Source organism: Cyprinodon tularosa, unplaced genomic scaffold, assembly GCF_016077235.1.
Source record: "Cyprinodon tularosa strain WSP-4 unplaced genomic scaffold, ASM1607723v1 ctg1174, whole genome shotgun sequence".
Taxonomy (NCBI): domain Eukaryota; kingdom Metazoa; phylum Chordata; class Actinopteri; order Cyprinodontiformes; family Cyprinodontidae; genus Cyprinodon; species Cyprinodon tularosa.
This window is the reverse complement of record NW_024037975.1, coordinates 31,090-103,178: the sequence shown is the minus strand read 5'-3', so window position 1 is coordinate 103,178 and position 72,089 is coordinate 31,090. Positions and strand designations below refer to the sequence as shown.

The following is a 72,089-nucleotide window of genomic DNA, read 5'->3' as shown; positions in this document are numbered from 1 at the left end:
TGGAGTGTGTACGTATCACCCCCTGATTGGAAATCATCTTTGTGGATTTTTACTGCATATCATGTCATTTCCTTGGAATGTAAAGCTTTGGGAAAAGCACTACAGATATTGTCCTTCCTGTGTCGCTGCACTTCTGAAAAAAGAAAACTGTTTTTTTTTCAAACCCTTTGTCAGAGGAGGGTAGAGTTTCTAAAAATTGTTACTGAGTAAAAGTAGAATATAGTCCTCCACGAAGCTACTCAAGTCAGAATAAAAAAGTATTTAGTAAAATAGCTACTTAAGCAATAATTGTTGGTTTGTAACATCTGAATTTTATGTAGTCAGACAGATAGTAATGTGAAATCTGGTATTTCAAATAAGTAGAAAAATAATAATTAATAGCATAATTACAAATTTGGGGAGAAAATAAAGTTTTCTAAAAAATATCCACTTAAAACTAATAAAACTAAACTGTACATTTGGTAATGCATACATGTTACATGTCAAGCGACAATATCTATCTATATAACTGATCTGCTATAGCTCAAATTACTCTTTGTGGGTAAAATAACATGAGATTGTACTTGAGTAAAAGAATATTACTCCAGTAAAAGTCAAACTAAAAGTATATTATTTTCAAAAAGTTACCAAAGTACAGTAAGTAGTTACTACCCACCTCTGGTCCCACTTAAAATCACCTCCTCCTTCCTAAGTCGGCAGAGTCTCCATTAATGCTGATATTTTAGCAGAATTGTCCTTCTTCTTCAATCCCCTTGTAGAGAGACGTTGCCTTTATGCTGCTCATTGGTAGGTTATTGAGGTTTGTGGCCATTTATCTGTCTACCAAAGCATTTCAGTTAGCATAAGCTCTGATTGGGCTAATTTTAGTGTTTTTAATTAATTTTCTACATAATTTCTGTTGCGAATTTGATGCAGAGTTTGACATATAACTTCACACTTCCCTGTAGTTTACTTACAGGCTTCATGACTCTAACTGCTCTCTGCCAATTAAATTCAAATTTCAATTCAGTTTATTTATATAGCGCCAATTCACCACTTGTCATCTCAAGGCACTTTACAGATCACCAGATCATACAGTCAAATTGATTCAAAGTTTTCTATCTAAAGAAAACCATTTGATTGCATCGACTCATTGACTCGAAGGCAATCCTTCACACTAAGCATGCTTGTAGCGCAGCGGAGAGAGGAAAAGCTTCCTCCAGCAGAACCAGGCTCAGTGTGAGCGGCCATCTGCTGAGGCCGACTGGGGTTCAATTAGACAGAAGCAGAGACACAAAAAGCAGGAAACAGCCAGGCAGACAAGCTCTGAGCAAACTCCCATGTCAGAGGATGAAGAGAGCACATCCAGCCAGTCACAGTCAGAGAAACAGGACTACACTGGAAAAACAGGCAGATCTCGAACATCTATAAGCACAGGTATAAATAGCAGCAGCACGGATGATATTTCTCTCCAGGATGGTGCCACAGCCAAACAGGAACAGACGAGGAGAAGCTACTATGAGAAAAAGCAGAGAGAGCAGAACGTTAGAGATTGAACTAACAGATTCTGCAGAATAGGAGAATAGAAATAGAATGAAGCAGAATGATGAAATAGGGGTCCCTATGTCCTCCAGAAGTCTAAGTCTATAGCAACATAACTATAGAGATAGCTCAGGATAACCTGAGCCACTCTAACTATAAGCTTTATCAAAAAGGAACATTTTACGCCTACCCTTAAAAGTAGACAGGGTGTCTGCCTCACGGACTAAAACTGGTAGTTTGTTCCACAGGAGAGGAGCCTGATAACTAAAAGGTCTGCCTCCCATTCTATTTTTAGAAATTCCAGGAACCACTAGTAAACCTGCAGATTGAGAGCGAAGTGCTCTGTTAGGAACATAAGGAACAATCAGATCTCTGATATAAGATGGAGCTTGGCCATTTAAGGCTTTATATGTGAGAAGGAGGATTTTAAAGTCTATTCTTGATTTGCAGCATTTTGGATCAGCTGAAGGCTTTTAACTACAGTTTGTGGACCTCCTGATAGTAAAGAATTGCAATAGTCCAGCCCTGAAGTAACTAATGCATGGACTAGTTTCTCAGCATCACCCCTAGACAGGAGATTTCTAATTTTTGGGATTTAAATGACAGGTCCTGATCAAAAACAACACCAAGATTTTTTACTTTATTATCTGAAATCAATTTAATCCCATCCAAATGAAGTGACTGACTAATCAGCTTCTTTTTCAGAGACTCTGGTCCAAAGACTATAACTTCTGTTTTGTCTGCATTCAGATGCAGAAAGTTAAGAGTCATCCAGGTTTTTATGTCTTCAAGACATGCCTGTAATCTATGTAATGGGTTAGCTTCATCTGGATTTATAGCCAGATATAGCTGAGTATCATCAGCATAACAGCGAAAAATAATCCCATGTGGTCTAATAATCCTACCGATTGGGAGCATTTATATAGTAAAGAGAACTGGTTCTAGCACTGATCACTTTGGTACTCCACAGGTAACCCTGGAGCATGAGGAGAATTTGTCATTACCGTGAACAAACTGAAATCGATCAGATAGATAAGATTTAAACCAGTCTAGTGCTGTTCCTGTAATTCCTGAAAAATATTCAAGGCTTTCTAAAATAATAATATTATTATTATTTTTTACGGCACTAGTGCGTAGTTTTTCTGACAGTAGGCTCACGGGAAAGGGGGTATGAGAGAGGGGTAGAGACTTGTGGGAAAGGACCACAGGCCGGATTCGAACCCTGGTTGCCCGCGTCCAGGCTCCATAAGGCCTCCATACATGGGTCATCTAACCACTGATTAATTACCGCAGCCTTAAAAGCCTTTGGTACATATCCCTGTAACAGTGATAGATTAATCACAACTAAAATGGAGGAGGAGATCAAAGGGAATATCTCCTTAAATTACCTGGTTGGAACTGGATCTAAACCTGGTTCAGATTCCATAACTACCTCAGATGCTGCCTCACCTTCCAGAGATAAACCAATCATAGATAGAGAAGTGCTAATGATCTTATTTTTAATAAGATCAATCTTATTTATAAATAATCCCATAAAATCATTGCTGATAAGAGCAGGTGGAATGGACGGTTCAACAGAGTTGAACCGTCCATTCCGTCTGGGTGAGTTTGGCAACTGTATTAAAAAGATATTTAGGATTATTCTTATTCTCCTCTATTAATGAGGAGATATATGCTGCTCTTGCTTTAAAAGGACCCTCTTATACAGTAGTAAATAATTTTTCCAGACTAGGTAGGATTCCCGTAGGCCTGTGGAGCGATATTTTCTCTCCAGTTTCCTTGCATTTTGCTTCAAAGTACGCAGCTCTGTGTTAAACCAAGGAGCCAGCTTTCTATTTTTAATGTTTTTCATTTTTAAAGGAGCTGCGTTTTCTAAGGCAGTACGCAGAGAACTAGCAACCCCATCAACAAACTCATCAACCTGTGAAGGGGAATAAACTCAATTTTGCCCTCTGCAGCACTGCTCAGCAACACAGAGGAGAGAGAAGAGAAGAGAATGGTTCTGGACAGCTAGAAATACTTAGAAACAGAGATATCAAAGAAAAAAGAACTTAATTCAGATGGCACCTTAAGCCCGGCCTACACTGCGATTTTCAGTGTGGTTTTCCAGTCGTGCGAGAATCTTTCGATTGGGCCAAGTTCAGTCTGATCGTGCGTCGTGTAGTGAACAGAGGGTTACGAGCGGGGATCAGCCTCTCACGACCACCGCCTGATCAGGAATCGTGGGTTGTGGGCAAATCACTCATGCTTCGTCTGAGATGTAAACACAGCAGCATGGCAGGGATGCAATGAGTGAAATGCCGTTCTGTCTGTAAAATTGACAGACCGTAGTAGCCACGTTTACTCAGCCATGTCTTTTTTTCCAAATACGTCGTCGCCTTTCCTTTTCAGGGCTTTCAGCACACAAAACTGCACCAATTTCCAAGCCTGCACGTTTCACTCTAGTGAGCTTAATATACCCCTTCTATTTGTTTGGCTTCTGAATAGAGGAGTCAGAGCAGCTCCATCTCACTGGGGAGCTGATTCTGATGTGTTTTTTAGTCCTTAGTTTTAAGTGTGAGCAGGTAGATTGCATGAGAGTGTCGGGCCGAACATAAATCGTGAGCACATGCTGTACGACTAAACCCTGCGTTTAGTTGTATGGTGTGAGCAGCAGCTGTGTGCAACGGTTGAAAAAAAATCACACAGTGTATGCCAGGCTTTATGTTCCCAAAAGTTTTTTTACACTGCAGGTGTAAAAAATCAGCCTCTTAAGCACTGATTCTAGAAACCTTTATGAAAAAATGTTTCAAGTCATTTCTCTGCAGCAAGTTCAAATCATGAGCTTTTCTCTCTGCTAATCATCCCACCATGAACTGTCAGTGAAATTAAAACAAATTGGAAACCATTCAGAATGGTAGCAACTCGGCCATGAGGTGATAGGCCGCAGTAGAGCGGCGGATGCTGACGCCATAATGAGAGTTTGTCACGTTTCCATTGCTTTCCACAAATCGCTGCAAACCTCTAAAACTTCATGTTTGCTTTCAGATTTATGGAATTAGCTTCTTTTCCATCCTAAGGAAGTTGGTTGTAATGATATGTCGCATAAAGTTCATCATTTTTTATGTATAACCTTTTAAATGAAATAATGTTTTCATTGATTGCTTTCCACGATTTGACATAAGATCTTGTCAGGAAAAAAATTTAGTTTGGATTTGTTTTTGTTCTTTATGGGATGGCAGTAACTAACTAGATCTGGGTTTATTTTGCTCATATAAAGAGAAACAGATAATATGATCTTTCAGGTCATGGAAGTTACCGAAAAGGAGATATTAGTGTAGGGAGAGAAACCTCTTAATGTCTTTTTAAATCTTAGAAATCAATTTTATTACTAGGAAAGCAGATAGAAGGGGAGCATGACAACGCTCTACAGATTCAGCATGTTTGTTGTTTGTCCAGGAGGAAATGTTTGTGAACCGTGTGGAGGTGAAAGTGAAGATTCCTGAGGAGCTGAAACCTTGGCTGGTGGATGACTGACTGTTTCACACACAGAGAGCAGGTTTTTAAGCAGAAGAGAAAGCACACACTAAAACAAACTTTCCTGTCTAAGAACTTTGACTCAATTTAGTTCCTTGCACCTGTATGAAAAAGATAGAGCATGCAGACGAATCTACGCTAGAAATACTTAAACATATGAGAAAAATTATTAATACCTTAAGCTCGCTACATGCGTTTTTCAGTTTGTTTTTACGCCAGTCGACATGCTCAAATCCTTTCGATAGGAAGTTATTATTAGATTTATGTATAAAACAGAGGGATATGACTGGATCAGCTTCAGAAATCAGCCTGATAAATACAGTGGTTGTTGGAAAATCACCCTCATTCTATCACGTCTGAATGGTGGAAACCACACATGCAATCAAATGAAAATGGTTCTAGTCTGTTAATAATTTTGAAGAAAGCCAGATAGAACATGCCAAAACGTTCGTTTACATTTATCAGAGACTATTCGCAAAAAAAACTGAAAATTCCAACTCACTGTTTAGGCTCCAGTGAGATGTTTTCCCTTCTATTGAGCTTTTGCATTCTAAAGAGGATCAGGAATACTAGGTGGAGTTTGATGGTTTTAGTCACAGTTTGCAACAAGCCTAGATTTTAGTTTTGAAAACATAAGATGTGAACAGACATAGTGGTCGACTAACTATATTGCCAAAGTATTGCTCACCTCAAATTATTGGTCAGGTGTTCATCAGCTTCATGGCACGGTTGAAAAAATCAAGCACTAGAGGCATGCAAAAGTTTTTTACAACGCATTGTGAAAAAATCCCTCTTAAGCTAGTGATTCAGCGTGGAACTGTTAAGTCATTCCTCTGTGCAGCAAATCAATCTGACTTTTCCTCGCTCTAATTCACGTCCACATGCAGCTGTCATTATAAAAAATGAAAAATTTGGAAAACAGATAGCAACTCAGCCAGAGTGGATAGGCCACGTAACTGAGGAGCGGGTCGGATGCTGAAGCGCATAGTGGAAGAGGTCTGCCAAACGTTTCTGCTGTCAATCACTCACAACCTCTAAAACTTCATGTTGCTTCGATTTAGAATTAGCTATAAGGAAAGTGGTTGTAAGAGCTTCATCAGGAATAGTGTTTTCATTGAGTCGTTCAGCTGCATCAAGCCAAATTAGATCACATGTTGCAATGAAAGGTCGGCATGCTCGGTGGGTTATAAGCCACTGCCGCAACAGTGATCTTCAGGCATGGAGTTAGAAAAGGCGATTTATGGGTGACGAAATCAGCGTTTTAATCTAGAATCATATTAGGTCTGGGAAATTGGCGTTGAGGGAGAACGGACATTGCTCTACATTGCATTTGTGCCAAGGAAATGTTTGTGAAGGGGGATTAAGTGAGTTGAGGGTTGTTACTTCGAGCTGTGGGCTGGCCACCTTATCCAAGGAAAGGTAAGAACGAAAATGCTAACAGCAATACCAACATTTCTGGACAATTTGACCGATTGTTCCTCCAACGTATTGAGGAACAGTTAGGAGCTGCGACCCTACCTCTTAAAGGAACATATTGAACCATGGTACAAACGCAGGGTTCCATTAACGGCAATGAATGACAGAGGTATATGTGGATTAACTTATGGCTAAAACAGAGTACCTGACTCAACCCAGATAGAAATATGGATAATTAACAAGTGATGCTAGACACATGCCTTTCTCGTCAACTAAAGGTGTGCACCTCTACTAAAATAACTTTTATGTAAGAATGTTCAAAAATCCATAAAACAAAACTATCTAAATTATAAAGAGACAGCTTCCAAAATGAGAACTTATGGATGGCTTCTAAGTGCAAGGGTTGCTATCACCCGACTTTCATATTAAATTCTAATGGATTAGGAACAGTTGCCCTTAAAGCTCTATGTGGTCTGTTAGCAAAACTTTTGGCAATATAGTGTATTTAGAATGGGGGTCGTTTGGCTTCTTTTGTTAGACTGCATTACCTCATGCCCGTCTAAGTGTCGACCGACCTTTAAGACACTTAGGCTACTGTATAAAGCCTCGAACTCAATGCTTTTACTGACATTTTGAATTGAAAAAGCCTCCTGGATGGGAAGCGAAACATCTTCAAACTTGGAAACCAAGTCCGGTTGATTGTTTTTAATTATTATTATTTTTTTTTGGAATGACTATGACCTGGATGACTGAGAACCTTCACCAGCATAAAAAAACGTTCTATCAGGTCTTTTACAGGTATTCGGATACTCCAAGATTTCTGTACATTTTGCGCTTCACCTCTTTAATCTGAGAGATTATTCAAGTGGAAAACATTAGAGACGGTTGTTAGTCTTCCCAGCAGTACATGTTCCTTAGGTTCAGCTAAAGATCAGACTGATCGGGTGTCTACCGACATCCAACGAGCTCCATCTCAGGCTCCAGAGCCCCTGCACACATCCTGTGTTAAAATTAATTTTGTACAGTATTTAAGAAAAAACCAAGGCAGACGAGAGAAGGTAGTAAAAAACACCTCAGTAGTGCAACTGTAAGGTTGAATCCTTAAACTCAAGACGTTTTTAGTTTAATGTCCCTTGAAGAAATATGACAGCGTTCCGTAAAATAACAAAGTACAGTAAAGGGAATCTACTAATTCATCTGTCAGACAGGTAAAGATTCAAAGGCTTCTAATCTATGAAATCTGACTTTGATATTTTCCAGATCTGGATAATATTAGTATTTAATGCACTGTTTTGTATTATGCTGTCTAGTTGTCGTGTCCTTTTCTTGTCTGCTTCTTTTATTCCTATCTTCCTCATATAATTTCCTTTCTTGTTCTTATTTCACTTTTTCAAACCTGATAAAGACAAAAAAGCTTTTATGTCTTAAATATAACTCCCTGATAGATGGACAGTCCCAGGAAATGTTCTGATGACCCTACAAAATAAAATGCAGTCATGCTTAATAACCTTCATTTCTGAATAACTTGTGTTCTTATTCCAGTTGTTTCATTTGCCTGCCAAGAAGAATGTGGAGGTGATCTTGGAGGAATATGCAAGTTACAAAAAATCAAAAGGAACCTCTGACAACAAGTAAGACATGGTTCTGCCTCCCCTGATGCTCTCTGAATGTCAAAAACAAGAGACATCCACATCCTGTCATTTCAATGTACTGCCTCGCTCCATGTGTCCACCTCATTACGCCACTTTTCACATAACTTGTTTTCCGCATTAGCGTCCTATCTCCCCTTCTCCCATCGCATTTATGGGCTTTTTTATGGCTCTTTTCTGCATTTTACACCATGGGAGGTTTGCTTTTGCACATTATGCAAGTATAATTGCACCTAATTTAAAACACCATAACATAAAAACACTTTTCTTCTACCCAGCTTTTATTGTAGTGCATCTTCAAAGGCTTCGGTGTATTTGTGGTGCTTTTGTAAACAGACAACAGAAAGCTGCTCGGATAAATTATTCCGTTTAGGGTTTTGAACCTGAAGCTCCTCCGGCGTTCTTTTAAGGTGCCGTTTGTGCAAAAATTTTAATTAATACTGGTCTGCTTGTTTTCTAGGGAGTATGCCGTTAACGAGGTGGTGGCAGGAATTAGGGAGTACTTCAACGTCATGCTGGGCACGCAGCTGCTTTACAAGTTTGAGAGGCCGCAGTACGCCGACATCCTGTCCGAACACACCGACGTGCCGATGTCTCAGGTGTACGGAGCCCCACACCTGCTGCGTCTGTTTGGTGGGTACCCTGTAATAAACCCTCATCATCATCATCATCATCACAAGTCATAAGCTAATTTTTTTCTTTGTTTAAAGCTAAACTTCTTTTCTAGTTCTACAGTAGAATATTTATGTTTGCCCAAAACTTTAACAGATCAGAGCATCATCTAACACATTAGAATAATAGAATAGAATAGAATAGAATAGAAAAGAATAGAAAAATCCATTTATTGTTCCACAATGGGGAAATTCTGGTGTTTACAGTAGAGAAAAGATTGTTGAAAAAATGGTCACACAAATGTGGACCTTATAATAACATAAGTAATAAAGTATAGTATAGTGAAGAGTTAAAAAATAAACAAATAAAATGCTATACTGTAAATAGTTTTAACAATATAAATACTGTGCACCTGGAGAATAAATAACCAATATGCAGCTATGGACATTTTGACAGTCATGGATATTTGAAAATAGCAGCAACATCAGAGACGTTCAAAATGACAACAGCATGTTTTTTAACTGACTAAGATAGAAACTGTTCAAAATCAGCATGAATGTTACAATTTATTGAGGTTGTTGGGAACAGTGATGGTTATAAAGTCTTCCAGCTGCTGGGAGGAAGGATCTGTGATAACGCTCCCTGGTGCATGTAAGGTGCAGCAGTCAGTCTGTGAGTAAAGGAGCTCTCCAGTTCTGCAGCAGCTTCATGCATGCGGTGGGAGACATTATCCCACAGAGATGTTAATCGTCACACCGGATGTGTACGATTTAACATTTATGAAAAATATAAAAGAATATTTCTGCAGGAAAAGGCTAATCTAACTGGTAGTGCTCTATGACAACAAATAATGTTTATGGTCACAGTAACTGCTATAATTTTTTAATATAAAAACAAACTTTTTGTTTTATATATGCTCAGCTCTTCACTGTCATTTGTATCACTAGAACTATTATTATTGTACAGTTGATACTTGTCACCTTAATTATGATGATAATGGTGATTCCTATTAGTGAATCCCTTCCTGCTATCATTGCAACCCCTTTACAGGGGAACAAAAGACCTCGGCTAATCAGCAAGGACAACAATTCCCTTTAACGACCCCCCTTTCAGAGACATAGACAGGTATGGGGCATTGCAGTCTAACAAAAGAAGTCAAACGACCCCCATTCTAAAGGGGCGGGCCGTTTTGTCCATTTCAGTTTGCATGTTTTCTAAGGAAAAACAAGGCTTTGTTTTTGTTCCACTCTATAAAGCCACAAACTCAACCCTTTTTCTGACATTTTGAATTAGGAAAGCTTCCTGGATGGGAACCGAAACGTCTTCAAACTTTGAAACAAAGTCCAGGGGATTATTTTTTAACTTCTTTGGAATGACTATTCTATTCTTTTATCCATCCATCCATCCATCCATCCATCCATCCATCCATCCATCCATCCATCCATCCATCCATCCATCCATCCATCCATCCATCCATCCATCCATCCATCTTCTAACACACTTTATCCCAAGTGGGGTCGCAAGTTTATTCTTTTATTTGTTTTTGTGTGTTCTCCTTCAGGTTCAATAACCTTCAAGTAAGTTATTGAACCTAATAAATAAATCAGATTGTTTCAATTGCAAAACAAAAGAAAAATGAACACAGTAATTAATTTAATGCCAACACGTCTAATGGCATCATTTTGATATTTTTTTCTGTATGCATCATTTATGGAATGATGCATGTTTAGTTTAAATAAATACTTGGTTTTAAAATTCATTATATGGCATGCTGAATTATATTGCTTATATCTGATTGGTTTACTTTCATAATAAGTTCATTTTAGACCAATCGGCTTGACTGGAACTGATAGATGGAAAAAAATTACTACAGGATATTATCAAGATTTATTTTCTTATCAAATGTTTCTATTTTCTGCATGATGTAAACATTTAAAAAACATATTTTGATTCAAATGAACAGATCTATTCAATTTTCACTTGTATCTCACATATGTAACATGGTAACCAGTTTAACCTCTTTGCATTGTTATATGAAGAACTAATATAAAATTAGAAAAACATTTTTTCCCTCCTCTTTCATGCATCTTACGGTAATCTCCATTGACAGTTCGTATTGGAGCCATGCTGGCGTACACTTTGCTGGATGAGAAGAGTCTGGCCCTGCTGCTCAGTTACCTCCAAGATTTCCTCAAGTAAGCCCAGACTCCCAGCGCTCCATCAGAGACTCCATGTCATGTTTGGCTGAGTCTCAAATGACCTGTTTCTTCCTTCTACTTTTATATTAGTGCAGCCACTCTAGGTTGAAATACTTCTGCAGCCATGAAATCGATTTCCCGCTCAGAAAACAGTGTTTTTTTCCCCCTCTGAATGCCTCTGTCTGTAGCTGCAAATGACTACAGATAGAGCTGCTGCTTGGATATTTGAGACAGAATATGTGGATTATTCATCGCAGATGTTTTATCTATTTTGATCACTTTTAGGAGTTCTAAATGAGGAGACCATGCACAATTTAAAAAACGCAGTAAATAATTAACTGACATTGGATCTAAGAGTGTAAAGATTGAATAATGTTTTATATTCCTTTTTAGTAGTGAACCATTGATTTTCTACAAACTGCCTGTCACAATAGATTGTATGCATATCCAATAGTGACGAACGTCTCCCTGTTTCTGCAGGTACCTGGTGAAGAACTCGGCCAGCCTTTTCAGTGCCAGCGACTACGAGGTCGCCCCCCCTGAGTACCACCGCAAAGCTGTGTGAGAGCTCTCAGCAGCACGGCGCTCTGACTGAGACTCCTCGCCAACTTGTCAAGCTGCGAGTAAAAATGATCTTTAGTTCAGTTCGGAGTTTCATCCATTAAGTCTTTGGAATTTGTAACAGTTTGCAGGAAAGACCAACGAACTATAAAAGAAACCGTTACACTATCATTTCCACTTTGTCCTATATGGTGTTTTTGTGCATTCCAGCTGAGGTGCTTGTTACTATTGCATGCTTTGAATTATTTCTGTCTTTGGTCACATTAGGTGCAGCAAAGTTAGCAGCCAGCCGTTAAAATGTTTGTATGTCGTGCATTTGTATCAATTTGTAAGTAAAAAAAATAAATAAGAAAAGAATTGTTAAACAATATCCACATTGTTTACTGTGTCTTTAATGTTTATGTCCTTAAATAGTTTAGCTGTTCTTTAAAGGATTAACAAGTTAAAAATGTCCCTCACAGTTTAATTAAGATAAAACACAACAGACACACAGAAACTCTCCTTCTGATTTGGTATGCATATAAAAACTTCCAAAGATTTATTTATTTTTGGTAAAACAGTTTAACATTCATCAGCACATGTAAGTTTAAGAAACAAAACACAACATTAAGTCACTATGTAAGGAGTTATTATTTCACATCTCTTCATTTATGCTGCAGTCATAAAGTTTAACCTGTCAACCTTTCATTAATTTCCCCATGTCTGTTTAATTTCCCCATGTCTGCACACAACAGGCTATATATATTCTGTAAACACCCCATGATAAATCTAAATAAATAATGATGAATACATTACTAAATAATAATTACTGTACTCAACAAGTGGTCTGGTTCCTGTTACAGTTCAGCACGGCTGGAGTCAGAAGGCTTACATTAAACAAGAAGCTGAACTCACTCATATATATATATATATATATATATATATATATATATATATATATATATATATATATATATATATATATATATATATATAGTAATATACTGTACTCAAGTTGAGGGGGGATGGCATCCCCCTTTTTAAAGAAATATTAAAAATCATCCCCCTTCTTAAATGATCCCCTGTCACATTACTGAATGTGTTAAAATTTCTACTATATATTAACAGCAATGGCAATAATATTGCCCTTTCAACATTTGGCGGGCTGTTGGCTTATGAGTATCCTGAGCAAAATAATTAAAATCAAAGAAGGGTCCCACCATGATTATGAAGCTGATCCCAGTGGGAAATTGGTCCCTAACTATGTAGGGGCAGTGATAGCCATGCCAGTCCAGGACTGACTGCAGTTCTACTGTAAGGAGCCTTGGTCAAGGTCAATGACCGGCGTACCTGACATGTAACAACCATACCGTGCACATTCATCCATCCATCTTGTAACACGCTTAATCCCAAGTGGGGTCGTGAGGGGTGCGACCCTATCCAGCTGTCAATGGGCAAGAGGCGGGGTACGACCTGGACAGGTCGCTAGTCCATCGCAGGGCAACACAGAGACAAACAGGACAAACAACCACACACACTCACACCTAAAGAGAATTTAGAGAAGCCAATTAACCTAACAGTCATGTTTTTGGACTGTGGGAGAAAGCCGGAGTATCCGGAGAGAACTCATGCATGCTCAGGGAGAACATGCAAACATCATGCAGAAAGACCCTGGGCCAGGAATCGAACCCAGAACCTTCTTGCTGCAAGGCATGGTAAAGGGCTTGCTGAGCAGCCCTTAAACCATGCCTATTGCTTTAGGTTAATGAACTATATTAATTATGATTTATGCATACGTTTGGGAAATGGGTTTGTTTTATCTAGTGATGGTTTAAAAATTGATCCATTATATTTGAAAATATTCCCCCTGCAGCAAAAGGCCACTTAATCAGCGGTCAACAATGAATAAATCTAATTTATTTTATCTACACAAGGGGGCAACATTTCCCCCCTTGGGTTTTCCGATTAATCCAAAAAACCTATTTGAAAAACCTATTTTTTAAGAACTGTTTCTTTCTAGAAAATCTTCATAAATCTAAATCACCCAGAGGTACATACTTAGAGAAGTGTGTAGTAGCTGCTGTTTTACATTTTAGAACTGGAGCATTTTGGACATTTTACTATAAAGTGAACTGAAATTAGTAACACAGTCAAATGAGTGTTTAAACAAGACAAAAGAGAATAATGCTAAAATCCCCTGAACAATTATCTGCTTGCTATTTTATTATTTTCAGTTTCAAGTGATGTGAGGTCTTTGGCAGCCACAGGTGTTATAGGTTCATGATGAGATTGGAGGAGATAAAGGATGACCACTAAGGGTTCTCCTGGAAAGACCCAAAACAATTGAAGGTTTGCACAACCCTACAGAGGCAGATCTGTATTCATAAGGTGAGGAGCAGGCTGCACAAGGCTGCTTCAAATCCTGCTGTCCCTGTCCTTCAACATCTGGCTCTTTGTGCAGGTATCCACAGCTCTGAAAGTGAAGCATAAAATAGGGAGAAATCAAGGTTTCTGCAATAGATGGAACATAAAGAAAGAGTTTTCCTTTTTCTCCATTACAGTGGAAAAATCCAAGCATCCAGAGAATCTCAGAAAAGAGTGACTGTGACAGTTCCAGAATATTTTATATTTATATGTTTCTAAAACGACGTTGATTTTTAAAAGTAGCTTTTATAACCACATTTCTTCACCTTTTGCTAAATGGTAAATCCTGATATTTTGATGGATTTTAACTGAGGATGAACAATCTTGTAATGGCTGTGTTTACAAAAGCAACTATAAATCTGAGTCAGTAGCTCAATTAACTTTGAAAACGTATGATTCGTCTGCAAATAAGCAATATGGTCACGCCTTATTCCAGTTGCATTAATACAACAAATGTTACGTACAATTTCAAGCTGAAAACAAAACAGCTACCCTGGAAAAGAATATCTTTTACCATCAACCAAACTAAGCAGAAAATTTGAGTTTTAGCAAGTTTTATGAAATCCTATTTTGGGCTTTATTTCTTGCAAAAAACAAATAATTATAATGTGTGCTCTGTATGATATTTACAAAAAAATTCTAATTCAATCTTTACCGATAGTATTTGGAAATGCTGTTCCATACACGTCAATATGACATTTTATTTAGGATAACTCTTAAACAGCCAGATTGGCTTAAACAGCCAGATTGGCAAAGTCCCATTTATGTGTTCTTAAAACATGTTTATTTACCTTGATATAACCCTGATGAAATCTAGACACAAAATTTAATGTACACCTAATGTAATGCCAAACATTTTTTGTATACAGGTGCTGGTCATAAAATTAGAATATCATGAAAAAGTAGATTGATTTCAGTAATTCCATTTAAAAAGTGAAACTTGTATATTATATTCATACATTACATACAAACTCATATATTTCAGATGTTTATTTTGTTTAATTTTGATGATTACAAATGACAACAAATGAAAATCTCAAATTCATCATATCAGAAAATTAGAATATTGTGAAAAGGTTCAAAATTGATGGCCCCTGGTGCCACACTCTAATCAGCTAATTAACTCAAACCACCTGCAAAAGCCTTTAAATGGTCTTTCAGTCTAGTTCTATAGGCTACACAATCATGGGGAAGACTGCTGACTTGACAGTTGTCCAAAAGACGACCATCGACACCTTGCGCAAGGAGGGCAAGACACAAAAGGTCATCGCTAAAGAGGCTGGCTGTTCACAGAGCTCAGTGTCCAAGCACATTAATAGAGAGGCGAAGGGAAGGAAAAGATGTGGTCGAAAAAAGTGTACAAGCAAGAGAGATAACCGCACCCTGGAGAGGATTGTGAAACAAAACCTATTCAAAAATGTGGGGGAGATTCACAAAGAGTGGACTGCAGCTGGAGTGAGTGCTTCAAGAACCACCACACACAGACGTATGAAAGACATGGGTTTCTGCTGTCGCATTCCTTGTGTCAAGCCACTCTTGAACCACAGACAGCGTCAGAAGCGTCTTGCCTGGGCTAAAGAGAAACAGGACTGGACTGCTGGTGAGTGGTCCAAAGTCATGTTCTCTGATGAAAGTAAATTTTGCATTTCCTTTGGAAATCAAGGTCCCAGAGTCTGGAGGAAAAGAAGAGAGGCACTTCATCCACGTTGCTTGAAGTCCAGTGTAAAGTTTCCACAGTCAGTGATGGTTTGGGGTGCCATGTCATCTGCTGGTGTTGGTCCATTGTGTTTTCTGAGGTCCAGGGTCAACGCAGCCACATACCAGGAAGTTTTAGAGCACTTCATGCTTCCTGCAGCTGACCAACTTTTTGGAGATGCAGATTTCATTTTCCAACAGGACTTGGCACCTGCACACAGTGCCAAAGCTACCAGTACCTGGTTGAAGGACCATGGTATCCCTGTTCTTAATTGGCCAGCAAACTCTCCTGACCTTAACCCCATAGAAAATCTATGGGGTATTGTGAAGAAGAAGATGCAATACACCAGACCCAACAATTCAGAAGAGCTAAAAGCCACTATTAGAGCAACTTGGGCTATCATAACACCTGAGCAGTGCCACAGACTGATCGACTCCATGCCACGCCGCATTGCTGCAGTAATACAGGCCAAAGGAGGCCCAACTAAATACTGAGTGCTGTACATGCTCATACTTTTCATGTTCATACTTTTCAGTTGGCCAACATTTCTATAAATCCTTTGTTTTTATTGGTCTTCAGTAATATTCTAATTTTCTGATATGATGAATTTGAGATTTTCATTTGTTGTCATTTGTAATCATCAAAATTAAACAAAATAAACATCTGAAATATACGAGTTTGTATGTAATGTATGAATATAATATACAAGTTTCACTTTTTAAATGGAATTACTGAAATCAATCTACTTTTTCATGATATTCTAATTTTATGACCAGCACCTGTAGTTACGTATACTAAAAACTGAAACTGTTTACATTTTATGTCACTATAATATGAGAAAAAAGTCAGAATTCTGTCTTTAATCCTAGAATTCTGACTTTTTTAAAATCAGAATTCTGACTTTAATCTCAGAATTATTTATCTTAACGTAGATGGGCAATATGAAGGAAGAGATATGAGAGCACTCAGCTTCACTGACAGATGTGAGTTATTTTGGAGGGACAGAGACACATTGGTGAAAAATGACGAAATTAGGCAGCTTTTTACATGGCAGAGGAGTCCTCGTGATGCTATTTCATTAATGGAAGAGCAGAAGGTGATTAAAACAAGAGAGCTAGTCTCTAAAACAGACATGGCTACAGCTTGATGCTAACATGTTTAGCTGTCAGAATTCTGAGATTAAAGTCAGAAATCTGAGAAAAGTCAGAATTCCGAGATAAGTCAGAATTCTGAGATTAAAGTCAGAAATCTGAGACAAAAGTCAGAATTCCGAGAATAATCTGAATTCTGAGATTAAAGTCAGAAATCTAAGAAAAAAGTCAGAATTCCGAGAATAATCTAAATTCTGAGATTAAAGTCAGAAATCCGAGAAAAATCAGAATTCTGAGATTAAAGTCAGAAATCTGAGAAAAAAGTCTCAATTCTGAGAATAAAGTCAGAATTCAGAGATTAAAGTCAGAATTCTGATTTTTTTCCCCCCACATATTAAAATGAAATAATATTTTAAAAAATCAGTTAACTTTTTTATTTCAGTGGCTCTAATTCTCTTCCATACAGATCAGTTGAAACTAAAATTATTATTATTATTATTATTTATTTATTTATTTATTTTTTGCTCATTGGGATTCTACAGTATTCTGTTTCAGGTAAACCTGTTGGTGAACTTTCCTTGTTCTATCCCAGGACTCCTCCAACGTCTCCCAAAGCTCTGGTCAGGGAAGTCCCGCCCCCTGCGTGCTCCCATTGGATTAACTCTCAAGCCCCACGCTTATTCCCACGTTGATTGGATGAGCTGGCTATCAATCAAAGTGCGACCGGAGTTTACAGTTAAAAGCGTCAGGTGAAACTCGGGCTGAAGACGGGAGAACAGATAGAGAAACTTTACAGGGAAACTTTTAGGTCAGTCTGTGCTCTGTTTATGAAAGTCTGCGGTGGAAACATACTTTTAATTTGAGAAACAAGACAGATACAAGATGAAGAGCCTGAAGTATCGACTGAAAAAGCACGAAGTTACCATCACAGTAAGTTGATAACATTTGGTTGCTATGTTTTGCTAATATTCCCTCCCATTTTATGGCTGCAGTGAAGCTAGTTTTCAGCTTCTCTAGTCAGACGTTGTGTTTCCACACCAGGGGTTATTTGTAACCCTGGCCTCCCCCCTCCTATAGCGACCACATTATCCGTGGGCATGTTCCCACGGTGGTTGAGGTCTGTTTGGGAAAAACAGCTCGAAGCACCTGCAGCTCTGAACCAGATGCGGATGGAGCGCTATATGTTTCTAAACACACTGCATGGATTGGGCTCAGTGTTTCTATGACCTGCAGAGCTTTCCACATCACTGCTGCTGGTTATCACAGACAAAAAAAGAGAGAGAAAAAAACAGGTTCTTACAGGTCAAATTAATGCACCAAACTATCTGCTCTTATCAGAAAGGTTCAGGAATCTCACAGTCCAATGGTTCCCTTGATTTGAACATATTTTGTCCTGAAAACGCCCTAAACTGATAAAAGAAGATATGTGTTTAGTTAAAATAGTTATATATATATATATATATATATATATATATATATATATATATATATATATATATATATATATATATATAGCAAAAAGATTATCTATTGTCACACAAATATGGACTATAGAAAAATATATAAGAATAACATCATTGTATAGAATTAAAAGACAAACAAATATAATAATGGAAAACTCTGCATCTGGAGAATGAATAACCAATATACAGCAATGGACATTTTTACAGTAGTGGATATTTGAAAATAGCAGCAACATCAGAGATGTGCAAATGATGACAGTATTTACAGTCTCTCATGTCTATCTATCTATCTATCTATCTATCTATCTATCTATCTATCTATCTATCTATCTATCTATCTATCTATCTATCTATCTATCTATCTATCTATCTATCTATCTAATAAATTAGACTTAAAGCGGGATATATATATATATATATATATATATATATATATATATATAATATTATATTGTGAGATCAGATTAGACTGTGCCTTGTCTCAGCCAAATAGAAGTAACCTCTCTGTGCTGGAGTCTACGTGGGGAGTTGGGAGTGAGATGACGGAGAGTGGCTGCCTCCTGACTCTAGACAAGAGTGAAATATAGATGCCTGCCCTTCAAGGTGTTTAAGACTCCCTGATGCCATGAACGGAAGAGACAGCTGCTTTGAAATGTTTTTATGTGACTAGTGAAAAATGTATTTCTTTAATGAACTCAAAGTTGTTTCTTTTGGGAAGGTTCAACGTTCGTGTGTGAAAATTCTCTTTATATGCAGAGGTGGGCAACCTCCCCGGCAGAGCCACACTAACAGTTCAGATATATTTATCTGAGAGGGAAAGATACATTGCAATATAGGTTGTCATCAGGGTCCTTGTTTATAAAGATGGAATGTTGGCATTAAAACAATGCTTGGGTTTGTTTACTTCCACTTTCTATTTAATGGACATAACGTATGCAAATTATTTGCTAAACAAAGATATGGTCACATTAAACCCAATGCAGTTCCATTTTCATTCAGACTTTTTTTTTTTGTATCCATTGTGTTTGACATTTACAAGACAAAAAATCCAAAGCATGTAGCAACAGTGGAGAGAAACAACTCACATTCAGAAGGAAAAACCTGCAGCTAAACCCATTGGCTCCCAGAGTGAGAGAGAAAAGGACAGCCCTAGACTGAGCCTAATTTTTTTATATAATCATTTTGTATTTAAAGTAAAAGATTGTGAAAGAAAGCAAGGTTAATGACAGTAAAAAATGAGTGGAGAGCAAAGTTGGTATTGACTCAAGTGCTAAACTGCATAAAATGAATCTCATCCATTGATAAAACAGCCCAGTTTAACACAAACTAGGGCATAATAAAAACGACCCATAAACTATGCCAACCAAATCTTCCAGACTGTATTTTTATGGCCCAGTGAGTTTTAAAAGTGACGTAAAGTCTTGACATTTGTGCAGCATTTGTAGTAAAGGGCTATCCATGGTTTAGGACGCCATGGAAACAAAGACGTCCTTTCAGGAATGTCCCTCTTAATGCCTTCCTAAAACATGCTCTGGTCTAAGGAGATGTGGCCTAATGCATTTATGATTTGACAATAATGATGATGCCAAAAAATTAATGCTTTACTATTAAGATACGGTTTCTAAACTTTACCTGTCAGGCTTTGATTACATTTATGCAGCGTTCAGCTTGGAGTGGGTGTTTTTCTGGCACTACGATCTGCAATTACCATGAGAAAGGAATGGAGCCCATAAGATCTGTGTGCTAAACTCTCAGTCCCCCCTCTATTTAAAGGGACTGTTAAAATAGTTTGTTTTTATTCATTTGCAATGAAGGCTGTCTCACTGCCTTAGATAAAATCAGATGGTGCATCTTTAAAAATCATTAGAGGGGGGGATTAAAGCAAACTTCTTTCTCTGAAAAAGTTAACGATAGGTTGTGTTGAGAAAACAGATGTGACATTTAGCTCAGGTCTTTGTTGAGATTCCACGTTGTTCCCATTTTATTCTCCAGCGAACGCAAGATAGCAAAAGGAATAACCGAAAACATGCGGGCAAAACTGAAAGCATTTCTAAATGTGAGGAGGTGTTGAACCTTATTGAAAACCGATGTGCTGCCAAGTGTAAGAGCAGCAGAGTTGTCATACGATGCTTTATGACTTATTGCTTTTGATCTAACATCGTGAGGAAACCTAGACTATCAGTTGGCATAAAAGCAATAAATCAACCTTGAAGCTGGCAAAAAGCATAAAGTTGTATTGAAAATATGTTGGATTACAATCAGGCCATCATGACTCCAGTGTTATTTATTGTGAAAACATCAGCATTCTTGGACGGGGAGTGGTTTGAGCTGATGCAAAGGAAACTAGGTGCAAAGGGTTGTTGTGTGAACACAAATTGGAAAATGAAAGTTCAGGCCGTTTTATTCAGTGAGTGATTTTACCTGTGTAACAAACTCTGCCTCTACTTGACCTTCATTTATCTTAGTTTTGCTTTACTCATTGTTTTTTCAAACTCACCTCACAAGTACAGTTTTATGTTTAGACCCTGTTTCAGTGATGGAATGCAAAGTATTCCCTGATAGCCTTTAAGGGAGCTGAAATAACAATGTAGAGTATCTAGCACTCGGAGCACAAAACGCCACAGTATCCGTTTGATACCAGCTCTGGATTTGATAGAATGAGAGCTTGTTGGATCCTGTTCACTCAGGTTTCTGCTTTTCTATTGTGAGAAGCCTTTTATTCTCTAACGTTTCTCACGTGTGCTGTCATGTCTGTGACGGGAAAACAATGGAATCATTTCTCGCTTGAACGGGTTGAAGACAAATGCACATATCGTTCATTTATTTTGGGTCTTTTTTTTACTCTTTTCAGATACAGAAACTGAACTTTTCAAGGGTTTTCTTGTTGCTTACATGTTTTTTTTCTTTAATTTTTAAGATGTTTGTTTTAAAAATTAGATCAGAATTCTTTTGTTGAATGAAAATTGACTTTGGAATTTAAAATGCATTAGTAGAGAATGTAAAAATAGGAATGTTCATATCTAGATTAGGCTCAAATGTCTGGATCTGGTTGGCTTGACATTCCTCAAAACCTTCACCTTGCAGGAAAGCAGAAAGAATTCCCACACAGAGAGCAACAGTTAGGCAGCAGGGCTAGGTGTGTGTGGAAGTCAATGCAGACTTATTCAAGAAGTCTCACTTAATTCTAGAGATGTGCAATATGGCAAAAAAAAAATGTTTTTATATTAATCAATATCAATAATTTATTTAGTTTTTTGTTGTTTTAACTACTTAAAATGAAGACTAAGGGGAAAAATGGCTGATTTTTAATTTGAACCTAAATCCTTTCCTCTTCCTACGACAACCAGGATACCGGATAATTCCTAATCAGAGTTTAGTAACATTAATAGACATTTTATTATTAATAAGAAATCTATCCTGTTTTATTTACCAACCCAACTGTATTTAATATCTATCCTGGAATAGTTTTCCTACATCAGTATTTCCCATTTACTTCAGAAAACCTTTTTCTTTACCGTCTTATCAGAATTAAAGATTTCCTGCTGAGTATTACTTCATATGTTTTGCCATTTCGGTCTCTTCAAAATCCATTAAAAGAGGGGGATGAAAATCCGGCAACATCGACGGAGCTTACAGTGTGCATTTATGCTACTCGGAAACATCAACGCCCACAAATATTCCATCTAACGAGTCTTTTGTGATGATGTTTAGGTTGACTTTACAGTCACAGTTGTGATTTTAAAGTTGTAGGGAAATCGTATTTAAATTTCAAATCATTCTGTCTTAAACATGTATATAATTGTTCTCTTTATCAGACCATATTGTCCCAAAAGTTACAAAATGTCTATTTAAAAAGAATCCTGTCTTAAAATCTGTGTTTTTTTTAAAACGTTATTTATGCAGGCCAGTTAATTATACGTCAGCCTGAACACCTAAATTCGGCCAATCATATGTCAACGGCCATCTGTCTCATTTTCTAGGTCATAGCATCTTAATTCACATGTCGCAGCTAATATACGCAACGGTTGAAATCAGAAATAAGAATAATTTACTTTCCCATTGAGTTCCGTCCCAGTGTTCACGGGGATGGACGTCTGTGTCTTCAGCAGGCGTGGAGCTAACAGAACTGGCAGCGTTGCGAGGCAAGGGCTCAAACATGTACGGCTGGAAGCCTTCTACACCAAACCAAGCTTCTGCCGCCCAGGCGTCCTCTTCCACAGCATCTTAGTCCCCGCTTTTCTCCTCTAAATAAAAAATGTATGATGGAGGAGACTCATCCACGAACTCAGACACTAAACTGCCCTCCTCCTGTTTCCGCTGTCCATAGCGTTCCTTGACAGTGTTGTTTCTAAATGCTACTTGGTCCCAATGTAATTTCCGATTGGGAACCTAAGTTGCTAACTGGTTAGCAACATGCTTCAGACAAACTGGCTACAATCATACATGCTTGCAAACCTTCCACCACAACAATCCCGCTCCCTTGATAAACAACTAGTCACATTCACTTGATTCACTCGTGTAAAGTCGTGCACCTCTCGGGAGAATTTGGAAATGCAGCCGCTTCCCTATGGCTTTTAATATAGTGCAGCTGTACTGTGAATATAATATATAAACTTATAGGTAATGTGCTAATGGGTTGTAGCTAAGAGTGACTACCCTGGCATTGGAAAAAGACAGAGAAGAATGATATGTTGATGTATTTAAGAGATGGGAAATTCATACACTGATTTAGCTGTTTTTCTTTTGAGATGGACCTCCACTGGGTGTTGGTTCAGTTAACGTCTGTATTGTCCCTCAGGAAATCCTCTGGTTTAAACATGCAGCAGAGGCCCTAAACCTCTCCGTTGTGTAAACTAGTTTGCTCACCTTCTTTTCAGCAGAAATGATACGCTTTTTAGTCACAGGTACGGCTGTAATGCATTTTATGGGTGAGGCAAACGTTTTGCATGGCTGTTGGTGAGTTTTTTTCCATGCACTGTAACCACCATGGGTCTTATTACATGCATACTTCTCGTCAGTGTTTAGCACCTGATCCTTACCTTGCAGGCATGTAGACTGCGGATTGCAGTGGTTGTGATAGTGAAATGGTTTAAGTTATTTTAAATAACTCGCTTGACTTAATCTCAGAAGGTTGAGGGTTGTAGCTACTACCTGGAAGCTGTGGACCATGTTGGCACATACAGTACATGATAATGGGTATTAGGCTGCATGTGGGAGGTGAATGTAATATTATAAATTTGACCTTCAGGTTTTGATAAGGATTTTCCAAAACAGTAAAGTAATACTTCTGCCAGGAGCAAAGAGAAGAGCAGAACATCACCCTGCAGGAGGCTGCATTACATGGTCTGTTGGGAATGTGTTGGATCCAGTAATGCTTAGAATATGTGACAAGCTTTGAAAGTTGCAAAATTACAGTTCTTGTGAAATATGTGTTTGGGAAAGAGATGGGGAGAGAGAGGGAGAGAATGGGCTGAAAAGAAACGTTTAAGAGCCACACCCCATGTGGTTTGCTGACCTTCAGGTTAATAACCGAGCATACTGTATTCTCAGCTCTGTGCTGGTCTCAGTGTGGTGCTGATCACAATAAAGAGTCATTCTGATGCCTGATATTATTTCTGTACATTTTCTATTTCTTCCATGTGCCATACACGTCTAAAAATAATGTATTTTTGAATTGAGTTTGATCTTTTGCATTTATTTTTAGCATCTTCAAGAGTTTTTGGGTTTTTACCTTTAGTTACTTTACCTTTAAGTTAGTTTTTACAGATAAGCACAACATGTACAGTGAGGCTTTTGTTAAAGATGTGATTAATATTACATTGAGATGAGCTTATTTCTGCACTAAAAGCTCTGATGTTCTCTGATTCACCTTTAGTTATGATTCTTTGAATACGAACAATGGTAGCAGATTTTTCTGCAGCTCTCCTAAGCACTGGGAAAAATACAGCAGCCCAGTTTTATAAAGGAGAATATGCAAAAAGTTTACATCAAATGGAGATTATAGCTCTCTACAGCGTTTCAGCGGATGATTCATAAAAAGCACTTTAATCTACAACATCTCTGTAACAAATAGAAGGTTTAATTGAGGGGTTGTTGGAACGACTTTATAGTAAAGGAGTACATTTAGGCTGCAACCAGTTGCGTATTTTTGTAGAAAGCAGGATCTTATTAAAACATGAACAAACTTTGAGGATTGCCACTGCGAGAGCTGAGCTGGCCATCACAAACAACGTTTTGTTTAGCTCTCATCAGCTTTCTGATGCTCTGAACTCTGAGCTAATGAGAAGCTTCCCTCAGGCAAAGACACAGCAGCACAGTGTAATGAAAGACGTAAATCAAAGATTAAGCAATCACATCCAGTATGTAGTGTTTGGACAGCACAGCCAGCCTTATCTGTGAACTTTTATGGCGTTATAAAACTTGACTCTGGTCATTCTTAAAACGTTTCATTCACGCAGGTTATGAAGTACGGTAAAGATACTATGTTAGTCTCACTTTCATTCTCCTTTGTACTTCATATCACATGTGTTATTTTCTCTTCTTTAACACTAAATAAGCTCCTCTGAGGCGCTGTTAGAGTACAGGGTGCTGGGCTGATGTATTGTTGAGTTGTGGGTCAAAGGAGCCAGATGCAGGATGTTTTGTTTGATAGTTGAACCAGCTCCACTTTAAAAGCTGTTTTTCTGTTGTTGTTTTTTTGGGGAGGTTATGGTTTGGAGAATGTTGTTTATGAAGGATTTTTCCTGCCAAAAACCAAGAGCACACATTTTCAATTTGAGAACAGGATTTCCTCTACATGCTCTCCAAACTTGTAATGTTGGCATTCAAAGCTTCAGCTTTCTTTCAACTCTGTACTCTCCATCAAATCTTTGTTTCTGCTCTCAGATCTAATGCTTCTTGAACAGATATTTCCTCCTCATGTGTAAAACAGTCTCTGCTCGAGTCAAGGATCTGCTCGCAAAACCCGTTGGCTCTGCTTGCGTAATTATATATTTTTTTGCTCTCTGAGCCAAGAGTTGTTCCTCGATAACAGCAAATGTTTGTGTGACAGCAAATATTTTGTGTAACAAGCTGCTAATTTCATTTTAAACCACTTCTAGCATTTAACCGAAAGCCTATTTCTATGTCTTGGTTGAAGTCTTGCAACTGGACTTAACAATAGAGAGAATTAAGGACATAAATATGTCATTTTTTTAAATGATAAATGTTAAATGATTATAAATGATTGATAAATTTTACATTTCACATTTCAAATGCAGATTGTATCTGCAGGATTTTAATTGTGCCTTCTCTATACTCTGTTTAGTTTATATAGCTGCCTCATCTAATTTAGTCTGTGTTTGGGCAAATTACAGAATTAGTTTAAAAGGGCCTAGAGTTGCTAATTAATCTTTCTTAAACGAGTTCAGATCTCTAGTTAATCCCACAAAGCCATTCAAGTTTTAACATTTTTTTTCGAACATAAATTACACAACCTAATTTATGTTCTTTAATTTATGTTTAAAAACAGATACCTGCATATTCAGATGTAAACCATATCATGCAGTACTTTTTTAGCTTTTTGAATTGACAAATCTTTGGTTGTTTTGGGAGACAACAAGTAAATCCATCATTCACCTCGGTCACTTGTTCTCTCACCTTCCTCTTGTTCCACATGGAGGCTTTTAAACCTTTTTGCCCTGGCAAATCTTTGGAGACTCTGGTAATGGATTGTTGCTCTTGCTGAAACTTTTACTGTAGAAATGAACACGAGGACAGGACTACGCCTTTAAAAAAAAGTAAAAAATGCTATTGGAGCAGAAGAGCAGCAGCCTGAAGGATGTGATGCATCATTCCACCAGTTATTGTTGTGTCTAACTTTGTGAATGTCTGTCATGCAAAGATAAATAAACTTTCAAGTTGTGACATGCCGTGTAGTTCATCCGTACCTTTTGGTGTATTTGTCGTCTTTTTCATTTTACATGATGTACAATTTAGGAAAATTGCTTATTTACACTTTTTAAGCTGTAATTTTACAAGATGAGAGGTGTGCAGATTCATAATGATATGATTTCATGTCGGTCTGTGCGGGGTTGTTTTGTTTGCTGGCCCTTATACCTAGAAGGGATCACCCCCAAGCTGTTGTTAAACCTTAAAGAGTCTCAGTACTTATCTGGGAGGGTAGGCTGCAATTTTGCAACATCCAATTGGCCTTTTTAAATCTCTGCCAGAAGGGGTGATCCTCTTTTAACTCCTCTACCTCTATTTAACATATGTCTGCCCTTTGGGGCTCAGATTATATAGATTTAGTCTTTATTCATGTACATCTGTTCAGGCGATGGAAGGTCTGTTTAGAACACAGTCTAAAAAAACCAGAATGACAACATTCCCGGATTGTTTCTAACAATCTGGGCTTTGTCAATTCTGCATAATGGAGTATAGACTGCTCATCAGCTCTCTGAAAAGGATTCACTGTCTGCGTTCTTTTGTTTGATGTTCGAACCCGAAACGGTGAGGTATAGAGGACGTCCTTTAGGCCACACAAGATTTTAAAGTTAGATTGACTGATTTCTCATTTACCCTTTTGCCCTTTTTGTTGTTTTAAAAGAAAAAGTTGAAAAGTTTCAGCCTGCTGAGGAACCATGCAGACATATTTCACATATAGGAAGTGCTGGAACGTATCCTGCCAAGGGTCACATCAGAGTTAACTTCCCGAGTTCGACTGCGTTGCTTCTTAGCTCATTGTTTCTATAAGATTTGAAAGAAAATTCAGCATTCAGCACCACCTCCCATCCATTATAAAAAGTAGATTATTTATAGTTGCTTTTTTCTGAATAGGGGATCAGTCTGCATGGTCCTGATCTTTTTATATGCCTTAGATTGTTTAACACGGGAAAACAAATGTTGTATGTTGCAGTTTTTTTTTACGTTTTTGTTTTCTGTTTGATTTATTTACAATGTTAAAAGGCTCATTAAAAAAAATTTAAGTGCATCACTAAAGCAACAACACGAGCAAAAAATGTACAAATAGTCTTAAAGTATAAAACAAACAAAAATATTGAATAGAACTAACAGAAATTATTAGAAAGGGACAAAAAAAACCCTTGTAAATTAAATCACTGTTTGTGTAGATGGTTTCCACCAGACCACGCCGAAAGCGAGTAAAATTGTGACTTTATATATTTACAGAATACCAGATAAATGACATAGGAACAGCAATGAAGCTGCGTTGTCTAGGCTTCTATTTGTTTATTTTTTATCATGAGCTATGGCTATGATCAAATGCTAAAGCTAGTTACAGAGACATGCAGGATGTGTCCCTAAAATATATAGAGTTGATAACTGTTATTGATATAGATCCATAGAAAGTGGACTGATGTAAAATGCAGTGCAAGTAAATCGGGAGGTTCCTTTATTTATAACCTAAAAATGAAACGGAATGACAATTAAAAATGACATGGGACATTTTTACAGGAATGTTGTATTATATGTTTTGTCTGTCAGTTTTAAATGGTACTTAATTTGGATCAAATTGGATAAAAAAATAGGATGAAGTCAGATTATTTATTTCATGCTGTAAGAATCTGAAAAACTTAGTAAATTGTGGAATTTTTTATCATTCACATTAAGCAGCACGTTGGTTAGTGAACTTGAGCTTGGCTAATTACTATAATGATTTAAGATTTTGTTGTTGAGGTCAGAATACTTTGCACACACTGTAAAACATCTAATGTTGTGATACTGTTTTATTCAAGGTTATCAGTGTATTATCTTGCAAACGGGTACATGGCTGCTATGAGAACCTCAACACATCCCTTACCTGCTTCATTTAAGAGCGAAGCATGAATTTTATACACAATGTTTGTCAGTGATAGATTGGACATATGCAGCCAACATGCATGCACAGACACACATGCTGCTGATAGGAGCTTTTTAGTGCACACAAAAAAAAACATTTGCTAAATGTGTAAAGAAATAAAGTACATTTCTAAAACGTTTATATAGGGGGCTGAAAAATATTTCTCTTATATTCAACCTCATTGTTTACATTAGCATGTCCTGCGCGCTCTATTAGGTATTTAGAGGAATTTATTAGGAGATTAAGGCCATAGCAGGCAAACTGTAACAAGGAGGAGTTAAAACATGTGTGAGGATGAATGTTGTTTTGGCCCAGCAGTAAATAGTAGTCAGCAACACATGATTTTTTTTTCTTTTTTTTTTTTTTGGATTAAGGTCTGGCTCCACAGGAGCTGCCATGAGGTCATGTCAGCAGTGTTCCCATGCTGTGCCGATCCTGTCACCAGGGGACAGAAATTTGCTTGTTGTGATAAAATGACCCTCTGTTTCTGTTGTATTCTGTTTAAAGGGTTGATACACTGTTTGAGTAATTGGAGCCATCAGTGTTTCTTGCATCAAGTAAAAGGAGATAACCAGCGTTCAGGGAAGGCTACATGAGATATGAGATGAGGGGCCTGAGTTTATTGACTGACTTTGGGTGGGCTTTGGCTGACATCAGCTGTTCCACATACAGCCAGGCGCGCTGAGCAACAGGAATACGAGGATTGTGCTGATGTAGAGCAAACCGGTTTGCTATAGATAAAGCCTCTTTAAACCATGCTCTCCTCAGATTATTTAAAAGTTTCAAACCTGTGAAAAGACGGGAAGCTAACTTCTAACAAAACTAATTTCTCTCGTAGCTTAGTTGAATTTTCACATTTCAACCAAATGTTTTATTTGCTTTTTTAACTGCATGTTTCTGCAAAACTTTAAAGCGATTCTGCCAAACCATCCATGGCCTCCGTAGGGGGAGTAGTACTTCGTTATCACCATTTATAGTGGGAGTGGGGAGCTGCTGACCTTGACTGAGAATATTATTGGATAGTGGAAGGGAAACTTTGAGAATCTCCTCAACCCTGCTGTCATGGCAGCCATTGTGGAAGCAGAGACTGGGTCTCAGAGTACAAAGTATTTATTATCCACCAGGAGTAATTTTAAATCTCTGGATGTTGTTGGGTTGATAGGGCTGCAGCTTACGCTTATTCTGCTTATAGGTTAATCTGTTGATTATGTTTTTCAATAAGCCGATTAATAATTGGATAAAAAAATATTTCCTTGAAGAACATTTTTTACAGAATTAAACAAGGTGAAACTAAAACTTTTCAACTTTAGGTTTTCTGGATTGATGATATTGACGGAAGAAAAATTTTCTCTTTTTTTAATCTTAAATACAAAATGTTTGTCATTTTTTTTTTTATATAATTTTCATATAATTACTGCTCTAAATAGATTGCTCTGACAACTTAAGGCATGTTTTAGAGTCTCTATAATCCAGTTAACGATTAATCCATCACTAAATTACTTGATTTAATTAATATTAATTTAATTGATTAATCCGATTAATTGTTTCCGCTCTAGGTGTTAAGTTTGGCGCACCTCTTCAACATTGTGTGCTGGCCTCATACAATAACCTTAAACTGGCAGATTTGGATGGTGGTTTCCATTCATGAGAAGTGGAACCAGAGGGAATATTCCAACTGAAGGGATTGCACTTCTAAGCCTTTGCTGGGAAGCCTATGCCAGAGGAAGGAGAAAAATTTGGTTGATTGTCAAACCTCAGGTTCAGTAGGGGCCGTGTGTTTTTTCTATCTGGGTATGGAACCCCGCAGGATGCTCGACCCTCTGCAGGATGGCTGACGATTCAGGGGAGTTTGCCCAACCAGCCCACATGTGCTCCACACATTACACTGTGTCCCATGTAGTTCCCTGTAAGAGTATGGAGTCTGTGGCCCTTAGTTGACCCAATTAGGGCCATCGGGTCTCTGACGGTGTTTTGCTGGTTCCCTACTACAATACCTACAGCATGCACTGTGGAATATTACAGCTGAGTGCAAAGAGGCCAGGATGAACCTCTCCCAGCTCTTCCAGGTGAATGGTTTTCTCAGGTGTATCTCAGGTGTCCCTGGAACACCTTTGGAGCCCCACAGATGAGATATCTGATGAGAAGCAAGTTTTTCATCTTTACGACATGCATGCTGCCCATGTGACCTGGTCCTGCATACATGGAGGATGACGAGTAGGGGTTCCACATCACTTGGTTCTTTGGAGCCCAGTTTCCTCTGCTACCTGCATTTCCTTTTAGAGCTTAATAGCTGTGTTTTCTTCAAATGTTTTATATATTTTTTTCCTGCATAATTTAAAGTATCTCATTAAGAAATAGGCAAAGGTAAAATTCTAAGAAATAAATAAGTATAAAAACTATATTTTGCTAAAGTTTTATCCTCCTTGAGATGGTTTTTTGCGATTGTTTACCTCACATAACTATTGGCTGCTTCCACTATCTGCATCTTCAAGGATATTCCCATTAGATTTGCATTCCTTTCTCTATGTTTTAAGTTTTTAACATTGTCACATATTCCAGAAAACCCTTCTTTTTTTTTGCCAGGCGTGTGATCCGTGCTAGTTTGCAACCTCTACTTTTACGGCCACGAGTAGCATCAGACTAGGATGAAATTACGCCTGGCTTCCCTGTTTAATTCACCCCCAAAACGTTAAATGAAAATGCGGCTAATCCTCCTTTTTTCTTTCATTATTTAACTGTTGAAAAAGCTGGTTCCAAATTTGCATGATGGTGGGAAAGAAACGTATCAAATATGACCGTCACAAACTCAAATCTTGACCTGTTTGCTTTTAAGGAAAGTGTTAAAGATTATGATTGTTCTACCATTTGTTTTTGACTTTCCTTATCTCTTGCATTTGATTTATGAAGTATCCTGAGAAAACTGGTCTTACAGCTCATGCAGTCTTATGTCTATTTGCTAAGAATACTTTGCAAATGGCAAAAGGTAATAAAGTATAACACACCTCAGAATAAATAATTTAAAACAACTTGTAATGCACAGTATTTTTATATTTTACAGATACATTCTGAAAACAAAACCCTTTAGAAATGTGAGCAGATTTCAAGAGAATTCTGCTGAAGGGCATTTCCTCAATCAAATAAAGCACTGTGCGAGCCGCCTTAGGAGGGGAAATTGCTGCCGCTGTGATAACAATGAAGTGAATAAGATCTATCAAACATTAATCTATGAATGTTTTCACAGCAGTTATGTTCTGAGCAGGAAAAAAAAACTGTCCCACATCCCTCTGTAAAATATAGCCAGACTGAATTCAGACCACTTCGTTTTGTTATGTCGGCTGCTCTATTAGCCACTACTGCTCCAACAACCACAGTTCATGTTTTGAGTTTATTTCGCACAATATATCGAGCCACCTTTATCACAATTTTATTGGCCACAACTGAATAGGACTATTTAGATTAAGTATTAGCATAGATTATAGATTTTAATTTCCATGAATGTTAGTAATATTTTTGGCCTGTTGCATTGACCTTTACGCTAACACAAGACGTGTATTTGTAGTACCAGAGGTGCTAAAGCTTAGTTGTTGAAACAATTTAGAATAATTATGGTTAGGGTTGGACATTATGCCCAAAGCTATATCATGATTTATAACATTTCATAATTCTTGATCAAACGATATTTTGACATCAATATATAAAAACCTCAGAAAGACCGCCAAGAATGCCCACAGCACGTAGCCAGAGTTTCCACGACAAACTTATGACTATTATTTGCCAGGTTTCTAAAAATCCCCCAACATTACTAATCAAAATATTTGCTTAAAAATGGATAAAACTTCATGAAAACCTGAAATCAGTCAGTTACATATGCTGTAGTCAAAGACTATTATGTATATTGAAATATCTGAGATGTGTAAACCCTTTATAGGGCACTCAGTGAAATACTTTGAAAATCAAAATTTTAAGCCAATGGTGTTATTGGAATCCAGGACAAGAGCTTACTACGTTTGTAACATTAAAAAAAATGGATATTTGAATGCAGAAATGAATGTCAATGTAATAAAAAGAAAAATAACAAAAGTGCTTCTATAAGAAATTCATGAAAAACACTCAGAGTTAAGGAAACACATTTTTCGGTGCAACATAATAGAGGCATTAACGCTGATATTGGCACTTACATTTTTTAGTTTATAAACCTAAATATAATTGTTAACTAGGCGTACTAACTTTTTAACTTTACTTTTAACTTTCCAATTAGCTTTTTACCTGTTTTCTTGACTTGTTAAACTTTTTTTTTAACGTAATTTACAAAATATATCATTTAAGGGCTCATCTAATTGGTCAGCCATGTAGCAGTATCTTTGCTGAATGGCTGAATATAGATCTTGTGGTGGTGGTGGGGGGGGCAAAATATCAAAAGAGGTAAGTTAATGGTTAAAAGTCACGTTCCACATATTAAATATGATTATTTTGCAATACACATATATTCATATTAAGATGTTGGCAAGCCCTTATCCTAATAGATTATAATCACAATATTCGACTATAATCTAACAAATATTTACCTTATGTCCCACAGACCTACTCTGTACCTCAGAGCTTACTATCCCAAAGTATTGAATAAACCCATGGAGCTTCAGGTCTAACTGACCTCAGCGGGGGGTCACTGACTGTTCTGCTTCTTCTCAGCATTGATTCTCAGCAGTAAACATACTTTGCTCAGATTCTTCTCTACATGTTCTACCATGTTTGTGTATCTCAGGACAATCTAGATGAGTTTCAGACTTTGGTGGAGCATCTTGTGGGTGCGGTCTGCAGTGTTTTAACCAGAAGCACAACAAGATTTGTGTCCCTGTAGTTTTTTATGCATATGAGGACTTTGCTTTGGAGGTAAGGCCTAGAGGTGGATAATCCTGGTCCAGAAAGTAAAATGTTAGAAAGTAGGTTGGATCCACTGTCTGTGCTAACAAAAACATTTTTAATTTGCTGGCAAAAGTCAATAAAAAGCGCATCAGTCAGTAATTAGGGGGGAAAAACCCAGTTTCATTTAAAATAAACCTTTAAGAAAGACATTTAGACATCTGGAAGGAGATTCCTCGTGGAAGGAAGATGTGGGTCAGAAGACAGGAGGCCAGTACTTACCTAACAGGCAAGACCAGACCTGCTTTACAAAGTTCTAGATTTTTTATTTATTTATTTTTTAGAAACTTAATAATATTAGTATATTTCACAAATATTCATTCTAATATAATTTCACTTCTTTTAGAAAAAAATAGGTAATCTAGCATTGTTTAGAGTACATTTACTAATTGATGCTGTATTGCATAGTTGTCATTAGCAATTTACCAAGGTAGGGAAGTAAAAATAAAATATCAAGTGATAGTAAAATACTCCTGGACCCATTATAATCAAAGCTCTATCAGTTTGACCTCTCCACTGTTGCATACCTCGGTGTCCTTCTCCATCTGATGGCTGTGAAAGCTTGCTGTAGAAGCCAGGTATCAGCATGCCCAAATATTTGCTTGTGTAATCGAATGGATACAAAAGATTGTTATTCTTTCACCCTCCTTGGTCCTATAATTTTCTTGAGCTGAGCTCATGGCCACTTTTGAGACTTTGTTTAACTGTGTAAAATCATTTCACATGTATTAACATGAATGGTAGACATGGCAATGTTTATTCTCCTTTTTCACTGCACACCCTTCCAGAAAATGGAAATCCACATAGTTTTTTGTGTGTATTTTACCTCTTAAAGGTATTTACGTTAACTTCCTAAAGGGTTTTATTCCATTTGCAAAATGTATTTTTTTTCCTCCTGTCCGTTTACATTGCCTCCAGCTCTGTCAGCTTCATCATTGTTTTCTTTATCTCTAAATCACCAGCCTACCTAATATAAAATCAGCCTAAAACCCATTATCCTGTGAGCTTATGTCTTCTGTAACGAAACTGTGTTCCTTCGATTATAATTATAAGAACATACAGTATGACCTAAAAGGAGGTGGCCTAGTGGTTAGGGCATAGATTTTGGAATCCTGAGGGTCTGGGTTCAAGCCCCACTCACCACAATAAAATTGAAGACTTGAAAAAGTATACTTGGTCCTTGATAGAGATGATAAATTAAAAATGGATGAAAATAATTGTTCCAATTTAAGCATCAAAGTAGATGTTGCTAATCTTTTTAGACTACTTTCACTAAAATTTTAGCAAGTTGCTTTAAAGAATGGCTATTTTTAAATGTATTTTTATTTTTTGCATTAAAAGCGTTATATTTCACTTTTGATGAAAAACTGCTTTACAAGTGTTGAATGTGTAAATATACTCTTAGTTAGGCAAAAAGTTGTCTTCTTCTCATCTCCCGTTTTAAATGAGAGAAGAAATATTCTCTTGAATAGATATTTTAACTTTTCACTGCAGCATGGAAGTGTAAAAGCCTGTTGAAGTTTAGCTGAATGGCTGCTAATTAATTGGAAAAATGTCCAGCCCTGCCAAGAAAAAAACATTGAAATACCTTTGTCAAAATTCAACATACTCTTTCATTTATGTGTGTCACAGCTGGTAGAGCAAACGTTTTAGCTGTTAGTTTCTCTTTCTAGAATGGTCTTGCAGTATGCGGACAGCAACCCTTGTCTTTATGATTATGCTAAGACTGTCTTCACTTGAGAGCTGGCAGGGCAAAGTTCATGGGGTTTGGGCAGCTGGAAAGCTGATATCGAAAAGCAGTCCGGAAAAGTGTTGCCCTACGGGTCACAGGTCATCCAAAACTCTGCGACCTTCTGGGTGAATGAAATAGTCTCCATTCTGTGGGTAAATCAAGGTAGGATTTCACCATGAATCCCCTAGTTGGGTAAAAAAACATTTTATCTTAGTTTTTATTCATTACATACCTTGTGAAAAAAAGTGTCACCTGTTACCAAAGTTTTTTTCCAGCTGTAGAGGTCATCTTTTTTAATTCATCCCACTGCATTTACGTTTGTTGAATAAAAATGTTCTTATTTTCCTCTCATGTTTGCAGCTTTATAAGCTTTATGTTTTCATAATCTTCATAGCCTTTTAGAGTCACTATCCTTTAACTTTTAAATGCATTTCTTCTCTAAAACATCCGAGTCTAATGTCTGAACTTCCTTATCAGCCTGTCATTTAGAGGCACAAGTCTGACATTTCAGTGATGATGTTTTTTCCTCATTTTTTTCCTCCATTCAGTTACATTTTTTTATCCTGGTTTCTAAGTTTCAAACAGTTTATTTCTAAGCTTTTAAATTCAGGATTAATCTATATGACATATGAAACTTTTTATCTGTTTCTAACATGATGTATAATAACATAATGATTTGCTGAAGTGATCATGTTATTTGTCCCTCCACCACTAGAGGGTGTGGTAGTCTCTCACTCTATTTGTAGTCCAGGTAAATGGATGTACCATTTAGAGCCATCTGGCTGCTGCATCATGTGCATACTAAAAACTGACACCTGGTCTGATGCATCAGTGTGCAGCTGATCTGATCCAAAAGAGGCTTTCTATCCGTAGCATCGACTTACCTGTCCTCTACTGACAGATTGAATGCAAGCCAGCCAGATCCAGTCACTTTCAAACCTATCTGTTCCAGTCCTCTACACTGTTTTCACACACACACACACACACACACACACACACACACACATACACACACGTTTGTTTTGGTATATGAAGTGAGGACCATGTATTGACTCCCATTGATTCTCAGTCATTTGCAACACTCATGCCCTAACTCTAAACCTAACCATTAGTAAAATACCTTGTGAGGACCAGCTAAATATCCTCCCTTTATAAAAACTAGTCGTCATTGTGATGGTGAAATTGAATAAAATGGTCCTCGCTCTGGTTTCTATACAAGTGTGCACACACACACCCAAGCTTTCCCTCCTCCACCCTTTTTGTCTTCACCCCAAGGGGTTTTCAGTTACACACAACATGCCCAGACTGTTGCGCACAGTTCACAGATCTTCGGTCATAGATCAGAGGGATGTGCGTGATGGGGTGGGGTCTAGTACTGCAAACAGCAGTCAGAAAAAAAAATAGTAACACAAAGGGATAGATATGTGTATATACATTTCAGTGATATTAAAAGCTACAAGATTAATTTCTAACAATTCACTCAACCATAACTGACTGGAGGTGCATGTGATCATGCTGACTGTTGTTATTGATCAGCTGTTTCTCAGTCCCTAAGGTCTTAGGATTGTTTGTTTGCCTACTTTGAATGTTTGCATGTTATCTTGCTTGTTTACTGACCATTCTTTGGTAACAGCTGGGATTCACATAATGTCTTGAGGTTTCTGAGGCATAGTTTATGCTATTTGAGGTTCCACTTGAGGGTCTCTGTAACACTTAAGCTCCTGGAGTATTAGCCATTAACTACCATGGTGGTATATTGCACCAATAAATCAAAATGCCAGTGAGGTATTCACACAGCATGCAGCTATGTGTAATGTCACGAGCAGGTATCTGTGTGGCGATAAATGATAAAATTAGAAAGCAATGACTGGTGTCAGTTCTGAGCCTGTTTTTATAGAAAGGAAGATATTTTTTTTCTGAGTAATATTGTTCTGATTTTTGTTATAACTGTGGAATAGGGCTGAACAATTTTGCAAAAAATCTAAATGCTGATTATTTTTAACCGGTATTGCGATTGCGATTTTATTTAGATTTTTCTTTGCACTAACCGCAAGCTTGTAAACGTAGCATTCAGTCTTAAAAGGTTGCTTGCCCAGAGTCCATTGTTGCAGAACTTTACTATAACCTTTGTGTAAAAAAGTCATTACATCTACCGTAATTTTTGGACTATAAGCCGCGACTTTTCCCCCATTTTTCAACCATTTTTCGACCTTGCGGCTTATATAACAATGCGGCTTATCTATATTTTCAGCTAACGGCCATTAGGGTAATACGGTACCTAAATCTATGGATTTTACCATCCACCATGTTGACGTCACATTTGCTTCAACACACAAGTAGCCGCGCGCGCAGGAATGCGGACGTCCTCCATAAGCAGACTCCGAGAAAGACGGACATTGCGAGCGCAAGACAGTTTGTGTGACACCCTCATTATGGAAAACAAACGTTGAAATGCATATGATGCAGCTTTTAACTTAAAGACAGTCAATTTGGCAGTAAACGAAGGAAATAGAACCGCTGCACGTAACCTTGGAATCAACGAGTCAATGGTGAGACGTTGGAGACGCCATCAGGTAGAATTGTCTCAATTCAATTGCGTTGAAATGTTAATAAATAGGAGCTTCCCCAAACAGTTTCCTCCTTCCTGACAATCCTCTCTGTGCACGAACCATATGGTAATTAAACATAAAAAACCTGCGGCTTATAGTCCGATGTGGTTTGTATATGTATAAATCATGCAATTTAGCTTCTGCGGCTTATATTCAGGTGCGGCTTATAATCTGAAAATTACGGTACTTCCATGCATGGATCTGCATGTTAGCTAATATTCTCTACCTTTCTGTGTGGTGACAAACCCACTATAAGCATTTTACTGCCACTTAAAGGGCCGGAGGGAGAAATTTTGTCTATTACTGTTGTTTAAATATAGTGTGATTAGAATTTGGTGCCTCTGCTATTTGAAAACTGTGTTTCATTAAATTGCGATTATATTGCAAACACAATTAATTGCCCAGCTCTAGTGTGGAACCCCTATGGTGGAACCTACGATCAAGTAAAATGATAAAATCAAATACAAACAGCATAAAAATAAAACAAGCCGGTCCCATCGAGGCGTAATCGGAGACAATGACACACGGGGAAGTGTGCTCCTGATGTCCAGTCTGCTCCGTAGCTTTGTTTTGGTCGCTGTAACCGCAGAAAATCCCGCTTCACAAAGAGTCATGTAAACATTTAAATTCCATTGTGGCACATTGTTGGAATATATTCATGTTTTATATTTGTAAAAAAACAAACAAAAAAAACTATTCAAGCCAGTGCAGTTTGCTTCTGAATGTCAAAGGTTTAGGTTGTATGACTTAATGCCTCTTTGCTGAGGTCTAACTCGATAACTATCATCCTCATGCTTAAAATTTGAGAACATATCAGTCATTGCATTTTGCTGAACACAACTATCATCTAACACGTTAGCATGTAGTTTTATGGTTTGGATTTGGCTTCAGTCTGTTGTCATGACCAGTTAGATATTTTTTACCTGTGATTTCATCTGTGAGGATATTAGACACCCATTAGAGCGTCTGGTAGCTGGGAGGGGGAGGAAAATGAGGTGTTGGAAAAGATGTACAGCCTGTCAAGTGAGAGCAAATCTGCAGCGAGGTTGATCTCCCAATGAATTATTAACAGACACCGTAAATAATCAGTGCAGACAGGTAGGGACCTAGGCTACCTAATGAAGTGTCAGGTGATGTTATGTCCCAGAGGTCATCCTCTTTAAAATAGAAGCTTTAGGTAATGTCATTGTTTCATTTGCACACATGTAGGATTAAACACTATTGCAGCGTCTGTTGCAAACTATTTAAAGAAAGAGAAGAAAAATAAAAAGTTAAATGACTCTTTTCCTTTTTCCACTTTGCAATTATCAAGACTACTTGGTAAACTTGATCAATGCTGCTGCCCCTTTGTGGTCATAGGAGAGTTCTGTTGCTGTTGTTTTCTGTCAGGTAGTTTTGTTTTGTTTGGTATTTTTGTGGCTTAAAAATAAATACTTAATGAATACAATATCTAAAAAAAGTATTCTCCATGTGGAATTTCCAACGTCCACAGTGTACTATATTTGTCGCAATAGGATGTTGTGACTCAAACTTTTTACAAATTACCCAACAGTTGAGTATTTGTAAAAAAGTTGTTGTTTTTTTTAAGTCAAAGCATACTGTATTTAGAAAATAAAGGAATACAACAGACTGCATGTGTTATTTGGAAAACGAAATAGTACGGGGCTCCAAAATTGTGTCTAGAATGAAAATATGGAGGGATGGTTTAATGCAGAAGGTATATGGACTGTTAAACAAACCACCAGTATTGTTTATTTTTTAATTCCTTCATTATCAAGAAAGACACTCACAGTTGGATAATAAAACCAGTAAGTTGCCATGTCTTTCTATAATAACAACAACAGAATCCGCTATGCAAGATCTTAAAAACAAGCTTGATCCTGAACAATAACGATAACAGTTGCTATATGGCAATTTGTAAAAATCAGAATTTATTACTTACCTCAGATGTACAATCAATAAATCATGAAACGTTTATTTTCACTTAATCTGTTGATTTTTTTTTTTCTTCTTCGATGAAATGGTTAATAATTGGATAGTAAAATCAAACCAGGTGAAACTAAAGCTTTTTCACTTGATGACTTCTGGATAGGGTAGATTGACAGACAAAAAAGTTTTTTTTTTTTATATTAAATCCAAAATGTTTATATATTTTTGATATAATTACTGCTCAAAATGTGTTGCTCTGTCATCTAAATTCCGTAAAAATTCAAAAAAATATCCACTGTACTTGGTTTCCAAGATTTGTAGACGTTTCGCCACCTCATTTGAATTGAGAAAGCTTCCTGGAGAGGTGGCGAAACGTCTTCAAATCTTGGAAACCAAGTCCAGTGGATATTTTTTTTTTGAATTTTTACGGAATGACTATGACCTGGATGACTGAGAACCTTCATCAGCATCTGTCATCTAAAGCAGCGGTCCCCAACCTTTTTTGCACCACGGACCGCTGTATGTAGTCAGAGAAAATGACAGATGAAGTGTGCTCCTGATGTCCAGTCTGCTCCGTAGCTTTGTTTTGGTCGCTGTAACTGCAGAAAATCCCGCTTCACAAAGATAGGATGTTATAGATAGGATGAGTCTTGAACTGAATTAACCTGTGTCAAGAGGCACAGATGCACCGACTGATGTAATTGGGAGAGAATACCGCAATTTTTTATATTTTTCAAAATAAAACATCACTCAGTCTCTGATCGTTGATAAATTATATATATATATATATATATATATATATATATATATATATATATATATATATATATATATATATAATATACTTTTTTCTGTGCTGCCCGGTACCGGTCCGCGGCCCGGTGGTTGGGGACCGCTGATCTAAAGGCACCATCTCTATACTCCAGTTAAAGGTATAGTGGAGGACGTTCTTTTTCCAGGTGGATCATCTCAATAAGTGGTCCTCCTAATTGTCAATCATTCTGGCGTTATGTTTACATAAGGCCGTCTTACGTGCTCGTCCTCAGTTAGTTATCTTTTTGTGCGCGTGCACACTTTCCGGCGTATATGTATAAGCAACGGTTTCAGACAGTCATTGAAGCTCACTTTTCTCACCGCTGTTCTTTGAAAATGGCCGAGGGTCGTAAGAGAAAAAGTGTCTACGAAGTGTAGGAGAAGAGAAGAAAAAAGCACAGGTTGGGCTTCCAACTGATGCCTCGGTTTCAAAGTTTCTACTGGACAGGTAAAGTTTGGCATGCTATTTGGAGAAATCGTTATCACATCACTGCTAGTAAAAACGACGAGAAATGGGCTTGTGCATGCTCTTGCACACTTTTAATATGCGTTCTGTCTCGGGAGCCGGGACAAGGTTGTGCATGCGCATTTTTTAAGTGTAGTGGGCGTGTCTTTTCATAAATTTGCAAAAATCCTCTAGTATAACTTTAACAGTTAATCAATTACTAAATTACTTGACTATATTTCAATAATCAATTAATCACAATTAATCCGATAAATTGTTTCGGTCCTAATCACTAGCGCTCTCCGAATCTCTATAACTATCATTGACCAAACACCATCACCCTGTCATGGAAGTATTGCTGATGGTGTAAGGCAGACTTCTCCAAGGTGTAAACTCGTATTTAATGTGGTTCAGTGCTCTAGAAAAGTGAATATGTTTTGGTGATTCTTGATTTATTTAAATATCTGTGTTTTATTAAATGTTTCTGGGCTGGATGTTCAGTACATTTACTTCAGTTAGAGTCAAACACAGAAGTTTCTTGTTTTGTTAAAAGTATGATCAAAGAATGAATAAATGTGTTTTGAAAAAAACTAATATCAAGATATCTTAGACAAGTAAAGTTTAAGTTTTACAAGGAAACAAAATCTAATGAGGGAAAATCAGGTTTGTAGATGGTGCCAAAATGTGTGAAACTGTGCCAAAAGGATTTACCTCAGCTGCAGGAGTATTGGCACAGGCTGTCCACAGGGGTTTCCAAAAGTTTGTCCCTTTATTTATATTTTTAAAAGGTTTATATACTGTATAATGCAAATAAAGTCTGGCAAGGGGAAAAAAAGGTCTTATTTTTCTATGAGCTATCCTCATTTTCTGGATCTCTCAAGTATTGGCTTTATTTTGATACCAATACTATATAAATACAATTGTGACTGCTGAAGAAACCTTGATTATATTTAGGCCTGATATTTTGAGCAAAACCTCCAGGAGAATCTATTTGCGATTGAGAGGTTAAACGAAATTTAGAAAGCTTGCCACATCCTATTTACCTTTTGGTTTAGGAAAGTGTTTTTGAATTGAATAGAGTTAAATGTGGACCTCTATTGTTTCAGCATATGAGAAAGAATAAGAGCAAAACTTTAGAGAAGCTTGTCATGGTGTCTTTTGGGTGAAACATTGAGTTTTTCTGAGCTAAATGAAAACAAAAAGCACAAAACCTTCATTCTTTACGTCAAGGACATTTGAGTAATCGAGTATCTAGAAATCTCTTTTGTGTAACAAGCATCGTTCCAACTCTTGCTTGCTAACAGCCCTATTATTAACTAGTACATAAACGGATTCCTAAGCAAATCCACACACAAGTGCACCCATGTGAGATATTTACGTGACCGCTGTATGCAATGGCGATGTGCCATTTTGGCGTCTTTGTCTCCATGCAAAGGTGAGCAGCTTTCGTAAGTTGACACCTACTTCTTCATATGACATGTCATGTGGAGGAGGTCTTTTTGCATGTTTGTAAATATCACTGTTGCTCTGTAAACGCCAGTCTGGCAGCAGGCGGTAACCAGAGCCCACAGGGAGCTGATGCTGTGTGTAAATTAAACGGGCCCTCCATACATTCTCCTCCTTTTCTCAATTTGCTGTGGTTGCGCATTCTCCCTCATGAGGTTTTGCCTCATAAAAGTGAAAAGCTCTGCTTTTGATTTGTGTCGTAGTAAGTTGGTGGAAGTTGAGCTGTTAATGTGTGGTTAAAGTTTCTTACAGTTAAGTGCAAGACGCCTGATCAAGCTTTACTACTTTGCTGCAAGGATCACAGAGCTTAGGAGATCCAGAACCCACTCATGATGGATGTCTGATCTGGAGGTTATGGCTCCGTCGTGTCCTTTGAGGGTCTTTGCCAAGACCACTTCCAATAATCTCTGACATTAATATTTTCACTTTGGAGGTAGTGGAGGAGAAGGGGGGGCAATGTAAGCAAGATTTTTTTTGGCTGGTCTTGTTTTATGTTGGCAGTGGTGAAAGACACCAAAGCCATTACTCATTGTACTGGCATGCCCAGAATGTATTCTTAGCTCCTGTCTTCCTATTAGTCTCTACAGAAAGGTTGGAGGGTCAAAAAATAAAGAGGTAACCAGTCTGAGGGGCTGTCTGCGCTGCTGCTGTTTACCAGGGAGGGGGTGATATTTTAGACCTCCGAGAGCTTGCATATTTACCCCACTGAGTCTGACTGACCTTGCCATTTGGTGGTGTGCAGAAGCTAAAACCACTAACCGTGACGAGAAGAGGCAAAGGAAGGAGCGGTCTGCTTACTTCTTGATAAGCAAGTAGCTTTTCAAGATAACAAGACTCCAGAAACCAATATTATTTAAACAGAAAAAGACTGAGCTAAGTAGGTTTAAGGAGGAAGGCAGGGGTAGGGGGAGCCGCGGCCGTCGGAGGTGAGAGGCAGCCACACTGAGCTGATTTTTCCTCCTGAGGAGGAGTTGCAGTTGCCGGCCAGGGCAGGTCCCGGTGCTGGCAGGGCTGGCCCTACTGCTTCTCCACCTCCATTCCTTTTCCCCCTCTCACTCCTCCTCCATCTAACTATCAACCAAAGCTGCTGAGCAGTGATGAAATTGCAAGCACAGCTCCTAAGCACTAAAGGAATGCTTAGAAAATCTTGAAAATTTAACTTTTCTGCCTCTAGTAAGAGGAAACTTCACTGCTGGAAAGACTCTCACCTTCTGTCTTCTCCGTTTCGTTGCACTCACTGGCTGAGTGCACGGAGAAAGAAAAGTTTTTTGTAAATATTTCTTTTCCTTTTTTTTTTTGATAACCGGAACAGTGGCAACGTTTTCAGTAGCACGGTGCAAGGACCAGCTCCACTCACCCAAGATGAGCCGCTGGCTGAAATGCACCTCCATGCACTTTGTATGTATTCTGTTTTTACGGTTTTGTCTGTTTAAGTCACAACCAAATATTTTACAGGTAGAAATGTTCATGACCATATATAAAGTCTGACCATGTAGTAGAAAACGAAAGGATGTATTTAAGGTATTTTGATGAAAGTTTTTGTTTCTACACTCTTACAAGTTCTCTGTGATTGTACTGGGCTATGTTCTTTATTTAGATCATGTTGTTGTTTTCTGTGGAGGAGGGCTCTGTTCCCATGTTTTGTAGCTGTCACTCATGCGGTGATGTGATTTAGTGCTGATTTCGTGGGATTGCTGTACTTCACATTCCTTGCATGTTCCTGCAATAACTTCTGTCCCAAACTATTGTTGTGGAAGAGTATCAGTCTGACTCAGCCATTGTTTTATGTTTGTCTGGAAAACCTCTGCAAAAAATTTTTTTTATGTCGGTCCCCCCCAAAATAAATATAAGACTGATCCATTTTCCTGTAAATCCACGAAGCCACAAGGGTCTTCTTCCATATATGGCAGCAGATATTCTTACATGTTCAGTCAAGTCTCTGTGGAAAATACACATTCAGTTTCTGTCAGTTCTGATGGTTTATCTTGTTGATGGCAGAACACAGACTGGAACAAGTACGATGATCGGTTGATGAAGGCTGTGGAACGTGGCGAGGCGGACAAAGTCGCTGCGGTTCTCGGCAAGAAGGGCATCATTCCCACCAAGCTCGACGTGGAGGGACGCTCTGCGTGAGTAAACCAGGACAAACATAAATATGCTGACATTAAAAGTTTGACATCTGCAGTTTTTTTTTTCTTTTGGAATGTACCAACTTAAACATGGAAAAAATGCCCTAAGAACCTTAAAGCTTCTTATAAAAACTAATTAAAAATTAGAAGACGCATTGCTAAGACATTGCAGTGCTCTTTGCACCACAAAGGCATCCATGACATTCCATGTCCTTTCCCCCAGATAAGGGATCTAGCCTGGAGATTACTCCATGATTGGCTGACCAGTTTTATCACTCACCTCCTTGAAACATGCAACATTTGATAAAAGCTTCATCCAGCTGCCCTTCAAAGAACAGATATTCCAGTTATATATTTGGATGTCTGTTTTCTTTCAGCTGTTTCCCTCTTTTCCTCTCCAGCCTTCTTGAGGTCAGTGTGGGAGTTGGCATCGAGAATGTTTGTGGACACTGAAAGCTTGACCACACGGACCACAGGCTGTTTATGTAGTCCCTGCAGGAAATGACTCCCTTCCAAGTCAGATCAGATGCGTTAAGTTGTTCCCAACAATAACTAATCTATTTAGGCTCAGCGGCTGAAATTATTGGGTTCAGCTGACCTCTTGGAGAACCATGTTGGAGCTTTTTTCAGTTGGAATCAAAGTTGGCTTTATTGAACTAACAAATACCCAGATATTTAGGTATTTTGCTGCTAAGCTGGAATCATAAGATTGGTTGAAGTAAGAGAAGTTCAGAGTGAAGGACTAACACACAAGTAAGGCCTCATTAACCAGAGAACCAGATCAGTGAAGCAAAGGGTCATGTTGAATTTACTAGTGAGAGTAAAGAAGCCATCATCATGTATAGTGGATGCATCTTGATAAACATTAGTCTACATAATATCTGCTTTTGACAAGTTGTTGAAAATAGGCGGAACTATATTCATTCCAGACTGTGGTTGACCAGACTAGAATCTGTTGGACCCAAACAGTTAGTCATTATTTGCTGTTTAGACTGCTCTGAACTAGTCTACCAAACAATCTACTTACAGGAACTTAGTGTTATAAAAAAGAGGTCAAACTTTTACCAGTGCTGTCCAAAATACAAAAAAAAACAAGCCATAATCACAGCTCTGACGGTCTGTTTATAGTTTGACCAGGGCCACACACACACCACATATGTCTATGGCATCCCGGCCGACATTGGAATGTTGAATGGTGAATCCCTGTAATCACGAACCTCTGTGGAGAAACTAATTACAAACTGTTACCCCCTGTACTTGATCTGCTTCGCCCCGGATTAGCCTCACTTTGTTCAGCTAATGAATTCAGCACAAGTGCTTCTGACTGGAGCTCCAGCTGAGTAAACAGTTTACATCTTTCCTCTGGCATCAGCTGGGTCCCAGTGAGGCAGGCCCACCCATAACCTTTACTTACTCCTTGTATAACCTTTACTTACTCTGTGCCGTTGTGCCACGTAAGGGTCCATCAGCAAAGCCAGTCTGAATGATTGCACACTGGCCCCTAGAGGAGACCTTAATGATTCTGTTCACCGTTTGTATTCCTATGTTAAAATGTATATTTAGAAATTAATCTGATCAAATGCAGGTTCTCAAATCATACAATTATCCCTATATTGTTTTTAAAAATAACAATTTTCTGATCACTTAAAATAGTTCTTGCCAATTTTTTTTCAGGTAAATATTACCCAATCTTTGCTAATTTATCATAGAAAATCCTGCTGCTGTTATTATAAGGAATCACTGCAAAATATCCTGAATCTGATCAATCAAATTTTAAACATCTGTCCCGTTTATATGCCTTTTATAGGGCTGAGTGATATGCAATTAAAATCTTGTCCAGATATTAGCGATACTATCATGATAACAATAAAAGTAACGCTAAAAAAAAAAAAAAAAAAAAAAAAAAAAAACTTTACATCTTCGCAGTCTTTCTTATGTAACTGTATGGCTCCACTGCTTACCACAGCCATAATAGCCCTACAATCTCAAGTCATACTCTGAAGAACATACACATTGAAATTTGGCTTCTTCAGGACACCAGTTACATAAAGAAGGATGATTTATATCACTTAACAGCTCATATTAACCGTATCATATTTTTTCAAATCCCAATAAAAAAATAATAAAAGGGCAAAAAGGAAAACTACAAATAAAAAATTTGACAACTTGCCCAGTTTGTAGAGTTTTTATTCATCATTGAGTCTAATATAAGATGTAGACGATTTTCAAAATTCTTGTCATGACCAAGAACTGATAACAACAATAAACAATACGATAAATGTTCACCCTTAGCTTTTGGCTTCTGTGAGCTAAATGGTTTGGCAGTACGGCTATAGAAAAAAATGCTTCAAAACACTTTGAAATTAGAAAGCTACTAGCTGAAGCTATTAGAAAAAAGGCCGCTATTAAAGGAATAGTGAAGGATTTTCACAATTTTTTTTAATGCTTTTTAAAAAGAAAATTCATGTGCAAAACCCTGTACTCGATGGCATGGGTTAAATGCAGAGAGTGAATTTCTCCATTGTGGGACAATAAAGGATTAAGGATTTATTAAACGTGTGCAAGAGCGTGCACAAGCCCCTTTTACTCGTGCATGCTCGGTTTAAAAGTTGCTGCTTGCGTCGCTCATACAAACTTTCTAAAAGAAGATTTGCAATTTTTCCGCTATGTCAGACTCATCACGATAAGTGAAAATGGGGACGAGCACAAAGGATGGACTTACGTAAACATATCACCAGAATGATTGACAGTTAGGAGGACCACTTATTTTGATGATCCACCCAGAAAAAGAACATCCTCCATTATACCTTTAACCGTTAAAGTCCCAGATTACATGACTTCTAGCACATAAGTGTGTAAAGAAAAACCACTCAAGCTAAGCAGCCATCACAAACTGCATCTTTTAAAGGTATTTTAAAAAGTTTTCTGGACAAAAACAGTCTAGATGTTAATACAGCTGTTAAGCATCAGAAAACTGCTAAGGCATTTCTAAATGATCACAGCTGCTAATTAACCAAAGACTTTAGATACAGTACATACCCATCAGAAATGGTTCAACCACTTCAACCATATAGTCTATAGGTCCCTCTTCTCTTTCCTTTAAAAATAGCAGGCAGATCCTTTAGAGGGTGAAGATGAAATGACATCTCTACTCTCTGAAAGGCACATTTCTAAGCATGTTATGAATCTTCTTGGGAGCTATTTGCTTTGTTACAGCGTAACCTGAGAAAACTGATTTTGGAGTGACCAGCTGCAAAGGTCTGAAGCACCAGCAGAGGAAGCGAGATTCTGTTCAATTCAGTTTATTTACATAGTGCCAATTAACAACACATGTCATCTCAAGGCACTTTACGGAGATTCAGCTGAAAGTATTCGCTTTGAAAAATCCTCCATATGAATTTCTTTTTCTTAATACTTCCTGATTTAACATCAGACAATTCTTCAAAAAAAAAGGACATATTTGGGAGTTAAAATATTTCGGAGATCATTTTTTAACATCCTAATATTTTGCATGTGCAGTCACATCCTGCTGACTCATCATAATTGAACATTACTACAAAAAATGCACCTCCTTGATTATTGATTTCCCCTGAAATGTTACAATGTAACAGTGGTTGATTTAGGTATTATATGAAACATGCTTTAGCTGTTGAACTTGTCACATGTGTTCACCAAACATGCTTTGCTCTGGTCTGCTTCCTGTCTGCTTTCTGCTCCTGTGGGGTCGTGACCCTCCACTGCTCCAGAGAGGAGCAGCATCTCCTCGCCATCAACACGGCTTTTAATATCCACGCCAGTGTTGAGGTGACAGCCTAGCTGTCTCCTTGGCAGATACTTCTGGCCTGGTGTATAAAGGGCTTCATGTGGCGCGAGGGGTAACAGGCCGAGATTAGTTTACATACAGTGGCTTTGCAGCCCTTCATTGCTAGTAGCAGCAGACTGACTGTGGATTACATCAATGAATTTCAACTGGGATCTTTCAGGTTAGGGTTGATTATCTGAGATGTGTTGTGAAACCAACAAACTTACAAGGTTATTTTCAAGGCAGAGCTGCTCCTAAATATGTAAAACATGTATCATTTCAAAGCTTTAGTCTGTTGTTACACAGAAAATGAAGCATTATGAATTTTTTTAGCCCACTTCCACCATACATTCTTGACCTGAATACTCCATAAATAGCATGGTTTTGTTTTTCCATTTAAAAGAGCTCCCCTAAACTTAACGCATCATATTATCTTCTGATTGGTTGTCATGGAGGGTTCTTGTTGTGTACCTCAAGAATGTTGATCTTGCTGTCAGTATGGAGCCAGGTCTCCATTTTCAGTTAGTCCTTAAGTTTCACCCTCCTCCTTCTTTCCTTTTTCACTTGCCTGTCCTAAATCTCTTCTGTCTCCTCACTGCCATATCCATCTCATATTTGTTTTTCCTGTCATATCTTCTGCAATTTATGCACACCCCCAGGTTTCATTTGGCAGCCACTCGGGGACAGCTTGAATGTCTCAATCTCATGCTGGGACACAATGTTGACATCACTGCAAAAGATGCCTCTGGTAAGTTTTGTTTAGCAAACACTATGTAACCCCTCAAGCGGGACATAACATGTTCAGCTAATGTATAGTTGCAGTAAAAATGTTGTTTAGGTTACTATTAGTGTTTATACTTTAGCCCAAACACTAATAAAGAGTCCTGCAGGCTGGCTCTCTGCTCTGGACTACAGTAATGTTTATATTGAATGCACCGTATAAAAAACTTTGAATGTTATCGTTGCAAAACAAAGGAATTGTTTGAAGCTAGGGCTTCCACACTTTATAGCCTGTGGTCAAAAAAATAACATCAGACTGGAGACCCCCTGATACAAAGAACTTTTCAATGCATTTTAATAATTTTATTTAAAATTTAATTATTCATTAGGGCATTTAACAATTAAATGTATTATTGTGTTTAAACCATGTCTTAAATGCATAAATGTTTTATTTCCCTATTTCATATTGGTTGTGTTCATTTCATGGGGAATTCACACTTATTTCATTACTTGTTCACATTTATTTATTGCTATATTTTGTCCCTCTGAAAATCATCTCTGCAAAATTTCCAATCAGCAATCTCTCTTTGTTTGTAAAAAGATGAAGTAGCATCCAAATGCTTTATTAATCATTGAGTAGTAATGATAGTTTGAGATTTGAGTAACATAACAACCTAGTTCACCTAGTCTTGTTGTTGAGGAGCATTCTAACATTGGGCTCTATGAATTTGAAAGGAACTTCCATTCAATATGGATTCTAATTAGACTTGTTCCAACTGCCTCCATTAGGTAAAAACGCTCTTCATCTGGCCTCTAAGTACGGGAATTCTCAGTGTGTGCAGAAACTCCTGCAGGTAAAGTGCATTTTTATTATTTATTTACCTATTAGAGAACAAAAGAAATACTGTTCATTATGCATCTGTACTCTTTCCTATCCATGCACACATGCTGTTTGTCTACATGCTGCTGTATTTTTGCTCCAGTCGGCGGTCAGTCAGAGCAGTTGTTCCTTGAATAATTATTGCCAAACTACTCTGGCCACTGATCCCGCTCCATATCAGTCAACAATGGGCCCTGTTGAGTCACCATGCCCCTCTGGGGGTTTATGTGTTTACAATGCGAGGGATTTCACTCCGACATTGTGTTCTCATATAGTTGAAGACCTTTCCCCAGCCTTCATCTCTTACATGGCAATGATCTAATGGAGGTTGTGGCTGCTGGCAGGGGATCGTCAGCCGTGTTGACAAGCTCACCCTCCCACTCTCCCTCATCCATTCTTAGTGCCGTCATCACACCTCCCCCCTGGCAGCATGATGCCAGCTCCCACTGCCTCCCTTATCTAGCTCAGTCAGCGCCAACCCTCCAGGTATAGGATATCCCCCCTCCCCTTGACTCATCACCATTAGGCCCCATTGGCAGCCCTCCCTCACTGCGAGATCATTTGAGCTTGTAGATAATTTTTGCCACTTGTTGCTAGAGAGAGATGGGTTATTATCGGGAGGAAGGGTGAGCAGAAGGTGCCGGCAAGCTTACCCAGCAACATCAGGCCCCTGTTAGCATAGAGTTCTCGAGGCTTTCATCACAGCCCCTCATCGGTGCAGTAGTGCAGCCACTGGTGTACGACCAGCTGAGTGAGAGTTCAGACACATCACAAGCATTTCAGCACATCACCATCCTCTATGATGGAAACTGCCTGCTGCTACTGATGAGACGTCATGACCGGCCAACGGCTGTCTTCTTTACTCTCAGTTTGAACATTTAAGCAAACAATCCCTTTAATCATTGTATTATCTATATTTCACAATCGACTTCAGATCGAATTATGTGATCCAGTAAACTGGATTATATAGTTGGAAAAAAGTTGTACATGCTGTAGTTTATAGGCATGTTTAAATTGCGTCATATGCATACTGTATTATGCACATGCATGTACATGCAAAACTGGACCTTCCCCTTTACTGAAAACATACATTGAAAAAAAATTTACTATAACTGAGACAATTTTTCTTGAAATAAGTGTATTTTCCTTTCATTTGAATTAAATTTAGTTTATTTATATAGCGCCAATTCACAACACGTTATCGCAAGGCACCTTACAGTTCACTAGATCATAGGCAGATTGCTTCAGTTTTCTATCTAAGGAAAACCAGTTGATTGCATCGACTCCTTGACTCAAAGGCAATCCCTCACACTAAGCATGCTTGTAGCGATAGTGGAGAGGAAAAACTTCCATTTAACAGGAAGAAACCTCAGTGTGAGCGGCCATCTGCTGAGGCCGACTGGGGTTCGAGGAAACATAAGCAGATATACGGAAAAAAGCAGAGATATAAAGAGAGCACATCCACCCAGTCACAGTCAGAGAAACAGGACAACAATGAAAAACAGGCCAAGCTCCAACATCTATAAACGAAGGTGTTGATGGCAGCAGCACAGCTGATATGAGCAGCTAGGTTAGACAATTTTCCAATGGAATAAGGCTTTAATTTTTTAAATGACAAAAAAATTTTTATATCCAGTTATCTTATTTTTAATAGCAAAAATCTTTGTTTTGGTAGATTATCTTATTTACCTGCTCAAACTAAGTGCAGTTATTTTGTGCAGTTTAATACTAAATTAATTTCTCATGTGGATATGCGATTACAGAAAAGACGGCAATTGATTCGTCCAATTATTTAGAAGTAGGAGTCAGCTTTAAGCTTCAGTAATACTAAGACAGGATCACAGTTTTAACCTGTTATATCAAGAGTCCGTAACCTTGGCTTTGTGGTTCACTCTACATACTAAATTATGCACTCTTGCCCAGTTTTTGTTTGTGATTCTTCAGTCCTTTTCTTTCTTAAAACAACTCTGGTCTACCCTGGTCAATTTAACTGGGCATGCATAGCCTTAGTTAAAATTAACCCGACAAAGGAAAAGGCATAGACTAAGGCTAAACAATCACTGAGTGTGTATTTGTATTTTGCATACATGTCTGTTTTATTTGAATAAAAATAATCTTTTATAAGCAGCTGCTATGAGAAATCGTTTGGCTGGATATGGCTGTTGAATTCAATTAAGCCTCTTTTAATTTACCTGATTTTTTACAGCTCCATTTACAACTAATACTGTGCCAAGGCCCCTACACCTCCAACAATCTTCTTTATTGATAGAAATATCGAAACTATTTAATCCGATAAAAGACCAGTCTCAAAGTCGGTTACACACATTCAAATTTGATCAAAGTTTAAAAATGAAAAACAAAATGAAAAAAATTCATTCAAGTTCATCTTCTTTGGAAAAACTTTCTATCTAGTGAAACTTGGCTGCTTGAGTCACAGACTTTGCAGCAATCCTTTATTCTATATAGAGGTATAAAATGGAGGTGTTCCTTCTTATATTGAGCAAACCTTTTTTCATGTATTTTTCTGATTTTGTCCTAAAACCAGTGGTTAATGGATAAATTAAACTTTTAACTTCCTGGATCCACAATCTGACTTTGTTTGGTTAACTCATTAAGATGGGCTACCATGAAAGTTAAGAATACAAAATATTCAGAAGGTGTTTTTATTTTCTTGTAGCACAACTGTCCTGTTGGAAACGTGGACCTACAAGGACGAACTGCTCTGCATGATGCTGGTAAGGCTCCTCTGTTGGTGGCTGAGCTCTGCTTTACAGAACACTCTAGCTAACATGGCTTCATTCAGCACAGTTATAGATAATTTAAACCTGACTTCATACCACTCCTGCTGGGACTTGACTCTACCATAAACCTGTATCATTTGGAAGTCACCCCTGGATTTAACAAATGACTACTTCCTACTTTCTTAAGTACAGCCTTTTTTCTTCTAGAGATATTTTCTTTCTAGGTCTGAAATGTTCTAAAAAATAAATACAATCTAATAGTTTAAATTTCACAAAAAAGTGACTTGGCTAAATACAATGAGCTGTTTGTTTATCAAGAAAAACTTTATAGAAACTAACCCTTGTACCCCATTCTTAGATCTATGAATTAAATGTGAATAACCACTTCTTTAGGCTTAGTCTCAATCAGACCTGATTATTGCTGGATCACACTTTAAAGAATTTACATTTATTCAACCCACCCTGATAACCTGAAGATCTTAAAAAGCAAAACGGTCCAGGAAGTCTACCTCTGAATAATGTAAAGAAATGAAGATTAAACGGCGTAGCAGCGGTTTGGACTTGCACACAGTTGAGATATTTCATCAGTAGAGCTCTGTAAGGAGACGGGCTGTTTTTAATGGCAATGAACCTTAGCTCCTTTTACTATCCTTCCGAGTTTAATTTACTCCACTCTGTCCTTTTTAGAGGTACACTCTCAAAGACCCAGACCCCTCCTGTTGTAGAATAACATCACAAGGACTTTCACATGCTTCTTTGCTTTTAATATATGCCACATCAAATCAGTTGTTCTAGATTCCTACAGGCCTCTCTGGGCTCTAGGCCCACTGACTGCAGCCTGAGCTAAGTGGATCAGAATGTACCTCTTCATGTTAAATGGAGCAACATAATTGTAGGTGTGCTGCTTTTTTATCTCCACAGTCATGGCGGGCTGCACCTCCAGCGTGAAACTTCTTTGTGATAAAGGGGCTTCTGTGAACACTGCTGATTTTGTAAGAATTATTTCTACCATTAATTTCATATATAATAAGTTAAGGCTTGTTTCTGAAAGTAGAAAAGTTATTTTTTTATATTTTGTTCTGAAATTTTTTTTTTTTTTTTGCCTTGACAGTGGCAATAAAATCCAAGGCAATCTGAGCAATAGTATATACTTTTTTCTTTGTAAATGACTTGAATGAAAGATATAGCTTTTTGTTTACATATGTAAAAGTCTGTTGTTTTTGTTAGGATGGCAAGACTCCTCTGATACTGGCCACACAGATGTGTCATCCGCAAATATGTGAGCTGCTGCTGGATCGAGGGGCTGATATCACTGTCAGAGACAAACTGAACAAGTAAGTTCCTTCTCCCCCTCTGGCTGTTTGTCTTACATAAGACTGTCCACTGTTGCCTTTGATCACTTTTAATCCAAGCTCTGGACAAAAAGCTGATTTGACCATAGAATGCAGCTTGATAAGTTGGATTTCCCACTGAAGCGTTGTTTCTGTAACATTGCAATATTTTTCATTTGCAACATAGTACACTGTAAAAATTATCTCAAAAAGAGTAAAAATGTCTTAAATTAAGGGTATTTACCCTTAATTTGAGCAGGTAAATAAGATGAATTGCCAATTGAATGAGTATTTTTACTCTTAAAATAAGGTATCAAGATATTATAAGACAATAAATAAGACGATGCAATTGTTTTTTCTTATTTTAAGTGTAAATTGTCTTGTTCCATTGGCAAAGTGTCACACTTAAATCCTTAATTCAAGAAAAAATGCACTTATTTTAAGAAAAAATGACTTATTTAGATTAAATTTTTTAGCAGTGTTGCTTGTGTCAGAGTGCAGGTCGTTAATACCGCTAGATGTAGAGCATGTTCATTTTGTTACATCTAGATATTTCATCAAATTACTCGACTAAATACTTATTAAACCTGATAGGGGATTAAAGAAAGCTGTTATTTTTTTGTTTAGTGTTTGAAAGACCTGGTCATCTGTGTGTAAAGCTAGCTTGGACATGCTCTGACCCAGAACCTGTCTGTTGGCTCCCTAAGGACCGCTCTGATTCTGGGCTGCGAGTTTGGCTGCAAAGACGCCGTGGAGGTGTTATTGAGGACTGGAATCGATGTGAAAGCAGTCGACAACATGGGTCATGATGCTTTTCACTACGCTCGTCTCAGCAACAACCAAGAGCTCGTCGCACTGGTCAAAAGCCACCTTGATAAGGCCACCAGAGGTCAGAGGCTTTGTCTTTAATTAATGTAGGAGGATGTGTCATCATGACTTACAGTCTTTTAAAAATCTTTACATTGATTTCTGTCTGCTGCATTCCCTTTAAACTTTTGTTGTAAAAAAAAAAAAAAAAAGAGAAAGTAAGAACTTCTTTGGTATTGTTGCAGAAAAAGAGGCGGCAAAGATCGAACAGTGGAGGCGGCAGGTAATCCAGCTGGATTCACTCACATCATCAATCTACCTCTTGTTAAAATAATGCATTCATTCTCTCTTAATCCAGCTTAAGTTTGTCCTTCTATTTCTAAAATATTAATATAAGCTGTGTCTATTATCCTACATTACTTGTGAGTTGATCATGACTGCCCTCTAGTGATCAAATGCAAGAATAAGTTAAAGTTTGTGGGTTTTTTTTTTTTTTTTTTTTTTTCAGCTTTCAGTGGAGAGATCGGAGGCAGCCGAGTCCATCAGGAAGGATCAGATCATATATGTAAGAGCAGGAGGACATTAACACATGTTTTCATTTTGGTTTGGACCCGATGCTCTAAAGCTTACATGACTAAAACCGTTTTCTATCGACGGTTTATCGATGTCCATAATGAAGTGTTAAATCTGCTTTTGTGTTTCCCCCTTTAGGATCTGGAAAGGCAGAATGAGGCCCTTCAGGACGGCCTAAGGAAGTACCACCAGGAGCAGATAGTCCTGGTAGATAAGGTCAACCTGCTGCAACAACAGCTCACACAGGTATGCTGGATTTATGGATTGTATTAGGTTTTTTATTATGTTTGCTTCTTTTTTTCCCTAGTAAAAATTAGGAGCTCAGTGACAATAAGGCTCATGTAAATTATTATAGATGACTGTACATAGTAAAGATATATTAATGCATGAATCTACAGCAACGTAAAACAATTATCTATCTGCAGGAAAAGATGGCTGTGGAAGACTCTCAAAAAGAGGTAAGAGCATTTTAGGAAAGTCTATGAAGCTTTCTTTAAATGTTTTTACTTTTGCTGAGAAACCACATTGAATAAAAATGAGCTTACAGTCCTCCGAAATATAGAAAGTACTTATTTTCCAGTAGACTGGGGACTAGCTGCTAGATTTTATCTCTGCTTTAAGGACCACCAGAGGGTCCATTTTGTCCATAAAGAACCACAAGGGAAATGGATCCTGCTGGGACTCGGAGACAAACGTTTATAATCTATTACAGATGCAGTGTGTTTATTACAGGATTTTATTGTCTTTATTTAGATGTAAAAGTAACTAAATCTTAAGGGCTGGTTATACTCCCGCAGCAGTGTGTCGCAGTGAGCTTGTCGCAGGTATAACGCAGCTATTTTTGATTTATGCCCAATATTGAAGCGTGGTCTGTGCTGTTATTATACGCCACAATGCAAGCGGGAGAATCGCAAATTAGCTGTTGGTCTAGATACGGCCGAGGTGGTTGGGAAGTGGAAAACATGAGGACATGAGGACATGAGGGCAAAAAAGAGTGGGGATCCAGGCGGAAAAAGGGTCCCAGCGTTCTCACACACCTCGCTGTTCTAGCTGGTCTGTCTTCACGAGTCGTTTTCCACAATGGCGGTCATACAAACAAAACAAGCTGCTAAGGTACCAAACAGGAAATATATGTAATCTGGAGTGGATGTAGATTTGACCAATTGGAGGCCTCCTGTCTGCGGCACTGTCTGAGCTCACCTACAATTTTGGAGAGGTGCATCTTAAGGCGTTTCTCAATTCACAAGAACGCGAGTATGTACTCGCGTTCTCGTCAAGTCCTTTCTTGGCGAGAACGCAGGAAGATCAGACTTGACGAGAACGCGAGCACGCAAGCACGTATGTGTATTGGAGCAGAAGCGTACTCGTGACGTCATCACAGGCAATGTTGTTTAGCATTTCTTTAACAGTCAAAACTATTTATTCCCTACACAAAACATTTTGAAAACAATATTTTTAATTTCTAAAGCTTAAAAAACATTAAAAAAAATTACCGAACCGCAAAAAAACGCCATCAGAACGAGCGGTAGTTCACACATAACTAGACCGAGAGAAGTGCACTACAGACGGGGTAACATTAGCCGTGGCTGCGGTTACCTTCGGAGGTCTGCTGGTCACTCTGGTCCGCTCAACCTCGGACTTTTTTTTTTTATTTCGCACTAAATCTATAAGCAGACCACACAGGGAGGCTTAAATGTATAATGTTATCGCCTCAAACGATTTCAAAACGTACTTTTGAAGAACAACAGCAGCAGAAAAGGGAATGTTTAACTTAACACTGTGAGCGCTGTCTCGAATCAAGCTGCTGCCGTGGGGCATTCTGGGGAAGCGGTCAGTCTGAAGAACGCACAAGTCTGCTCTGATGCATGCTCGATAAAGAGGGCGGTGCGAGAACAACATCCGGGGATTTGATGCGTTCTCGATCTGGCGTTCTTGAGAATTGGAACGGTACTCGGGCTGAGGCTGATGACGTGTCACGAGTACACGAGCACACGAGAACGCTCAAGAACGCATATTGAGAAACGCCCACAGTGTCTGCGGAAGGGGCGGAGCTTATCTGTTTTAACTGTGACACACATACAGATGACCTGGCTTCTGAGCATAAACCAGCGGTTATGTTAAAAATGGAGCCACTTCAGCTGTTTGCTGTAGATGTCTTGATTTTCTTGGTCCACTTTACATTCAGAAAGGTTTAAAATAGAGATGTCAGCGCCTCTTTATTATTTGCCATTGTTGCTCATATCACATAGTTCAATACAATCACTGCTGCACTTTTCTGTTAATGGATCAGAAGGAGCAGCTGAAGGCGTTTCTCGGTGCCAAAGACAAAGAGGAAGGAGGCCGCAGTCCAGAGACTGTCAGAGTTCAGCTGCGGAGTGCTTTGGTCAGTGATTGGTTGCAATGACATTTCAGATTTAAAAGCTTGGAGGATTTGACTTTATCATCCATGTTTGCTTTCCGTAATAGATCTGTTTTTTTTAATATATTGCTGATAAAATACAGATTATGCTACATTTCTTTAAACAGTATTCTGTCTTTAAGGTCTATAACATCTTAAATAATGTTCACTCTCTATATTAACAGGGGGAGTACTCAGGCCAGTCTGTTATCAAAGGTCAGACTCTTCTTTCTAATGAGTGAAATAAATTAACATTAGTTTATCTAAACATCTTGAGAGTTAACATAGTATTGGTGTCGTCCTGCAGGAAAAGAAAAAGTTTTAGTCAAGCAAGCTTACAGTCTGGATCTTAATCACGTAAGTTTTCATTTGCTTCCCGGGCTTAAACTAAGCATCCTCTAATATAGTCGGGATTATGTACTAATAATAGATATACAGTTTTTTCTAATCATTTTTGTCTCGGTGTTTCTTATATGTCTGATTAACACCACAATTACTTCATTAATTGCTTATTGTTATCTTGGAAAGCTTGGCGGGCTGAGGGCATAAATGAAGCTGCTTGTTACAAATTAGCATAAACCTGCATCAGGTTGTATTGTGTAAACACAAAGAAATAACTCTTTACAATACTGAATTCAACATGTATTCATGCGTCCTTTAATTTCCTGCTTTCTTTGCTGAAATGAATTATATGTTAGCTTATTTTCATAGAATGAACCTGGTTGGATACAAGATGCAGAAAAATAACAACAAAAACAAATTTGACCATTTTGTGGATGTTTTTTTTTTTTTTTTAGATGCCACAGAACCCGCCTGTTTCCAGACAAGTCCAGAGGAGCCAAACTGCAGGAGGCCGGGATCTCCCTGAAGCTGAAGTCCTTCGACGTGAACTGGAGACGGTTAGAAGAAAACTGCAGTCCACAGAAGAGGAGAAGGCCCAGCTTCAGTCTGCACTGAGCCAGAAGAACAGAGAGTGCCAGGAACTGTCCCAGAACAGAGACACCATCCAGAAACAGGCTGACCTGCAGGTTCAGGAGCTGGAGGACGCTTTGGGAGACGTCCAGAAGAGGATGCTGGACTCTGAGTGTAAAGTCAAACAGCTGCAGGCTCATGTTGTTGCTGTAAAAGAACACCTGGGGGCCCAGGCGGCCGAAGATCTGCGAGCGCAGCTCCTGGACGTGAAGGCCAAATACGAAGGCGCTTCAGCCGAAGTGGGGCGGGTTCGTAACCGCTTGAAGCAGAGCGAGAAAGCCTTAGAGGAATACAAGAGCAGCGAGAGCCAGCTGGCCGCAGAGAGCGAGCGGCTGAGCCAGGAGCTGGGAGCTCTGAGCGCAGAACGAGACCAACTGGCTGAAGCTCTTTTAAAGATGGAAACCCGCCTGAAGGAGGCTCAGAACAAGCAGGCAAACACCGTCCCAGCAGAGAAGTTTGACAACATGAAGAACCTGCTGACCAATGCAGTGGATGAGAAGGAGCGGCAGCTGGCCGAGCTGAGGGAAGACTACGACCGCGTGCTGGAGGAGGTGGCAGAGCTCCACCGCAGGCTGGACAGCCCGTCATCCCAGGGAGTGTCTCCAGAGGGGCATCAGCGAGTAGTTTCTGGTCTGGAAGAACAGAACGTCGCTCTGAAAAGGAAGCTGATGGACGTGACTGCAAAAAGTCAAACTCTTATCGAAGAGGTGGAGGAGAGTGAAGAGGAGAGAGATGTGCTAAGAGAGCAGCTGGACGAGCTCAACAGCAGGATCGAGAATGAGTTTATACCCCTGAAGGAGCATGAGGAGGTTCAGAACAACATGGTGGTGGCTCTGGAAGAGCTGAAGGACAGACTTGTGGAAGCCAGCGAACGTTACGGGAAAGCTGAGGCTCAGCTGCAGCAGCTTCAAGCCGAAAAAGCCTCGTTACAGGAGACGATGAGCGACAGGAACCAGAGGGAGCTGGACGCTCTGATGGAGCAGAATACCCAGCTGAAAAAGGACATTGAACTACTGCAGAAGAGATGCAAGGATGGAGAAAAGGAACGAGAGGAGTTGACTCTACAGAAGCAGGCTCTGCAGCGCAGGGTGGAGGAGCAGTTTGTTCCCAGGCAGCAGCATGAGAAGGTGAAGATGGAGTTAGGTTCAACCTTAGAAAGTGTTAAAGCTGAGAAATTGAAGTTGGAGGCAAAGGAGAAAGAAAGTGTCGAAGAGCTAAAGAATGTGAAAGATGGAAACGAGAATCTGAAAAAGCAGCTGGAAAGAGTTTTGTTGGAGATGAAGAAAGAGTGTATTAGTCTGAAGGAGCACAGAGCTGTCACAGATGAGCTGAAGGCCGCCACCGACGCGGCAGAAGAGCGAGCAAACCAGGCATCGGTCCTGCATGCTGCGGCTCAGGAGGAAGTACTGAAGCTCACTCAAGAGCTGGAAGCCCAGAAGAAAGAACTAGATACCATACAGGAAGTTATTCAGTCCAAGTTTATCCCACTGACTGCAGCCACGGAAAAGGAAACCACCTACAGCTCTCAGGTGAAGGAGCTGGAGCAGAAACTGATGGAAATGGAGGAGAAGTATCACAAAGAGAGGTCGACCTGGGAAAGCATGCAGCAGGAGAAAGAAAAACTTAAAGTAGAAACTGAATCTGTTCAGCAGAGACTGAACTCTGCTCTGGTTAGCACTGAAAAGCATAAACAAGTGGAGGAAGAGTTCAAGTCTAAATATGAGGCCGTTACCCAGAAGCTGGCCAGCTTAGAGCAACAGCTTCAGGAGGTGACGCTTCAGAAAGCCGAGCTGCAGGACCAGAACGCTTCATGCAACACACAGATCCAGAGTCTGCAGGAGCGTCTGAAATCTGAGCTGACCCGAATAGCCACCTACGACACAGAGCTGACGACCCTCAACGATCTCATGCGGCAAACTCAGGCCGATTGCAAGAAAGCGAGAGAGGCCCAGCAGGAGGAGGCTAAGAGGGTCGCTGTCCTACAGAAAGAACTTCAAGAAATCCGCAGGGAACACACGTCACTGCTGCAGCAGCACAGAGAGACCAAAGAAGCCCTGGAGGCCGAAGTCGCTAAGCTTCAGACGTCCCTTCAAGAGGAGGAGGAGAACGGCGCTCAGAGAGCCGAAGACGTGAGCGCCCTGCAGTCCGAGCTTCTGCAAGCCACGCAAGCGCTGCAAGACATCCGCCACAAGGAGGACCAAATGAACGAGCTGAAGAAGGAGAAGCAGCTGCTGCAGGAGGAGGCCGCCAGCCTGAGCAGCAAGCTGCTGAGTTTAACAAAGGAGTGTCAAGAGGCCCATCTGGAGGTGAGACAAGCCAGAGAGGGCGAGAGCAAGGCCAGAACCGACATGGAAGCCGTCCAGGAGAAGGGCCGCGGCATCGAGAAGGAAATCAGGGAGCTGAAAGAGCGGTATGACGAGTCGCTCAGCACAATCTGTGATCTTCAGAAAAGGATCCAGTCATCAGCTCAGCAAACTGAAACCAAAGACAAGAAGGTACCAAAATACTCACTGCACACGTCTGCACTTTTTCTGCCTGATGATACCAGTTTCTACAGATACAGGGGCTTAAATACCGGTTCAAGAAATAAAATATATTGTGTTGGTAGATCACAGAGTTACTGACGGATGTGGAGCGACTGAAGCAGGCCCTCAATGGTCTTTCTCACCTGGCGTACACAAGCAACACCCCAAACAAGAGACAGACACAGCAAGTTGATGCACTGCAGGCACAGATCAAGAGCCTTCAACAGCAGCTGGCTGTAAGTTCATTTTCTCATTACGTCTATGACTGGGCAGTAAACCAATACTTCAGTAGAATTACTCTAAAGTAATAGTTATTCATTTATTCACATTATCGATCTTTGCTGTTTACTCCCTTCAGTTCAGATGAGAATATTTCAGCTGGCTTTCAATGCAGAAAAATTGGAAATAAACAGTAGAAGTTAAATATACTTCAAAGTTTGGGTTTCCAAACTTCACATTTTAAACAAAATTTCGTTTGTATAAGCTCTATGTATACAAAATAACAATAAAAGTTGTTTAAGTCTAATAATAAAAAAAACAATTTAGAGGAATAAAGAGCTTTTCACTTTAATTTATATCACAATGTCCAATTTCTTAATTTTTTGTCTTCCATTTCATTTATTATTTTATTCTTTGTTTCTAACTGGATTAATTTCAAATTAAAAGTATGCTGGTGGACAGGCATTGCTATCTGGATTATCCAGTGTTAATATTTCCAAGTATTCTGTATATTTCCATTGTAGGTTGTAGGTATGTGTCCTGATACTCTGGCGTAGCTCCAACTGTTGCAGAGATTTTGATGCTGCAGTTTAGTCCTGAGTATATGAGCTGCTGCCTCAGACATCAAAGCAACTTCATGTCTTTCATGTTTTGTCCCCCCCATAAGGATGCTGAGAGGCAGCACAGAGAGGTGGTTTCCATTTATAGGACTCATCTTCTAAGTGCAGCACAGGTAAGTTGTCCTCGAACCTCTGGCTCCAAAAGTCGTTGTGAGTTCCTCCTTTTCCAAAACACTTGGTATTTTATGTCACATTCCATGTCACATGCTATGACTAGGAGTTTCTACGCCTGTAGCCCTTTCTGGTTACCTACAAAAGGCTTTCCGATCAAATCAAGGCAACCTGTTGGCTTTTTATATTTCATTTCTGTTTTGAGGTTCGTTCACAACAAACTTGAAATTCACAGCTGGCAGCGAAGGATTTCCATGTTATCTCTATGTAGATGGCGGCTATGGAGAGCAGCGAAGCGAATGTTGCAAATTTGGCAAAATTTGGTAGCTTCTGCACCTGCAAAGTATGTGAAGAGAATTTCGGGGAGGTGGACATTTTGTTACATTTTATTTGTGAAATGCAATCTGTGACTAGATGTGGCTGGTAGCCACAGTGAAGGAAGCGGTTAAGATGAGCTTTCTTATTCAAGATGGAAGACCGGGAAAATGATAATGACAAAGAATAAAGTGGAGAATGGATAATAATCATATAATTGAACTTAATTGATCTAATATTGGAGAAATTTACCTCTGCATTTAACACATCCTCTTGGGGAGCAGTGGGCTGCCATTGTGCGGCGCCCTGGGAGCAGTGTGGGGTTAAGGGTCTTGCGCAAAGACCCAGAGTGGAGACCGTGGGGATCAAACCGGGTACTTGCAACGTTCTAAGAGCACAAGCACACCATGCTCTATTCACTTGGCCAACACTCCCCCTGACTCCAATAAAGCTCTTTAGAGCTGTGAGGGTGGAGCCTTTTTCTGTGGCAGTGCGAATTGCTTTAGCTGGGCAGGAGAATTTCAAGGCTAGAAAAAGCAGGAGAAACTGGGGAAATTTTTAGCAGGTTTCCTGTTTGTTAAAAAAGCAACATTACTCCCTGATTAGGGTCCATTTTCTGTTAACTTAAGGGCTTTTTTGTATTTGCATTACAAGATCAGGTGACCAGAGGTATTTATTATAAGTAAAAAAGGAGATAATGCAGCCTAGCAAGTTAACATTTCCTCTATGGAGGTTTTAAAAAAGAGGAAAAGTCATAAAGTGTAAGAAAACATAAAAAAAAAACACTGGATGCCAGGGAGTTTAATACATAAGTAGTGCTTGTTATACAGCTGTAGATGTTTACTGAAGTGGGAGCAAAAGATGTGGAACCTGCCAAGTGACTGATGTGAAAATACGTTTATTAAAATACGTGAAAATGCTGATTGTGCTCCGGTGCAAAATTCCTTCTCGGACAAAAAAGGACGGAGTAAACATTATTTTAACGCACATTTTGTTTTTGCTGTTTTGGATACAGGCTTGGTAACTGACTAAGTGATTTAAATCAACTTTATTGATCTTTATGTGTTTTTAAGTGAACCTGATTGTGTCTTTCAGGGCCACATGGATGAGGACGTCCAGGCTGCTTTACTACAGATCATCCGTATGAGACAGGAGTTCGTCTGTTAAAGCCGCCAAAAAAAAACAACTCTACCTGCTCGCGTTTATCTTCTCATATTTCTCATCTTTCTTTGCATATCATAATGTATAGGGAAAAAGAAGGAATGGTTTCCACTTCTAAAATCTGTTCATCTGTAGCGTCTCTGCACCTTCATTCTTGGATATTTTCACGTGGGAGCTGTGGACACAGATTAGGAACAAATACTTGACTGCTACAAATCTTCACTGTTGTTGTCAAACTCAATGCATTAATGTAGAAGACATTACCAAAACAAATCAGTTCCAGCTTCAAGATTCATTGTTGTAAAACCATTTCAAACAGATTGTGCAAAGCAGCAGCTTTGACCCTTTTCGTTCAGTAATGTGGAAGTTATTTGAAATGTGGGTTTGTTTGGTTTTTTTTGTTTTTTTTTTTTTTATTGTTGTACATGACACACTCCTAAATGCTCAGCTGAAATGAAAACTGGACATGATCGCAAAGACCACTCTCACATTCCCACCTGACAGTCAACATTGCAGAACGTTTTCAACTTTTCATAGAAATGTTGCTAGAATTTTAAAGGACAGCTTCATATTTAAATGATTTACCATCAGATTTTTCCTTCTGATTCTATCTTCCACTCAGAAGATACAAATGAGAAGATTAGGTGTAAAATGTAAAGAGGATCAATTAACCTAGATGCTTTAATAAACAGTCTAAACTATGGATGTAAAATAGTCAAATGCATCATTATAGACCTCAGTTTAAATTTAAAATTTCAAAATTAGATTGACATGTTTGTTTTTTTATGCAAAAAAGAAAATTCTGTGGGTATTTAAAATCTGAAGGAAAATTGATTCCTGTTATTTGTAGATTTTACCAACAATATCTGCATTATTGCCCTCAGTGTAACTCCAAGGTTCCTTAGAAACCCTTAAGTCTTTGGATAAGTGCAGAATCTGCTTTGGCATTTATATGATAGAGATAAATAAGAACAATTTTAGAAAATGTATGAATATTCAGACTCCTTTGTATTCAGGTGATCCTTAAAGATGTAAAAATAGTGCCATTGTTTGATATATGTACGTAACTAATATCAGGCTTTATTTTACTTGGATCATGAGATTTAACAACTTAGCTTTAATTTGGTTTTTAACACCTTCTAAACTTACATTTGATGTAAGGTGTTACATCAAACGTTTAAACGCAATCTCTGTTATTGGTTTAAAGCAGTTGCACTGCTGCTACTGAAAGCTAACCTTAGCTTAAAATCGTGGCAAGGTTTAATAATAATATCTGTTGTACAAAAAAATTTCTAGAAGATAAAAAAAATGCCTGAAAACAAAAGAAATTTGAGTCTGTAACATTGGTGGGTTCTGAAAATGGAAACTTATAGGAATCTTGTCAAAGGGGAACATTGACCTCTTTTTAGCTATTAGAGCGAGTATTTATTTTTTAACAGTCCGCCTCTTAAAATGGAATACTGAGGAATAACAGCTGCATTTTGATCCAGAAAGAATGACTACTTTCAGCAAAATCAGGCCTCACTGTCTGTAGCTAAGATGCATTTAGAAATGTGAATCTGTCCTTTTAAAGAATCTCCTCAGTTGTGCATGTTATCTACTTTCTATGAATGAGACTCTACAGCTACCGAATCCTGGAGGTCCAAACTCAGAGTTGTTGTTGATGTAAAACTACTACAGAGTTGGTGAATTCATGTCCATCAAAAGGACAACATGAGGCTTTGTGTTGGTTGTATGCTGGGTTTGAGTCTGCAGATCTGTTGTTTCCTCAAGTTTGCAGTGAAATGTCCACTTTTTGTTGAAACCAGAGTGCCCTCTAGTGGTAAGACTTGGCAGGCCAAGTTGATAGAAGTTGTAAGCATTGCCACTCAGGGGTATTCTGTTGTTACAGTTTCTAAGTTGCATGCTCAAACCTAAAAAAAAAGGAAGATTAATTCAATTTGGTCAGATGAAAATATAAAACCTGATACATAATTAAATCTGTGATTTAAATCTTGACTTGAATATTTATCTCCTGCAGCAGTGAACTCATTAGCTGTCCTAAAGCAGCAGGTACCCCTGGGCCAGCTTTGTGTGACTCCTGATGCTGTTGTGTCGTGCTGTTGTGATTTCTGAGCGAGTCTCTAATGCCTTTACACTGATTATATTTTTCATAGCTTTGTACTACTTTAAGTACTTAACAGTCTGACAAATCTGATATTCAGCAGGTCTGGAAGTAAAGCGGCACAAACTTAACCCAAGGAGGACATTTCTTTAGATTTGAAGAGGTGTGTTTGTTTATGCAGAGAAACTCTCCTCTTAACACTCAGTTATGTGAAGCACTCCTGTCTTCATTTTTCAGCTTAATCTAATTAATAATAATTGAAAATAATAATTGAACATCCTTGATCTTACAAAGGAGAAATTTACTTCTGCATCTTAACCAATCTTTTGATCTAATCCGTAATCTTTTTGTCCTTCAGGTTTAACGGTGACACTTTTGTGTTCTGTAGGTTTAAAGGTCTAACACTAAAGTTTTTTACATACTGTTATTTGCTAAAACACTACAAACCCAATCAGTATACATGTCTACAGAACTGTACTGTTGAACCAGTGTGATGAAACTGGGTCATTATCTTTATTAACAATTTCTGTTTGTTGAACATTCATACAAAGTCAATAAAAGTGCCTAACATAGAAAACTACATGCTTGTCCGTGCCTCATGATGTTAAAGTGATCATAAGTTTTTAAAGGTCTGATAGTTTTAGATGGAAAATTAGACATGCTGGTCATTTCAATCCTTTACAAAATTCACTTTTGCTTTTTTTTTAATCTTCTTAGTTTAATGCTTTTTAGACAAAGTGAAGCCAGCTGCTCAGGGATGTTTGATGACATCTTTGACCACTGATTCTTTGATTTATTTTTATTTTTTGGATTTATAATCATGTTACTTTTCTGTGAAGAAAAGGAAACGAAAGACTCGATTAAGTGTCTGCCTGCCTGAGGGAAAAAAAGTACAATCCCGGGAAAGAATTATGAAATCATCGTTCACTTAGTTTAATTTAGTAGAAAATAAGCAGTTCACAGACATGACACAAAACTAAAGTCATTTCAAATGGCAGCTCTCTGGCTTTAAGAAACACACACACAAAAAAATAAAAATAATATATCTCAAGGGGGGAAAAAATTAATTGTAACTTATTTTTTTTTGACCAAGCAGAGGGAAAAAAATATCAAATCACTGAATTCTATGGAAAAAAAAAAAAATAATGGAATCATGAAAAACAAGAAGACTCAAACACATCACTGGTATTTCGTTGAACCAACTCTGGCTTTTATAACAGCTTGCAATCTCTGAGGCATTAACTTAATGAGTGACAAACAGGACTCTACTCTTCATCAATCTGGCTCCAGCTTTCTCTGATTGCTTTTGCCAGATCAGCTTTGCAGGTTGGAGCCTTGTCGTGGACCATTTTCTTCAACTTCCACTAAAGATCTTCAATTGGATTAAGATCCAGATTATTTGCAGGCCATGACATTAACATTATGTGTATTTTTTCAATATTATTTTTTGAAAAACGATTTCATCATCCCCAAACTTTCTGTTAACTGATAAGAGAAGAAAAGTGTCCAAAATCCAATGTAAACGTTTGCATTTATAGAAGATGTAATGAGGTCCCCATATCATCATTGTGGAAATGTGCATGTCCTCTTCAGGCATTCCTCTTTATAAAGTCTCATTGGAACGGCACCAAACCATAAGATCCAGCATCATCACCTTGCCCAATGCAGATTGGGCATTCATCACTAAATATAACTTTCATCCACAGTCCATGATTGCTTTTCCTTAGCCCATTGTAATCTTGTTTGTTTCTGTTTAGGTGTTAATTATGGCTTTCGTTTAGCTTTTTTTTTATGTTAATCCCACTTCCTTTAGGCGGTTTCCTACAGATCGGTCACAGACGTTGACTCCAGTTTCCTCCCAGTCAATCGTCATTTTTGTTGTTGTGCATTTTCGGTTTTTGAGACGCATTGCTTTAAGTTTTCTATCTTGGCGTTTGACGTCTTCCTTGGTCTACCCGTATGTTTGCCTTTAACAACCTTCCTATGTCATTTGTTTTTGGTTCACAGCTGACTGTGAAAAACCAACATCTTTTACAACATTGCCTGATGATTTACCCGCTTTTGTGAGTTTGATAATCCTCCTTTGTTCCAATTGACATCTCTCGTGTTGGACCCATGATTCATGTCAGTCCACTTGGTGCAGCCGCTCTGCAAAGAGTGATCTCTCCTTTTTAGATGCAGACTAACGAGCAGATCCCATTTGATGCAGGTGTTAGTTTTAATTTAGTGATTAAATAATTTTCCCCCCTCTGCTTGGTCTAAAAAAACTAACAGTTACTGTCTATCACATTTTATTTTCTTGATTTTTTATTTTTTGGTGTTTCTTAAAGCCTACAAAATGAAACAACTGATGAACATCCTCTGAGGCCGGTGATTCCATAATTTCTGCCAGGGTTTGCAATGTTGGACTGATAAGGAGACATCACTTCAATGAGACTGAAATAGGCTTCAGAAGCCCAATCTGTTAAATTAAAAATGTTCTCAAAAGAGTAACTTTAACTAAAATGAAATTTGGTACCTGGTCTTTTTTTTACATTTCTTTTTACAAAAAGCAGTAAGTTAGACCAGGCATGCCCAAAGTCAGTCTTCGAGGGCCGCTGTCCTGCATGGTTTTGAGGTTCCCCTGCTTTAGCACAGCTGATTCTGATGATTGCATTTCAGCAAAATCCTGTCAATAAGCTATCTATGATATCAGGGAGCAGGGAAGCCTGTAAAACCTGCAGGACAGCAGCCTTGGAGGTCCGACTTTGGCCATGCCTGAGTTAGACCCACTTATACTGTTTTTTCTTTTTCTAAAACTAGATGTCAGGATCAGTAATGTCATTTTGTTGTAGTAACATGGAGCTGGTGACATAAGGCAACTGATCATGGTTAGATTAAATCTTATTTGTATCTTTATCCTATTGTTTTCCTCTAAATTTTTTAAAATCCAATTCTAAATTTAAAGATATTTAGTTTCAGCTCATCATTGGTTTCAGGAGGTAATTTCAAAACAATAGAGCATGGTAGAGGTTTCTGAAGAGGATAAGGGCAGACTGGAATAGCTAGATGACATTTTGAATAGCTCTAGTGATCACTCAGAGGCACGACTGCTGCAGAGAAATGAGTTGCAGGAGACTAGAAGCCTAATCCTCAGAAGGTTGGCTTCTTCAAACAAGTGCATGTTTGTAGAGCAGATCTTTTAAGAGATTTGTGTTTGCAATCAGCAGATGGCATGTGTTTCCCCCCCCATCTCTTCATCAATATGTAGATCATATGAAAAAACCGTGCAAATTGATGGACGGAAGATATACATATGTAAACTTTTACCACGTGCAAAGCAATTTTACAAATTGAATGCAGCTATAGTTTGCAAATAACAACAAATTACCGAATTTGGCTATTGCATGTTTATAAAGAGGATATCAAAATATCCTTTCAAGAGACATGGGGGTGTCAAAATGCACAGCTGTTATCACACCTGAGATTTTTTTTTCTCTCGATTAAATAAAACATAACCATGCACAGATCATGGCTGTGTTTTATACCTTTGCACCTGCTTTAATTAATTTATATTTAAGTTTAGTTTCCTTAATTGATTTTAGAGATAGGTTATCCATGTAAAGTGTAAATCTTATTTGAATATATTTATCTCCATCTACATGGCTTAGAACCTCATCTTTCTTTTATGACCACTCTCAAACTACTTGTAGAACAGGCCTTTTACTCATTTTAATGGGAGGAACCATATAGGTTTGCATACCTTATTTGTGCAGCAATTTTTGTGAATCACCGCAACACACTCAGTCGTAAAAAACGAACAATAAAAACCCAACAATAAATTGCATGTGCAGTTTAGCCTTAGGAGCATCCTTTGGTGGGGTCCTGTATTGAAATCCGTTTGAAATCTCTGGGAAGAGTAAAGGTTCTACTGATGCTGTCCGTCCAACTAGGGCAATCGAGTGGATCTAGTGAGAAAATCCCACAAATCAGGAGAGCTAAGGTTGTTCGTAGCATAAGACATGAGGCAGACACATATGTCTTTCAATGCAATGCTACTCTACCATATGGGAGTTAATGTATTTTTAAAGATGGATTTACCAAAAAATGTCTTAAAACATGCTTAAATTAGGGACTATGGAATGCTTTTGTGTTTTTTTTCCCCATGTCTTACTGTATTGTTTTTTTTTTTCTTAAAACAATATTTAGCAGCAGTGAAATAAATCTTTGACTATAGTGTTGATGTATCTGTAGCTGTGGATGACCTACAGCTGTTGTAGGGTTAGTGCGTGCTGACGTCAGCTTGCCTTTAGCTCCTCATGGCAGCGGCGGTTCGGTTCATGTGGTTTCACTTTAAGTCCAATCAACCCAGGAATGAGCGTGAGGATCTCTCTGGCGTAAGGCTCCCACTTTTATCTCAAAGCCTGCGCCTTTATTGATTTGTCTGTCTCTTTCTGACTTCAATAGATTTATTTTTCATTAAAACTGTATTCAGTAGCTGCAGAGATCAAGTTGGTATCAATTCTACCAGATAAAGATGTTTCATTTCCAAAGTTCATATTTTATTGATATTGCAGGTAGTCAGACTGAGACCTAATCCATCTGTTGTTTCATCCTGTCTTCAGACATGCACATATCCTGTAATTGATGCAATCCTGAGTTTCTTTCAGCTAAGCACCTCCTCCTCCTTCCTCTGTTTTTGTGGTCTGCACTGAATAAGCTGTTCTCAGCAATCATGGCAAATACATTTCAATCTGTTGGTAGAAATCTCTTTAATCTTATTTCCAGCGTTCTAATCAGTCCCATGCAGCCACTTGCGGCTGTTTGGTTAACCAATGTAACCCCTTTTATCCTCACCACAAAAAAAAAAAATCTCCTCTTTATGAAATTTGTCGCCCCCAAAAAGGATCAGACAGTATTAATGTTGGATTGAGTCCTGGCCGTCCGCTGCCTGCCTGCTGAGTGCTGAGCTGGCTGGGGAGCCAGGCGGGTGGTTATATACACATCAAACAAACGCCCACGTATGTCCTCGCGGTCCTCAGAGCTGTCATGAACATTTGTTATCTCACGCAGCAGTCTTCCACCTCAGTGGCTGCTCATTTCTCTCCCTACGCTCCGTCTCTGGAGGAGCAGCTGTGGTTCACTAGTCATAAAGACACTTAGGGCCTTTCTGCATGTCTGGATTGAGATAACTTTTGGTTGTCACTACGCTACATGTTAAATATGACGCTTACACTCTGATCACCTGAGATAAAAGTGCTCCTGTTCCCAGTGGGACTCTTGCAAGGCCAGATAAGCTGCTGTCACAGTTAAATAAGCATTTTCACACCTTTGAAGCTGAATACTTCTAAAACTCTCCCTGATCCAAATGTTCACCATAATGAGCAACAATACCAGAACAAGGTAAAGTACATTTTTGAGCTGGGGGCCTCATTCGAAGATGAGAAGCAGGCCTTGGACTCTGATAACCTTTTCTTCATCACCAGATGGTTTTTATTTTACAGCTTGGAGTCTTCATCACTTGAAGCAGTTTAGAATTTCTGCAGCTTTTCCTTCAACCACAAAAGCCCTCGTCTAACTCCCCACAAATGATCATTTCCTCCCCAAGACGAGTAACCGCACTTTGATGTGCAACACTCACAGAGTTCCTCTTTAAAATGCAAAGCCTGCAGTGTTTCGCAGATGTGTTGTAGATTGTAGGACCTTCTCCTTTCTGGCCATGACTTACCTTTTTGGTTTTTCCTGTTTATGTAACCTTTTTAAAATGCATCAGAAGCAACCTAAACCCTGATTACTGACCGTTCCACCCTTTGTGTTCAAGGTTTACGTTTTTACATCTTTATTATAAGACTTTTTTTCGACCCAGTTGTTTAAGTTCAACCTTAAAGAAGCAGTTTTCCACCATGAGCAAAGTGTTGAAAGGTCAAGGCCAAACCACAACTCAGTTAATTTCCGTTGCTTTTTTCCACTTAACATTTCTTTTATTTATTTATTTTTATTTTTTAGTTGGGGAGCTTTGAGCTCCTGTGGCCTTTATATTGACAGTATGCTAACAGGAAATGGGGCAGGGGGCATCTAGAGGGGGGGACATGGCTACCCTTACAAGGTACTTTGTTCCCATGTAGATGTACTGTAATTCATCACCCCTGGAACAAGCAGTTCTCCTCTGAACCAAAAGGTGACAGCATTGGTACCACCATGCAGAAAGTCCTCCTTTGCCATTTTAAACCAAAACCTGACAACAAAAACAGAAAAAATTCACAGCCATATCATTCAAACCAAGAGGATCAATACAGAATTTGTGAATTAGAGGTTTGTCTCTGCAGTCATATCTAGTCGAACACTGAGCCTGGTTCTGCTGGAGGTTCCTTCCTGTTAAAGGGGAGTTTTTCCTCTACACTGTCGCTACAAGCATGCTTAGTGTTAGAGATTGCTTTCGAGTCAATGAGTCTATGCAATCAACTGGTTTTCCTTAGAGAGAAAACTTTGAATCAATTTGACTGGATGATCTGGTGAACTGTAACGTGCCTTGAGATGACATGTGTTGTGAATTGGCGCTATATAAATAAACTGAATTGAATTGAGTAACTAGGAGTCTTGTAAATTAATTAAAAATTAAGAACTGCTTTACAAATTTAATGAATTGTGTGGCGCCATGAATTAATTTGAACCGCACCAATGTATAAATATGTGCTAAGCTTTGTTAGCTACAGTCTTATGAAAATCTGGTCTGTCTACAGTGATTTATTTGGAACATATGGATGTTGTGTGCGTTCATGTTGGT

General features: G+C 38.5%; 2 protein-coding genes across 5 annotated transcripts in view; both read left to right on the top strand.

Annotated features, from left to right (window-relative positions):
- Positions 1-11,843, top strand: part of LOC119799113 (mortality factor 4-like protein 1) — a 17,180-nt gene extending 5,337 nt beyond the window's left edge. The window contains 7 exon segments of the mRNA XM_038308863.1: positions 1-8; positions 4,960-5,033; positions 5,035-5,059; positions 7,996-8,084; positions 8,563-8,735; positions 10,825-10,909; positions 11,393-11,843. The exon segment at positions 1-8 is cut by the window's left edge and continues 81 nt beyond it. Coding sequence (XP_038164791.1) covers positions 1-8; positions 4,960-5,033; positions 5,035-5,059; positions 7,996-8,084; positions 8,563-8,735; positions 10,825-10,909; positions 11,393-11,477 — 539 coding nt within the window. The 3' untranslated portion in view covers positions 11,478-11,843.
- A 5,548-nt stretch (positions 11,844-17,391) lies between these two features.
- uacab (uveal autoantigen with coiled-coil domains and ankyrin repeats b) lies at positions 17,392-65,906 on the top strand. Of its 4 annotated transcripts, none has more exons than XM_038308825.1 (19): positions 17,392-17,593; positions 43,917-44,047; positions 48,509-48,597; positions 49,359-49,423; positions 52,127-52,184; positions 53,112-53,182; positions 53,418-53,524; positions 54,229-54,410; positions 54,574-54,611; positions 54,837-54,893; positions 55,040-55,147; positions 55,327-55,359; positions 57,192-57,284; positions 57,485-57,515; positions 57,607-57,656; positions 58,097-60,766; positions 60,880-61,032; positions 61,683-61,748; positions 63,157-65,906. In XM_038308825.1, the coding sequence occupies exons 1-19, from the start codon at positions 17,546-17,548 to the stop codon at positions 63,226-63,228; spliced, it is 4,122 nt and encodes a 1,373-aa protein (XP_038164753.1). In that variant the 5' UTR covers positions 17,392-17,545; the 3' UTR covers positions 63,229-65,906. The 4 variants fall into 4 exon arrangements, with proteins under 4 accessions (XP_038164753.1, XP_038164771.1, XP_038164779.1 ...); XM_038308833.1 differs by lacking the exon at positions 17,392-17,593 and adding an exon at positions 42,616-43,316; XM_038308843.1 differs by lacking the exon at positions 55,327-55,359.
- The last annotated feature ends 6,183 nt before the right edge of the window (positions 65,907-72,089 follow it).

Excerpts from the sequence above, each read along its gene's own strand:
- uacab (XM_038308825.1), top strand. The coding sequence starts at position 17,546 with ATGAAGAGCCTGAAGTATCGACTGAAAAAGCACGAAGTTACCATCACA. Across the intron at positions 54,411-54,573 it reads CCTTGATAAGGCCACCAGAG|AAAAAGAGGCGGCAAAGATC; the intron begins GTCAGAGGCTTT and ends GTATTGTTGCAG. Across the intron at positions 61,749-63,156 it reads ATCTTCTAAGTGCAGCACAG|GGCCACATGGATGAGGACGT; the intron begins GTAAGTTGTCCT and ends TGTGTCTTTCAG.